Source organism: Poecilia mexicana, unplaced genomic scaffold (assembly GCF_051168715.1).
Source record: "Poecilia mexicana isolate PSO_F unplaced genomic scaffold, ASM5116871v1 scaffold_4, whole genome shotgun sequence".
Classification (NCBI taxonomy): Eukaryota; Metazoa; Chordata; class Actinopteri; order Cyprinodontiformes; family Poeciliidae; genus Poecilia; species Poecilia mexicana.
The window spans coordinates 31181330-31253418 of NW_028263373.1; the positions used below are offsets into that span (position 1 = coordinate 31181330).

General features: G+C 40.1%; 3 protein-coding genes and 1 long non-coding RNA gene across 6 annotated transcripts in view; 2 read left to right on the forward strand and 2 right to left on the reverse strand.

The window, feature by feature from the left end:
• Positions 1–2004: 2004 nt before the first annotated feature.
• Positions 2005–19441, forward strand: rad54l (RAD54 like). The gene is made up of 18 exons (XM_088005201.1): positions 2005–2223; positions 2308–2391; positions 3258–3365; positions 3435–3495; positions 3583–3718; positions 3872–3941; positions 4587–4875; positions 5206–5330; positions 5413–5563; positions 5635–5761; positions 5834–5908; positions 6725–6855; positions 7125–7235; positions 10151–10274; positions 10349–10427; positions 10506–10685; positions 10862–11025; positions 18818–19441. Exons 1-18 carry the CDS (start codon positions 2221–2223, stop codon positions 19017–19019), a joined length of 2220 nt encoding a protein of 739 aa, XP_087861327.1. The 5' UTR covers positions 2005–2220; the 3' UTR covers positions 19020–19441.
• A 2141-nt stretch (positions 19442–21582) lies between these two features.
• lrrc41 (leucine rich repeat containing 41) lies at positions 21583–31433 on the forward strand. 3 transcript variants are annotated; one of them, XM_088005202.1, is made up of 10 exons: positions 21583–21765; positions 22356–22442; positions 25654–25712; positions 25803–26583; positions 27841–28077; positions 28304–28468; positions 29453–29551; positions 29709–29834; positions 30071–30143; positions 30808–31433. In XM_088005202.1, exons 1-10 carry the CDS (start codon positions 21744–21746, stop codon positions 31025–31027), a joined length of 1869 nt encoding a protein of 622 aa, XP_087861328.1. In that variant the 5' UTR covers positions 21583–21743; the 3' UTR covers positions 31028–31433. The 3 variants fall into 3 exon arrangements, 2 of the variants coding, with proteins under 2 accessions (XP_087861328.1, XP_014830885.2); XM_014975399.2 differs by lacking the exon at positions 21583–21765 and adding an exon at positions 21772–21989; XR_015762736.1 differs by lacking the exons at positions 21583–21765; positions 30808–31433 and adding an exon at positions 21772–21989 and having other exon boundaries at positions 29680–29834; positions 30071–30094.
• Positions 31434–64643: 33210 nt separating this feature from the next.
• Positions 64644–66248, reverse strand: LOC148160041 (uncharacterized). Its single transcript, XR_015762778.1, has 2 exons — positions 66098–66248; positions 64644–65241 (listed from the first exon to the last, which is right to left on the reverse strand). It is a non-coding gene; the product is annotated as an uncharacterized LOC148160041 (long non-coding RNA).
• A 2275-nt stretch (positions 66249–68523) lies between these two features.
• The window catches only part of LOC106909300 (rho GTPase-activating protein 39-like), a 9637-nt gene continuing 6071 nt past the window's right edge, over positions 68524–72089 (reverse strand). Inside the window, exons 2-3 of the mRNA XM_088005298.1 lie at positions 70426–70611; positions 68524–68589 (exon numbers count right to left, since the gene is read on the reverse strand). Coding sequence (XP_087861424.1) covers positions 68524–68589; positions 70426–70611 — 252 coding nt within the window. The remainder of the gene's footprint in view (positions 68590–70425; positions 70612–72089) is intronic.

A 72089-nucleotide genomic window follows, 5' to 3' on the forward strand; every position in this document is an offset into this window, starting at 1 on the left:
CTTAACCAAAACTGGAATAAAAGGTGAATAATGAAAATTTACATTTGTGAAGATGAAATTTGGTGAATGCTAATTCAGCAAATTTCAAAATTGCAAAAAATATAAACAAAAAAATTGCAAAAAATATTAATTGCAATTTTTTTGTTTATATTTCCATGAAAGCCAAAAAATTATATGCTAACACAGGCCTTGGTGAAACTTTTCTCTCAATGTTTTGAATTATAAAATTGTTATATTCTTCCTAAAATTTCCTTGTGATATAATCCCAAAATAAATAACCCCAACTTCAGGTCTGTGTAACCAGTTAAAGGAGACACATCACATTTAGTTATTTATCAAAACTTTCTGATGAAATGTCCAAAACTTTCAATAGTGAATTAGGGCCACATTTTTCCAGTATAAAAAACTGAAAGTAAAGAAACAATATTTTATTGCAACTAGAGCATGAAAAACAAGCTTTACCAGCAGTAGTGTCAGATACTGTTCACAAGAATTTATCTTCATCAGCAGCATTATATCTAAAGAGTTCACATATTTAAGAAGTTACAGCAACAAAAACAATATTATGCTTTTTAGAACACATTTGTGAAACTCAGAGTCCCTGGTACTTTTTCAACTTTGTAGTTACAGCGAAGGAAGAAATTGAATCCCTTACTTAAAAAGATGTCATGTATACAATATTCCATATAGAGATGGCTTTGTTAGATATATTTCCAATTCACTTTGAGTGAATTATTTAGATCTATAAAATCAAGAGAATGTTCTTAAGTAATGTATGCATGTTTTTCAATAAGGAACGGAATATTTAATCAAGAATATGATTGCCTAAATGTTGGGAGAGTGCAAGGCCATGATTTCCCCTCTGCTTAAGAGAACGTCTGCCATCTTAAACTGAAGCTGTAGCTCAAGGAGATTTTTAGTTTTATCAATTCTTTAAACAAGGCAGTTCAACATCTCATGGATGACAGAGGTAAAATTATGGACTTTGAAAAAAATTCCAGCATAAATACAATTTTAAATGCAGTAAAATAGAATTTCAAGCTGTAATTAAAGGTCTCCCTCAGGCTTTGATTAACACAAGCTTCATTATTAAACAGCTTTATCCACTGTTTATCCAGGGCCACATTTTTACAGACAAAAATTGCAACAATAAATCTTTAAGAACAATCATCATCCAAAGGACTTTCCCTACCCCTTGAAAAAAATAAATATACTTAAAGAATTTTTGTTGTTGTATGTAAAATACATGTTGTATGTAGATACAGCTATTTAAAATTCCCTCGACCCCCCAAAGCAAAATAAGTTAATTTTAAAATATTAAATAATATTTATCTATGTAAAGAATACTTAAGACTAAAATTTGATATTGAGGCAAATGATTGTACCTTTTGTCAATATGATGTAGAAACTTTCCAACATTTATTTTTTTCTTGTACTTATGGATCTAAATTTTGGGAGGATCTTCATAATTGGTTGCTGACCAACAATTTAAATATTCCAACTTTAACTTACAACAATATTAAATTTGACATTTATACTTTGGACACAAATTTGGAATTTATAATTAATAACCTGATCATTATGGCCAAATATTACCTACACAAATGTACATTTTTGAAAATTACTCCCAACGTTCGATGTTAGGGTTCGGGTTCTGTTCAACTCTGTGAAAATGATTGGGACAAAGATGCTGCTCTGCTCCGTTTGGTTTTTGACATTTATCCATTTAACAATCTAAACACAGTACAATAATTCAAGCTGTTCAGTTTATTATGCTTTATGCTCATTTTATTTTCTAATATTAAACACCTATTGTGTTATATGGCTTTCATGCCATTCTGTAACCCCTTTTTTTTCGTTTCTTCTCTTAGTATATTCTTTGACTGCTAGTCACTCAAGATACTTGAATAAGAATGTATACTTGTAAGATTTGACTGTTTTTATAATATAAAAAAATAATCTTTAAAAATTCTTTCACTCCTGACCCGTAGGTGGCGGTAAAACATAAATTTGAAGAAGCTTGAGCCATCACGCTCACCGTACTGGTTGCGTGTCCAACATTTCGCGCGAGTTTTGATATAGGAAAATTACTGTTGGCGTAAACTGTAGGGTTTTTTGCTTTAAAGGGTTTACATTAACATCTCAGTGGAAGCGCTGTGTTTAAGCTGAACAGGAGGATCATGTAAGGTTTCAAACATTCACATAGAGGAAACACCAAACATGGTAAGCAGGTTAAAGGTTTTTCTTACTGCGTTGTTCAGTGTGTTAGGCTTTAGACTAATTCGTTTCTGTGTTTGTCTGTGGCAGAGGAGGAGCCTGGCTCCCAGTCAGCTGGCTAAACGCAGACCAGCCGGAGAGGCCTGCGGTGACGGGGGCCACACAGGAAACACCGTAAGCCCAGCTCTCTGAATGGTTCCTCTATCTCACTTTCGCAGCCTGTCATCACCTCATCACCATCACTTTAGTAAAGGGACATGTCACTGCTTTGTAAGGGTCTGAATCAATCATGGTTCGACATCAAAAACACTTTTTTACAAAAACAAAATGGTAAATATAAACGGCAAGGTCAACTTGTATATTCAAGCTTTAAAAGTGCATCAGCTATGAAAGTGTATTTCAGTGAATTCAGTTTAATTCGATTTAGGTTCGACCAGGCTAAGTGTTTTTGATTTGAATTGGAGTTTGTTGATGTTGCAGAGCAGTTAAATAGATGTTTGAGTGGTGAATCAGAAACTGATTTGTATTTAAACATCACCTTCTTTCACGGTGAACTCAGTGGATCTTTGAAACACTCCATCATGACAGATGTCTAAAGCCAGGACAGTCTTAAAAAGTCTTAAATTTTCACTGACAGTATGTTTTCTGCAATGACAACAATTACAGCAGTCTATTTGGCTGCATCACTGCCTCCAGTCTATCTCATAATTTAAACACTGAATAAACTCTGCATATTGTTCCCAGCCCTCCATAAGGGGTTTAGAGAATGGATAGCTAAGACATGTTTCTTTCTTCTGCTCTTTTTTTACTTGGCCAGGGTGGGCCTTTCCCCTTTTTTTTAAACTCTTTGAAGAATTTGATTTAACATTCAATAACATTTAATTTCCCTGCGGGATCAATAAAGTACTTTTTGAATTTGAATCGAAGCAGTGATGACTGAGTTCTGCATAAACTCCTGCTGCTTGGTTTCATACAACACTAAACTTAGGCTTGTGGAGCTGACCAAAAGTGTTACTGATTGTTTGAATTTCCCTTTTTAGGAGAAAAGAAGGAAAGTGGAGGGGATGAGGGAGAGTCACATTTCTCCTTACAGGAAACCTCTGACACAACTTAACAAGTGGCCCGGATGCATGGAAGCTGACAGACATGTAAGCATGGTTGAAAATCCCAACGTCCCTGTAAACATTTCCCTTTCTTACTAAAGGTCTTGTCTGCAGGAGTCATTTATCCGGAGCATTCTCTCCAAGCCTTTTAAAATTCCCATCCCCAATTACACAGGTGAGTTTTACCAGCAGTGTGACTTCTCTTTATGTCCAGTGATGGAGAATGACTTAACTGTCTGTTTCTTTTTGGAATTGCTGACAGGTTCACTAGGAAGCAAAGCACTTGGCCTAAAGCATGCAGGAGTAAGGAAATCACTCCATGATCCATTTGCAGAAGATGCTTTGGTTCTTTATGAGCCGCCGACTCTGAGCGCTCATGATCTGATCAAAGCTGACAAGTAAGTTCCGGACACATTGAATTCCTCTTTCTGCTGAAATGCAGCTCAACAAGAAAATCCCAAAATAATACAGATCTGATGGATGTATTCATGCACAGTGGGAACCAACTACTGCCAAACAGAATAAACAAAATTATTTGGGGGTTTTTGCAGGGAAAAGCTTCCAGTTCATGTTGTTGTGGATCCAGTATTGGGAAAAGTTCTCAGACCCCATCAGAGAGAGGTAATGGCAAACAAAATGATGTAATTTTTGTCACATCTATGTCATTGAGAACAGATTCTGGCACTTCACATGAAGTATGTCTAAGCCTTTACGTAGATAGTAATCCTTGGTCAGCGCTTCTGTGTTTTTGTGTGTCTCCTTAAACCCTCAGTCATTCAGAAGATGGTCGTTCTTCTTGTTATAGCAATTCCTCATACTATCACTTCATGCAGAATGAGGAATTGCTATCAAGTTAAAGACTTGTTGTGGTCTACTGTTCACTGTCACTACATGCTCATGCAGGGGGGAGTGAATCCTGTGAGTCAGTGAGTTGATGCAATCTGCTGGGTTTTCTTGGATAGAAAACTTTTTTTTTATCAGTTGCCATATAAACTGAACCTGAGTTCAGTATTATTACTATGAGCACATTATTGACTTTTAATTTATCTACATGATCTGAGTGCCTTGAGATATTTGTTGTTACTTGGTAACATGCAAATTAACTTAATTGAATTAAATTATGGCAGTAGTTGCAGAAGTAGTTCATCTTGATTAAAATATGAACAAAACAATGAGTTGTTGGAAATTACCATAAGGATAAAATATATCTTATTAAATAGCATTTCCCTGAGTCATATAAATGATGTCTTTCTTTGACGTGTTTAGGGAGTGAAGTTCCTTTGGGACTGTGTGACTGGCAGACGCATCCCTGGATCCTACGGCTGCATCATGGCTGATGAGATGGGCCTGGGAAAGACTTTGCAGTGTATCACTCTCATGTGGACCTTGCTACGCCAGAGCCTTAATGCCAAACCAGAGATAAACAAGGCGATTGTGGTTTCACCATCTAGTCTGGTTCGGAACTGGTATAATGAAGTAGGAAAGTGGCTTGGAGGTCGTATTTCACCAGTGGCAATCGATGGGGGCTCAAAGGAGGATATTGATAAGCAGCTAGGTAGGTCAGGTTTTCTAGTGTCACTAAGAATCTGCAGTAAACCTTATGAAGACAATGTAGTTCTTAAGCCAGCACTGTAAGCATGAAGAAAACTGGTGTGTTTGTATGAAAATAGCAACCTAATGGTTTCTGTTTTATTTCTGTTATTGTGAATATTCACAGAAACATTATCCGTCGCAAGTTTATGTCAAGGAAAAGCTACAAGTTGTTGTTTTGAATAATTGTTTATTATCGTAAAGTTTACCCTTTAATCATGTTGTTGTTCATTTCTGCAAACACTGGTATGAGTTAACTTGTGCTTCACTTCTGCATAATTTCTGTTTTCTCTAGTGCACTTCATCTCTCAGCATGGTTTGAAAGTAGCAACACCCATCCTGATCATTTCTTATGAGACATTTCGACTTCATGCTGACGTCCTGCACAGGGGCAAAGTCGGACTTGTGATCTGTGATGAGGTGTTGTGCATTATACACTTCAACCCAGAGATAAAGATGAATTCTGAAAGCCAAGTGTTAAATTTTTCCTCTCTGTTCTTAGGGGCATCGACTGAAGAATGCTGACAACCAGACTTACCAGGCTCTGCATGCTATGAATGCCCAGCGGAGAGTGCTGATATCAGGCACTCCAATCCAGAACGACCTGCTGGAGTATTTCAGTCTGGTCCATTTTGTAAATGCTGGAATCCTTGGTAAGCTGCATCACCTACAGAGCATCTGAACACATCAAACTTATTTCCCATATCCATCTTTGTAATGGCAGGTACTGCCCAGGAGTTTAAGAAGCGATTCGAGCTTCCCATTCTGAAGGGTAGGGATGCAGACGCCAGTAACAGAGATAGAGAGGAAGGAGAAAAAAAACTCAAGGAACTCATCAGCATCGTCAACAGGTGAACTCCATAGCCTTGGTGTTATTTAGTTCTGTTTTCCTCTCCAAGATTGAGCATGTGCTGCTTCAACAGGTGTTTGATTAGGAGAACATCAGATATCCTGTCAAAGTATCTTCCTGTGAAAATTGAGCAAGTTGTGTGCTGCAAGTAAGTTGACTTGTTTCATTTCTGTCTAACTGGAAGTCAGTTATTTGTCATTGGGTATTTAAAAGAATCTTGGCTTGTAGGTTTGTGACTTATCAGGATATTACACTTTAATTGTAGATTTTCTTCTCTTTGTAATGGCAGACAGCACTGACTGTTAGTGCTACTACTTGACCTATTGACCCTGAGCCCAAAAGCCAACTTGGGTCTTTTAAATTCTTCCCCTGAAGGCCAACAATTGTTTCATCATATTCATTATCTCAGCTTTTAAAAAAAAATATTTGATTTTATTTTAATGTTTCCAAACCCAACACTATTTACATACCTGGCATGTATTTATTTAACCAGTGAGTGTTTGTGATAGGAATTGAGAGGCTTCTTTTAAAATACAGATGGATTGAAAGAAAGATTTTCTCTTTGGAAAATTGTCATCTCTGTCTCCTACAAAGCATTCTTGGATATATATAAAACACTTAAAATAAAGAATACAACATTAACATCTTTGTTAATCATGTTTCCTCTGGTATTTCTTATGATTTATCTATTGGGATGGATTTCAAACCTTTGAGGTTTGAAGTCCTCCTTTCCGTCAGCCTAATCTTTAGTGCCCTCCACAGATTCACCAAGACATGTAAGCCTGGATTTTGACTGGGCCTCTCTAATACATTACTATTGCTTTAGGTCAGATTAAAAAATATTTTAAAGCTAAATCTGCCATATGTATGAATAATTTTGGGCTTAGCCATTTGTGATATCCCTTGCTCTATGATGATTTTCTTTATTAAATGCTAAGTGGAAACTGATTCCTCTGTTGTACAGACTGACTCCTTTGCAGCTAGAACTGTACAAGCGCTTTCTGAAACAGGCCAAACCCACAGAGACATTGCAAGAAGGCAGAATCAATGTCTCCTCACTGTCTTCTATCACATCTCTCAAGAAGCTGTGTAACCGTAAGTGCAGCAGTGTGGCCTGTTCACAAAACATGTTCCACTTAGTTTGTTTTAAACACAACTGAAATACAGCTTCAGATGCTAACTTTTTACCAGTCAGCATTATAAATTAGGATTTTGCCGCTAATATGTCATTATGTGACTTATTATACAGCCTAAATATTACACTTATAATATACAAGTTATAGACAATGATGTAAGCGATTTCATTGCAGCTGCAGTTAGTTTGCATAGTAAACACACTGATCACTGTCCTGATCCTGTACCAGACCCAGCTCTCATTTATGACAAGTGTGTTGAAGAGGAGGAGGGCTTTGAGGGCGCACTCGATCTGTTTCCTCCTGGTTACTCCACTAAAGCACTCGAACCTCAGCTGTCTGGTAAGAAAACATTTCAGTGAACTCCTGAAGACATATTGAATGATGAGTCATCATGACTTTATCTCCTCTTTTTACTGGAAAAGCTTGTCCATCTGGCTCTGCTTTTCAACCATTGTATAGTAACGTTAATTCAATTAAAATACTTTATTGATCCCAAAGAGAAATTAAATCATTCCTGTAATCCCCAGTAGGGATGCACAATATATATCAGCATCAGCAGAGGTATTGACCGATGTTAGTTATTTTCTCACGGTCCAATGAGTAAAACTGGGCCGATAGTAACAACCCATGTTTATTTCCATCTTGTTTCCGGAGGAGAGGAGGTTGGTCATATGACAGTGATGCAGCGTTGGATTATAGGGTGTTTCACAGAAACAGAGAAGCAATGAAGGCAGTGTGGTCACTTTTATAGTGTCAAAAGTGTTGTATATAATATATGATATTGGTTATAACACCAGGACTAATATTGGATATTGATATTGGCCCAAATTTTCATATCGCTGTATTCGCTGTATCCTTGATCCCCAAAAGTAACATGCTATGAAGCCACAAAAGCTAAACGTGAAGAAATATGGTGTTACTGAGCACCAAAAATAGATAAATTGTTTCATTTGCTTGAACAAATTACAAGGTGATCAAAAAGCAACACTGAAGCAACATCTAAACAACATCAACACTGGATGTAATTTAGTTCCAGTGAAGAATGGCAGCTAATTTAGCTACAAATGCAAAGTTAACATTGAGTTAATAACTAAGTTCCTGTATTTAAACAAAATGATTTTCTCTGGTTACTTTGTGTGTATGTCCATTCTCTGTGCTCTGAGCCTCATCTGAAGCCAAAACTGATCCACTCCTGGCAGATGTTAGCTTCATAGTTAAAGGGGGACCTTGTGGGGATAGCTTGGCTAAAGTGGCTGAAGATGAAGCCAATATCTGCAATGCTACACTATATTGCCAAAAGTATTCACTCACCTGCCTTGACTCTCATATGAGTTTAAGTGACATCCCATCCCTAATCCATATGGTTCAATATGACATTGGTCCACCCTTTGCAGCTAGAACAGCTTCAGCTCTTCTGGGAAGGCTGTAAACAAGGTTTAGGAGATTTTATGAGGATTTTTGACCATTCTTCCAGAAGTGCATTTGTGAGGTCATGTACTGATGTTGGAGAAGAAGGCCTGGCTCTCAGTTTCTGCTCTAATTCATCCCAAAGGTGTTCTATTTGGTTGAGGTCAGGAATCTGTGCAGGCCAGTCACGTTCATCCACACCAGACTTTATGGATCTTGGTTTGTGCTCTGGTGCACAGTCATGGTGGAAGAGGAAAGGGTCAGATCCAAGCTGTTCCCATAAAGTTGGGAGCGTGGAATTGTCAAAATGTCTTGGTATGCTGAAGATTCAGAGTTCCTTTCACTGGAACTAAGGAGCTAAGCATCTGGCAATGCAATGTAAAGTTTGCATTGTGCCAGATTTTACACTTGGCACAATGCAGATTGCCAGATGGAGAAGCGCGATTTGTCACTCCAGAGAACACGCCTCCACCACTCTAAAGTCCAGTGGCAGCAGCTTTCCACCACTGCATCCAACGCTTTGCATTTCACTTGGTGATGTATGGTTTGGATGCAGCTGCTCCACCATGGAAACCCATTCCATGAAGCTCTCTGTGCACTGCTCCTGAGCTAATCTGAAGGCCACATGAAGTTTGGAGGTCAGTAGTGACCGACTCTGCAGTTGTTGACCTCTTTGCACTATGCTGACCCCGCTCTGTTAGTTTATGTGGCCTACCGCTTCATGGCTGAGTGGCTGTCGTTACCAAACATTTCTGTTTTCTTAGAAAACCCAGCTGACAGTTGAAACTGGAATATTTAGGAGCGAGGAAATTCCACGACTGGATTTGTTGCACAGGTAGCATCCTATCACATTTCCACGCTGGAATTCACTGAGCTCCTGAGAGCGACCCATTGTTTCACAAATGTTTCTAAAAACAGTCTGCATGCCTAGGTGTTTCATTTTATACACCACAACAATAAATCAATTAATTGCATGATAAATGAAAATGATCAACCTCATTTTAATTTATCGGCTTTATCATCTCTTCCTGCCATTTTCTCTTTCTGTTAATGACACTGGATAAAAAAAAGGCTCAACTCCGGTGCTCTGCACTGACCCCTGACCCCTCCCTTCCTCATTTCCTTAGCACCCGTCTTCTCTATCTAAATCTAATGATTATTGAAGGGTAATATAGTATACAGACTTCATAGTCTGTTCTCTTTTGGTTGAATGTAGTTTTTATTTCCACTTTGGTTTTATATTTTTAGTTTTTATTCAAGTGCATTTTTTTTGTTAACAGAGACTGAGAGTACATTTTATTTTTGCTTATGGTTCTTTTGTTTATTTTGTTTACCAGTTCCAGTGTTAAGTGTTCTTGTATTATTACATCATAACCATTACATCAGTTTAAAATGTATTCAAACAATATTATTGTTTATCGCAATAATTTCTGAGACAATCACTCAGCAAAATTTATCGTGAAAGGCCTAATTAGAACACCTGATTCCGATAGTTTGGATGGGTGAACAAATACTTTTAGTAATATAGTGTATATTCCTAAAGAAAAATTAAATGAAAGAACCTCCTCCTTCCACTCGTTTGAGAGGTCAACTTGTCAGACTGCATTAACCCCTTAACTGAGGACACAGGCCTGCTTATGGACCCATCGCCCTTCGTGTAAACATTTTGGGGTGGCATACTGATTCTTTTAGAGTTCTTACATCACTTCTCATCTCCAACAACAGTAATAGTCTTAAAAAGCTTTTAGTGATCTCTGACTGAAAACATAAACAGTTTTGGAAATTTCTCAGTCTTTTGCACCATGTATGGTTTGACCTTGCTTTACTCACCATGTCTTCTGTTCCAGGTAAAATGGTGACTCTCGACTACATTTTGGCTGTGACAAGATCCACAACTGGTGACAAAGTGGTGCTGGTCTCCAACTATACTCAAACATTGGACCTCTTTGAAAAGTTGTGCAGATTTAGAAGGTGATTAAAAGACCAAATGTTTGGCAGCTGGATCTGATTAAATGGGTTTCAGTGTTGCTTTGTGGCTTTTTCAGGTACCTCTATGTTAGACTGGATGGCACAATGTCTATCAAGAAAAGGGCTAAGATCGTGGAAAAATTCAACAGTCCACAAGTGAGCTTGAAAGACAGTTTTGGATAACAGTTAAAGCTGTGAAGCAACCATGAACACTATGTTTTTTGTGTTTGACAGAACCCTGAATTTATTTTCATGCTGAGCAGCAAGGCGGGTGGATGTGGCCTCAATCTGATTGGTGCCAATCGCTTGGTAATGTTTGATCCAGACTGGAATCCAGCCAATGATGAGCAGGCAATGGCTCGTGTGTGGAGAGATGGCCAGAAGAAGACCTGTTACATCTACAGACTGATCTCTGTCAGACATGCACTCTAACTATATTAACACTAACTCTTACTATGACATTTTTATTTAATTGCTCTATTTTTTCCCTTGTAATCTAACTCTCCAGTGTGACAAGTTAATGAGCTGTCATAAACGTGGAAAAACGTAGATGTTGTGGAGATGTTTGATATGTGTGTGTTTTCTGACAGACTGGAACCATTGAGGAGAAGATCCTGCAGAGACAAGCCCATAAAAAAGCCCTGAGCAGCTGTGTGGTGGATGAGGAGCAGGATGTGGAGCGTCATTTTTCTCTAGGCCAACTTAGAGAACTCTTCACACTCAATGAAGAAACAGCCAGTGACACACATGACAAGTAAGGAGAAATCATGTTGAATAGTTTATCTGTTGGTTGTCACCAAATGCTGCCAAATTACCAGTTAGGAGAAGAGAAACGTTTTCCCAGCCAACATGGTGTATTTCAGTTGAAGCTTTATGTTTATGGTCTCGTTCGGACATGTCTTGAACCACATGTTTGGAAGCTGATCACGTGTAAAACAGAGGTGATAAGTTGTAAAGAAAACAAGTTTCTTCCAGGCAGATGCTTCAGAAAGCAGCCCTCTAGAGAAGTGGTGCTCAGGTCCAGTTCTTGAGAGCTACCATACTGCTCCAACACACCTGAATCAAATGGCTGAATTCCCTCATCAGGGTCAGTCACCTCTGCAGGGGCAGGTAATAAGCAGTTCATTTGATTCAGATGTGCTGGGCATCTTGGACAGACCTGGGCAACCTTAGTTTCGAGAGCTGCTTTCTTCTTTTTCACAAGTTAAATGGGGGACACATTTTACCAGCACCATATGACAGGATGTGATGTGTGTGTGACCTTTGTATACAAGGCATCCTGTGATGGTCCACCAGCCGTCATTTTGACGGACATGGTTAAAAAATGTTTAGTTTTTAAAATAATTATTTAACATTCAATAGATTTTTTTTCATTAATTTTAATTAATAGTTCAGGAAATGCTGACTATAGGATCTACATCAACCAGCTGAACATGTAGCTTTTTTTTCTGCAGTAACAAAACTGTGGTCCCAATAGCAATGCATAAGGAATTGCATTAAATGAAGCACCTAAAATATGAACAGTTGACCTTCTGTCTCACACCTTCCCTCTGGTCCGCATGGACCTAAACTGGGCCCCCAGCTTGGTCATAGTCAAATGTCTCAAAGGGGTTGCTGCTGTGGCTATTGTCCTGAGATTTTGCAGTTTTTCTCTGAACAGACAACTTCTCATGTCTGTCTTGTTATTCTGAAGAATAAATATGCGCTCTTCTGTGACACTGGAGACTGGAATAACTGCCACTTCAGCCAAAGTTTTAAGGTCAAGAAACATTTCTCCAGCTGAATTGATCAGAAGTCAGCAAGACTTTCTGAATGTGGGGTTTTCAAATCCCACAAGCAGTCGCTTTAGCGGGAGGAAATCCCGATTACCAGTGGTTCAAGTTGCACCGGTTTGTGACCCATAGTGGTCACAGACGCGTCTCAAAGCCTCCTGTCCATATTTCTTCAACTCGCTCTCAGCTCCTGGAATAATGAGATGCATTCAGCACGGGGTCTAGATCTGAGTTGGGAATTGTTTTTTGATTGAATTAGACATCTCTTTGATGTATTCTGTGCATAAAGCTGCAAATGTCTGCACATCTCCATGAGTAAGTGTGATGCCACAGAACTTGCTATCTTGTGAATCCTTGCTGGATTTTTTTCTCCACCTCACCTGGTCCATTCATTAAGTCTTCCAGACTGGCCACAGTCATGCTCACAACAGGTGAGATGGAGGAGATGTTCACGTCTTCTGTTTGGAAGATGAAGGTTCATGCGGTTCACCACAGCTAAAACGTCAGTCAGCAAGTGAGTTAGAGCAGGGAAACATGTATGTTTGAAGACGCTTTCTGATTCCCTTAGCTACCGGGCAGATTTTCCCATCTTCCTCCTCTTCCAACTCTGACATCAGAGCCGTATACACGTATGCCTTTCACTGCCCTCTCCAGCAACAGCCAGCATGTAGCCGATGGTTGTTTTAGGCTCAGCAGGTCATGTTCCCCCATTTCTTTTTGAAGTTCATTTGATCTGCGCGTTTGTATTGGAGAATTCTTGAAGTACGCATACAGGGTTTCCCCCAGAAAACTTGCTAAGCCCGGTGGTCGGGGCGTTGAGTCGGTCCACCGCCGGTCCACCGTGTTTTTGTATTAAAAGATGTTAAGTTGACAGGAAATGTAAAAGTATTACTGTGTAATTATATGTTACGGGAAAAGATCTCCAGTGAAATGCTAGTTAAACCCACAACTAGTCTAAAAACAACAAATTTGCACTTCTGTTTAATCCAAATTAAGTCAGCGGCTCCATCAGGCCCCCAGGGCTTCAGGGGCCCCTTAAACACTAATATTTTAAAACAGACCACAGATACATAAATGTAACATTTGTTTATTGAGATTATCAATGTTGTTAAATTTTATTCAATTGTTTAGGCATACATAAATTAAATGATTTTAAATTGTTTAACATTTAAATACAAGATTTTAAGGAGCTGGCAAGTTTACTTTGTAAAACTTCAAAGAACAATATTCATAGAACAAGATCCTCAGGAAATCCAGCTCTGTCCTGGGGTGTCCTGTTGACTCAGTGGAGGTGGTGGCAGAGAGGAGAATGAGGACTAAGCTCCAGCGCATGCTGGCATACCCTTCCCACCCCATGCACCTCTCTCTGACAGCACTGAGCAGCTCCTTCAGCGCCCGGCTGCGGCACCCTAAGTGCGTGAAGGAAAGATACCGCAGGTCTTTCCTTCCAGCCGCCGTCAGACTGTACAATACCCACTGCTCTAAGTAGTTCACCATTCTCTACTACAGGCAATAAACCTGGAAATTGTTTATTTATTTATATTTCGAATAATACTGTTTTTTAGTATTTCTATATTCACTTGATTTTACTGTGTATATATAGTTTTTCATATTGGTTTTGCTTTTTTTACTGCTGTAACAATGTAAATTTCCCCACTGCGGGATTAATAAAGGAATATCTTATCTTATCTTATACTTAGATTGTTTTGTTACCATAGAAACAATCTGATGCTGTGAGTTTAATTTTTGAATTTACAAATACAAATTGGTAAACTGCAATTATAACTTATTGCTTTTTAGGCTGGCCAATTAAACTACTCCCTTCTCCCATATTTCAATAAATCTAACACAGAAGCTGTTAGAGGTGCTGATAGTTTTAAGAACAAAAGGGGCCCCTAGGTCAGATTCTGCTCCAGGCCTCATACAGCCTTGGACCGGCCCTGCATGATGAGTTAAATTTATGTTTTCGCATCCACCTGAATAATGTGTAGTTGCGCCACTGGTTCACAAAGATAAATCATTCTCGCCGCTCCACAACGCGCCTCTGAATTCGCTACAAGTTATTCCTGCGGTTCACATTGAGCTGCGCCACCAGAGCTAACGCGGCGGGTTTTAAACTCTTACCTAGAGTTCTCCAAAGGATCATAATTCCTCACAGTAGGTTTATGTAAATATCCATACAGGTCAGCCTGTGTCCAGTTTGAGTGAAAGGAGGCGCGCGCGAGGCAAAGCGTAGAGGCACCAGCGCTGTGATTGGTCCACGCGCTGACGGGTTTAAATGAATAAACTATAAACCTATCTGCTCTGCTAGTGAAATGCTAAGAGCAAAAGAGAGCGCTTTAAAAAACAAACAAAAAAAACGAAAAAAATTTTTTTCCTTTCCTAGAAACGTAAACAAGCAATGCTTAGCCTGGCGGTGGGGCTAGTAAAGCATGGTGGGGCGCCAGGCTTATAATACACTGGGGGAAACCCTGGTATATATGTTGTTAACAGTAGTGACATATGTACTAACTTGACGCACAGCCGTGGAGGTTGTTGTTGCTGCCCCCTCCCTCTCCATCTCCTTCTCTATCTACTTCTCCTTCTGGAGTGTGAGCTGTGCTAGCAGCTCTCTGTCTAACGGGTGAATTGAGCTTCCTAAATCTGCTGGGGTTTACCCTGTCCAGAACTGCGGTAAACTCTGTTTAAGCTGGTATCGTTTCTCACGACCTTCATCCAGATGTCCCACCTTCTTCCCCCTGTGAATTAGCCAGACTGAGCAGCCTGCAGCCAGCTAGTTTCACAGAGCACACCTGTTAACGGTCGCTCTTTCTCTTTATTACAACTTGCACTTGTTACTGAACCAGGTAGGTTTTAGTGACTCGGGCGAGTCCCAAGGGTGTTGTTTTAGTTTTGGGCCAAAAGCAACCTATCAAACATTTACCACCTTTTCCTCTCCAGAATCAAACATCATAGCTATTTTACAATCATTTTCTTTACATTTTCTTTATGATAAATATTTTATTAGTGAGGCAATTTTGCAAGGGTCAGTGCAGCTTAATTCAGTAGCAGAAATGATCAAATAAGTAAAATCAACCTATCCTATCTTTCCCTTATGCTGACACTGAGAACTAAAAAGGGAACCTTTGAGAGAGCGGACCCAGTATGGTATTTCGGGACCCCAGAACTAGCCTGATGATGAAGAAGGTCAGCTGTGAGTGCTGTGAGCCTCCTCCATCAGGACGAGGCTCACAGCACTGATCGACAAAGGCAGGTGTACCTGCAGGTCTGATGAGGTTTTGTCTCTGCATGGATGGTGAGATCACACAGGCCTTGGGTGCTGACAGGAACAGTACTGATTTAGATCAGTAGGTCTCGGATCTTAGGGTGACTTTCTTGTGCATATGGTGGTTCTCAGCGTTCTTGTCTTGAAACTCTTGAGCAATATTCACCTTGTTTCGAGATCTTTCTGGTCCGTTGTGATGTAAGCGAGCTGGTCTCACTGAAGGAAGGCACCAGTCCTTCTTCTTTGCCTTTGTTCTTTGTCTTCATCTTTGCCTTGGTCTTTGTCTTTGGGGTCTGAACCCAGCTGATGAGAGAAATACAATTTGAAGCCACATGTGGGGCTAACGGGTTGGTCCCCATGTGCAGAACAGTCTTTGGCTCTGTGGCTCCGGCTCTTCTTCAGCTGCAGAGTTCTTTGTCCATCTCGATCTTGGCTCGAAGCTGCCTGGAGGATCCAACCAAAGATTCCTCTTTTGCATTCACTTTTCATAGGGTTTATCCACCCTACAGATGTGTTTGCTTTGGCTGGCACTGTTGCTGTGCTTGTTTCATTGGCTGACTGCTTGGTGCTTGGACAGATGATCAAATATCCAACATTGTCTTAGAGACATTATGTCTGGATGTCTGTGCTAATGTCCCAGGTTTGCTCAAAGGTCATCCTACATCTGTATCCTGCACAACCTTTTTCTTTCAACATTTGAAGTTGTTCAAGAATCTGTTTCCAAATCAACTAATTCTGAGGCGTTGGTCATCTCTCCTCTCATTTTAGTTCCTCTTTCTCTTACCTCCAACACATCAGTGATCTTTAATTACAGTTACACCTTTTACACCATTTCCAGTTCAATGTCAAAATCACATCTATAACCTCTCTAGATTCTCTGATCTAGCATTAATTTATAATATTGTGACCATAACTTATTAGTTACCATTATTATAATCATAATGTGAGTTATTACAGGTGTTCTTCTGAAAAGAAAACAAGAATCATCCATTATTCTAATTATTTGATACCAAAGTTACAGTTGTTTATTCTTACAGCTAAAACAATAGTAATATAAGTATGGGTCTTATCCAATTACTCAAAATGTTTAGATTTCATTCTTTAAAACTTTCATGCATTAAAATAACGAATAGTCTCAATTATTTTTATAAATCTGCAAGCTGGAAACTTTCTTCCTCTTTTGTCAGGAAGCCTGCTGTTCCTGTTTCATGGCACTCTCTGCCTGACTGATTTCTTATGATTAAATAGAAAAAGAAATAGAATTAAAGCAAAGTTTGCCAGAGACAAAACACAACCTGATTGATTTTATTGAAGTGTGACTCTACTGTTGGGTCTAGACGTTACTTTGTGTGGTTAATTTTAAAGGTAACTTCATGTATTGTTACTGTTAAACTAAAATCTCCAGCATGGGGAAATGGGATGATCTCAGATTTTCTTGACAAGGTATCATGAGCAGCAAGCGCAGTACTGTGCGCACCACAGTGAATGTTTACAAGAAAGGGGCAGTCATCATGGCGCAGCAGCTGTGCAACTCTGGCCTTACAGCTCACCATCACATTTGCTGCATTACTCCCAAGTCCAACAACACAAGCCATCGCAGGGTTTCCCCCAGAAAGCTTGGTAAGCCCGGCACCGAGGTGGTCCACCGTGTTTTTGGATTAAAAGATGTTAAGTTGACAGGAAATGTAAAATATTACTGGGTAATTATGTTACTGGAAGACACTGCTGACAATACTTAAGCCCACAACTACAGGCGCTGGTCATAAAATTAGAATATTGTGATATAGTTCATTATTTTCCATAATGTCATGATAAAAATTAAATTGTCATATATTTTAGATTCATTGCACACCAACTGAAATATTTCAGGTCTTTTATTGTTTTAATTTTGATGATTTTGGCAAACAGCTCATGAAAACCCAAAATCCCTGTCTCAAAAAATTAGAATATTATGAAAAGGTTCTCTGAACGAGCAATAAAAATAATCATCTGAATCAACAAAGTAACTCTAAACACCTGAAAAAGATTCCTGAGGCCTTTAAAAACTCCCAGCCTGGTTCATTACTCAAAACCGCAGTCATGGGTCAGACTGCTGACCTGACTGCTGTCCAGAAGGCCATCACTGACATCCTCAAGCAAGAGGGTGAGAAACGGAAAGAAATTTCTGAACGAATCGGCTGTTTGCAGAGTGTTATATCAAGGGACCTCAGTGGGAAGTCAGTAGGAAGGAAAAAGTGTGGCAGAAAACGCTGCACAACGAGAAGAGGTGACCGGACCCTGAGGAAGATTGTGGAGAAGGGCCGATTCCTTTTGGGAACCTCTGCACTACAGGATGATCGGTTACGAAATCACCAGCGACAATCTTAGATCGGCCAACGTTCTAAGATTGTCGTAAGGGGAAAATAGGGGCAAAAAATCGTGTAGTATAAACTATTGCATTAGGGAGTCGGATGTGCCCATCTTCTCTATTTAAATCTAGTGATTACTGAAGGGCAATACAGTATACAGACTTCATAATCTGCACTCTTTTGGTTGAATCCAGTATTTATTTCCACATTGGCTTTGTGTTGCTTAGTTTTTATTCAAGTACGTTTTTTGTTAATGGAGACTGAGAATCCATTTTATTTTTGTTTTGGGTTGTTTTGTTTATTTAGTTTATCAGTTCCAATGTTATGTGTTCTTTTGAAAATAAAGTGCATCTATCTATGGCAGGAAATTGCATGCATTATTAGTCATTTCCATTAAATCAGTGTCAAAAGGTCTTGAAACAATATTATCGTTTATCACAATAATTTTTTAGACAATCGCTCAGCAAAATTTATCATGACAGGCCTAGATCCTATTGCACTACGAATCTCTAAAGATTTGCGACCTGCCAGACTTATAAAACACTGGGATAACCTGCTCCCTCCTCAAAGAGAACATCTGCTCCGACTGAACTCTGTATTCCCGCCTAACCTCCTTGCTGCCAGTTGATCGCTCAATGTAGGGCGGATTACTTGTTTATCCATCATCCCCCACTGCATCTCTCCCTCTTTTTTCACCTTTTTTTTATCAACACGATTGTAGTTATTGAGCTTTTTGAAGAAACTTCATACGCTAAGCTGCCTTGAAAGTTTTTTCAAATGTACTCAACAATGTCTGTCAGAACACCTGTTTGTGATCCATATGACCGGCAACCTCTTCTTCTCCATTTGGTTTTATTGGCGGTTAGCAAAAAATCATAATGTGCAATTACCGCCCCCTACCGGACTGGGATGTGAAGTGTAAGAAAAAAACAGACAAAAAGAAAAGCGATCAAATACGGAAATTATTCGGTTAATGCGATCCCTGTACTCCACTCACTACAGCTATCAGCTGAATATGCTATCTTTAGCCAAGAACTGAGAGATTAATCCTTTGACACTCCCAATACCTGCTGGGATTTTTATTTTGTTCTACAAAATTTCTTTCTGTTCTCCTGTCAGAATTTGAATCTAATGGATTGTCTTCCTTTGTGGTGATGTTAGGTTTCACTGCTGTCGCTGTGTAAATGGCAGAGAGGTCCGGCTGCCTCCAGAAGGTGCCGACTGTACCAGTGACCTTTCCCAGTGGAACCACTGCTTTGACAAGAAGGGACTGAGGGACCAAGTGCTGAAAGCCTCCTGGGACAGTGCTGTCTCCTTTGTCTTTCATCAACGCTCTCATGAGGATCAGAAGGGTGTTATATGAAACGGGAATCAAACTAAATGTTTTCAATTTTCTGTAGATACTTTTATTTATTTGGGCTTACTTTTTTGACTTCTACTGTTCCCTCTTGTGTTTAATAAAACAGGATCACTTATGCAGCCATATTTACAGTGGAAGACATGTTAGTTGGAAGGTCATTGACCTCCACAAATGTAGCTGTGGCAGGCATGTCTCTGTGCAGAGATTGCACTGCTATGTGGTAAACACTGGTGAAATAAGGTTCAGGTGAGTGTTGGTGCATTGGTGTCATCCAGTTTTCATTTCTTTATTTAGCAAAAACTTATTTTATGCAAACATTTTCCTTAGGAGCTCCAATTCCTATAGTGCTGACTATAATTACTGAAACGTGTGCTTTAAAATGTCCAGACATTCCAGTGTCTTCCAATAAACTTATAACATCCAAATCTGTAGTATCTTGTACCACATTCTCTTGAGTTGTATATTCAATTCTTTATTGAATATATTAGACATTAGATTACTATAACATGGAGTAAATTACAGTAAACTCTGACTGTAATTTACTCCATGTAAATTACAGTCAGAATTACTAAACTGTAATGTTTAGTTTAATTAACTAAACATTACAGTTTAGTTAATTAAACTGTAATGTTTAATTAACTAAACATTACAGTTTAGTTAATTAAACTGTAATGTTTAATTAACTAAACATTACAGTTTAGTTAATTAACTAAACTGTAATGTTTAAGGACTTCAGCACTTAAATCTTGGTTTTACTTTCACTCTGAGAATAAACAAAATAAGATGCAAACCTTAATTAACCTTGGACAAATGAACATGCTTTGCAAAATACTTTTCCTTAACACTTAATTTCTTTGCAATTACTTTTCACACTGAATAAAACACATAACATAGCTTGACAAACTTCTGCATGTGTGGGAGAAACCAATCTGTTCAGTTTATCCCCTGGCATGCCTTCAAGACGTTTCACAGGGCAAACCTGACCCACTGAGAAGGACAAGTTAAACCACGAATGCGGCGTTTTATTACGTTTTATTAACATAAAAAATACTGTTTATAAATATTATGACTCTTTAACATCCGGACAGTTTAACTACATTTCTGAGTGCTTGGTTGACCCCTAACCTGACCTTATTTGACAACTGAGGGAGAGGAGGGAAGGTGCAGGGGGAAGAGGGAGTCGGAAGGAAGGGGAGGGTGGCGGCCATTCATGCCACCCCACACCAAATGCCCCCTGGGCGGTTTCCCATATCGCCCACATCAGAAACCGCCACTGTATCTGTAGAAAAACAGACAGGAAAGTATTTTAGGAGAGAAGAATGTAATAAGAGGAGTGATTATAAGAATACCAGTAAATGAAGACCAAGAAAAGCTAAAAAAAAAAAAAAGAAAAGCATTCAGGGTTTGGAGATGAATCCGATATAAAAAGATTGTGGAAAACAAAATATGGTAAAAGTTGAAAGTACATCTGTACTGATAGAATTTCAAGAAAATGTACTTCCAGAGAGGGTTAAGATGGGTTCATACGCTTTCCAGTTAGGCCCTACATCCCTTCCCCATTCTGGTGTTTCAAGTGTCAAAGATATGGACACATTGCAGCAGTGTAAAGGACAGCAAAGATGTGGGGTTGGTCATACAAGAGTGTGGTGACAATGTTCAAGATAAATGTAAATGTGGGGGACAGCATAGAGCAACCTTTGGGAGGTGTGAAGTTAGAAAGAAGGCCATTGAAGTGAAGACAGTTAACATCAGTTATGCTGAATCTGTGAAGAGACTTAAAGGACAGACTGGAGGAACAAGAAGGGAGATAACTCAACATCCCATCTGGAGCCAGAAGTGAGAACTGAACCTGCAGTTACAGTGGAGAAGATCTTGTTGTTCATTGCCTATATGTACTTTACTGATTAAGTACAAAACAGTCAAAATTAATCTAATAGTAAAAGGATCAGAGAAATTCTTTGGTATAAAAGACATTTCATGGAAACATTGAAGAACTGGGTGGAGATGGGGAAACAGGGAAATCAGGAAATAAGACACTGATTATTTTACATTGGAATGTTCAAAGTTTAATTACAAATGGATAAGAATTTAAAGGACTCATTAAAAATGTAAACAAGAAACCAGATGTAATATGTATTCAGGAAACTTGGCTCAACCCAACTTTAGATTTGGTTTTTTAAGGACATACTGGTGTATGTACAGACAGAAGTGAGGTTCAGGGAGGGGATGTGTAACATTTTTAAAAACAGATATTCAATTTAGATTGCTAGCAAAATGAACTTCGTTAAGAAAATAAACACCTTGTGCTATTCTCATTTAGTGATGTAATTATATTAGTTTGTGTTACCACCCCCACTCCACTAGAGGCAGTAGTAGACCCGAAAAGATGCGACTAAGGAGCAGATTTAGAAGTACAAAGAAAGCTACAGCATTTAACAGTGAGCTGCGCTGAGAGACAAGTTTAAATACATGCTGAAAATGGAACTCCTTCCTAAAAGTGAAGATATATTGCAGATTTAAAAAGAAAATAAAAACGGGAGATCGCGGATAACACAGGAAATAGCTCCCCCTTCACTTCCGGAGTGCAATGGTCCCATTTCCAAATAAGGTAAGAGACTGACAGTGGTCCGTCCCCGTCCCTTTCTGTTTGCTGCAGCGAGGTGTACTTGGGGAGGGACGACCGCTCCAACATGGCCGCCGTCTTTCCTGCGCCCCAGCAGCCAATGCATGGTCCACTCTTTATTATGTCGTAAGAACGAGCCACTGATGCACCTTTCTCTCTTTCTACAGCAGCAGAAGAGGCCTGTTAGACAGTACTGTGATGGAGGCCGGGGGTGTTAGGCTTTAATCAGTAATCATTATCAATGGAAGGAAAGATAGAGCTGAGAAAGTCAGCAGATATCAGTTTACAAAAACAATGTTTTCAGGCCGTCAGAACACATTTTACCGCGTTGGGAATCGAAGCTGTTCTTGGTAAGACTAAGATCTACTAAGCTGAGTTAAATCTCCCAAAAAGTTAGCATCATGTCCAGCAGTTTCGGTCATTATTCTAAACTTATGAGCTGTTATTTAGAAAATGGTTTGTAATTTGCGAAACTTTCACTTTACTTGTAAAAAGAAGAGGAATCGTGTCTGATTTTCAGAATAAAACTTTTAGATTGTGTCTATAGCTCACACAACAAACCGCCATATTGGAGGAGTTGTATTCGCTATATGTAGATTTCTGGTAACATAAATTCATAATTTATGTTGCAGCCCTCATCCATAGGTACAGACAAGGTGTCAAGTCTTTTAGAGTGACGTAATGTGTGATCTGATGTGATATCTGTTAAAACCTAGACCTCCCAACGCCGCTCCTTAAGGATCTACTGCCTCATCTGACAGCATGTCAACTGGATGAAATCCAGCCAGCCCTCAATAAGAGAGGTATGGACTCTGTTTCTGCTTGTCTGTAGTTCTTGTTCAGTATTCATTATCTATCACAAGAGAAGTCGAATTAGAGCATAAAGCCAAAAGAGAAAACTACCAATATTGATCATTGGCAGGAAAAGAACCCAAGAAGCACTGGACTAGAAGTACTTTCTCTTAAAATAAAAGCAAAGTCAATGGCAACATCTACCAATAAAGCAACTTACTCAGAATCGGCCCAAGGCATAAGCAAACTAAGTGGCCCCAGGAACCCCCTAATTGGAAATGATTTCTTTTAAGTAATAATTTCTATGTGATTATATTAACATACAATTTCATTGTAAAGTTGTGATTTTTTAAAATATATTTGATTATGTAGAAATCATTGTTTCTGTGGGTGAAAAGAAAAAAATTAATTGTTCTTGGGGCACTCTGGTGGCCGCAGCAGGTCATGTTTCACTGGTAATATGAGCTCTCTTCAATGTGCAGTGTGCATTCAAATCTCCAAAGAACCAGTGGAAGATAAGTTAGCTAAACAGTGCCACAAAATAAGACTCATTATTCCACGACAACGAAAATAAAGAGGAAAAAAAGCCAAGATCAAGGTATGTTTGGAGGTCTCTTAGTAATGTAATGTTTATCAAAAATATTTGTCAAGCTGCTTATAGAAAATTAGCGTCATAGCCAGGGGCGCTGCCAGAAATCTTGGGCCCCCTGACAAAAAATTTGATTGGGCCCCTGTTCAGCTGCTGTTACAAATTTTTGAGTCTATTTGACCCATAAAAAGCGTCACAATTTTAAAGGCTTGAGTCTGCCTTGCTTTCTTTGGTTCAATACTGATAATTAGCACAATATTTACTGCTCATGAATTTAACATCCAACAGTCCACATCCAGTATGCAAGTAGGTTGCTTAAATTTTTTCTATTAGTTTTAGATACTGAAATGTCTCTTCCCAGGAGCAACAGTCAAAAGCAACGTGCAAAATACACATAAAGCAATCCAGACTTCTCAAAAATGCTATGTAGTTGCATTTTATTCAAGCTGCAGTACATAACTTTAATAAAACATATGTTTTCTCCATATTTGTTAAAGCTGTCACAATGTCAGTTTGTTATGAGACAGATAATCTGTGAAAACAATCAATCTCCTCCATCTCCTTCCTGAATTACTATTACTGGTTAAAGTAATGCACCGTTCTGACCAAAACAACCAGTCAGAACTAGTAGGACGCTGTTAGCGCTGTCAATTAGCCTCATTCACTCACTGCTAAATGTGCTAATGGGGGAGAAACAACTTATCATTACAAGAAACCGTTTATCTGCCATCATTGGGTTAGGGTTAACCCTAACCCATCTATGCTAACCAAACTGAGCATTCACAGTTTGAATCTGCACAGCTCTGTGCTATGCTAGCTGCAGCACGGCACAAATTGAGGGGGAGGAACGATGAGCAGCACCACATGAGATTGTGATTGACAGCACTAAAACTCTCCTGCTTCTGACTGGTTGTTTCTAGCTCTGGGAGAAGGCAGATAGATTTTTCACAGATAATCTCTCATACCGTACTGTCACAACATAGTGACAGTTTAAAAAAATATATAACATATTTACATAAAAGTGACATACTGCAGCTTTAATTTCACTCAGGAGAGGACGGGTCAGGAGGGACGTGGGTTAGAGCTGCTGCTAACTGACTCACCTGTTAAGTGGTAAAAGACACAGGGAACAATATGAATATGTTGGTAATTTTTTCCTTAATTCATTAAATGCTAGTGAAAAGGAGGCAAACAGTAATCTGTAGCTAAGCTAATTATGCTAAATGGTTGATAATCTCACACAGTTTACTCACCTCTCATGGAGAAAAACTGGATTATAAATGAACACTTTTGCCTTTTTCTCTCTCCCTCTCTTTTTTTTGGAAAACCTGATTTTATAACTTTTCTTAGCGGCATAGTAACTTTTTGATGTTAATTTTGGGGTACAACCTCCTTGCCCTCAGTTAGGGGATTGAAGATGGGTCGTGGCTGTGTCTTCCAACATGACAATGACACACAGCCAAGATAACCAAGGAGTGGCTCCGTAAGAACCATATCAAGGTTTTGGAGTGGCCTAGCCCGTCTTCAGACCTAAACCTGATAGAAAATTTTTTGAGGAGCTCAAACTTTGTGTTTCTCAGCGACAGCCCAGAAACCTGGCTGATGTAGTGAAGATATGTGTGGAGGAATGGGCCAGGATCCCTGCTGCAGTGCAAACCTGGTGAAAAACTACAGGAAACAATTGACCTCTGTCATTGCAAACAAAGACTACTGTACTAAATATTAACATTGATTTTCACAGGTGTTCAAATACTTATTTTAAGCAGTAACACAAATAAATTCTTAAAAAAATCATACATTGTGATTTCTGGATTTTATTTTTTAGATTATGTCTGTGAAAGTGGACAGGCAGCTCAGCTGGCAGGTGTTGCATTCCGTTACTAACATAAAGACAAAAACTATAAATGTCTGGGCAAGGTCAGAGTTCATCTATTAAACTGACTGAAGATGAATACATAAATTAAAAGCTGGAATGTAGACATTTTTATAAGCGTATTGATGAGCCTGCCTCTTAAATTGAATATAATTTCAGATTTTTGTATAAATTTTCCTCTGGTCAACTTAGAAAGTGAGCTACTATTGTTACAGGTTAATTTTCTGAACTACAGAAAAGTTGTTTTTTTTCTGTAGTTGAGAAAAAAAACTACAGCAAATGTGAAAAATTGGACTGATGTTGATATCCGATACTAACACCTGTTAGATTTACCAATATTGTATTTGATCAATTTTTTTTTACTGATTACTTGAATAATTGATAGAATACTCAGTTACTAAAGTATTTGTTTACAAAAGCTCTAATCTAATCATCTGACTGCTGTCTGCAGCAATCCACATTATTAGCAGAAACAGAGGGCCCCAAAACCAAATGGCCCTTCTGGCCCCATGGAGGCCTGGCCCGGCTCTGAACTTACTTAACTTCACACACCAATTACTTTGCCATGGTTGTCATAGACTGAAACATAAAACAACATATTTCTGCTCTCATAGATCCAACCTCAAAAAAATAGTTTGAAAAGCAAAAGTAACATCACTTAGCTTCCCCTTATCAAATTATGTCTAATTACTATTATGTTATAAATATTCTGATATGGTTCATTCTCACATTTAAACAGATGATATGTTTCCTATTTCAGGGTTATCCACATATTCTGGATGGGTTGAGATCCTCCGGGACCTGGTTGGTCTGAGCCGTGTAAGAGTGCCACCCTCTTGCAAAGTTTCAATGTTGTATATGTGTAAATGTGGATCTCACATGTACTTCCTGTCTTTTGCTACTTTTCAGGCATTGGACTTCAGGACAGAAGCAGAAGCTAAGCATGAAGTCATGTTGAGGCTTTTTACAAGTGTATTCTACGGACTGAGCAGCAACTATGTGTTAAAAAACAGCACAAATTTAAAATCCAATTCATTCTTGAGTTCTGCAGCCAAAAGTATTCATCATTTTATACTCATTCCTTGTATGCATCAGGCTCTGCAAGCTTTAACTACCAATCAGCAACCTCTTCTAGTGCTGTTAGAAAAGCATATAAGAAGTGTTCATGTCAGTCACTTATTGTTGACACTGAGGAAACCACAAGCTGTGCTGTATGTCCTGCATCGCCTGCTAGACCATGGGATCACTACAAACCTCGTTGTTAGTATAGATTCTGCCCTGGACCTTGCATGGCTCCTGCATGGACGTGGGTCACAGTACGTCAACACAGAGCTGAAAAAACTGTTCTCCTTCCCACATGTTTTACAAAGCTCACCAGCCAACTCCAGTCTAGATGTTGAATCCACAGCTTCAGGCAAGAGTGACGATGTCATTCCCTGCAAACGAGTCAAGTTATATTCCGAGTCTGTGGAGAAGGAGGAGGACCCATCTGATGTACCGAACTTTACTTTGGACCCTCAGGTTCTCTGTCATACTTTTAGCCCTTGTGATGGTCCCTCAGCAGGAGCATGCACATTTGGACAGATTACCCATTTGGAGATCAGAACGTGTGGTCCTGATTCTCTCAAGGTCCTGGGTTTTTCCTTGCCTACGTTTTTCTGCCTTCAGTCTTTAAGTCTTCACAGCAAATGTAAGTTTACCTGAAATCTACCAATATAGCTGGGGCTATTACAAAACCTTCTGATTTTTGTGCTAAATTCACAGAAACAATTGAAAGGCAAAATATTTCTTCCTGTTCTGTTTGAGGTGTACAAACGCATCATATTTAACTCTCTCATTATTTCCTAAAGAAAAACAACCGAAAGTGAGAAGCTGTGTGTGACAAACTGGTTCCATTGTTGCTGTTTCCACAATTCAGTTGGGTAGTTTGCTTTCATTACTTGAAAACGTCTATGACAGTTACCTCAACTGAGTTGTTTTGCCAATATGTCCACATAGGAAATTCAACTAAATGTCAGATGTGCTCAGAACAAATCAGTTTGCCTTGTAGGACAACTTGAAACATTCTGAACGAGTGTGGATTGGCTCAGTTGGTGTTCAAGAGGAAGTGTCTTCTCTTAAAGAATACTGCAGGAAACTTGCACCTACATTGTCAGATGGTTGGTGGTGCTGTTGCCTTGTAGCAAGAAGATTCTGGGTTTGAATCCTGGCCTAGGAGTGTTTCTGCATGCAGTTTGTTGGTAGCACTGCTAGGCCTTCTCTGGGTTCCCAGCTTCCTCCCACAGTCCAAACACACAACTTTAGGTAAATTGCTCAATTGTGCGTTGTCTCTGTGTTAACCTGTGAAGGACCGGCAACCTGCCCAGGTGGTATTGGGCCCTGGGACCACCTCAGAAGAGTAACCTTCGTCCCTCACCCTCATTGGTTGTAACATCACTGTTGAGGGCTGATGAGTTAGTTTGGCAGGTTTTTACAGCCTGTTATGGATGTACACCTCTTTCTCAGCCTTGCTTCATTGTTAACTAATAATGACTGTATGGAAAGTGTTGTGTGTTTCCCAGCATTTAATGTGATGTTTACTGTCCTTAAATCAGTTTGGTTCTCTTCCAGAAAATCAAACAAGCATTTAACGGGAAAGAAATTATTCCCTCCTCATCCCTTTAGTGGCAGATGATGATTTCACTCTTCTGATATGAACTACTTGACCATAAAACCAAATAACCACCTTGATGGAAACGGTGCTCCCTTGTGATGGAGACCTATTTAAACCAAAGTGGTGTTTTTTACTTTACATTGAGGATTCCTTTATTGAATAAAAACTCAAAAATCTTTAGATGTTTAAGCCAAAGTAAATTATATGTAACCTGTGACCTTTGATGGAAATGAGAATCTTTACTCTGCCTCGCCACCAGAGAATAAACGGTGGTGAAATGTTTGTGCTGTGCAGCCATCTTCAGGGAGTTGGATGTGTTGGAGTTTGCTGGAGTGCTGCAGCAGCTTTCTGACAGCGGCTGCAGCAGCCTCGCCCATCTCAGCATTGGCCTCCTGCCTCATGTTGGACTCATGAAGACCCTACTGAATGCAAGCCCCAGGCTGACGTCCCTATGTGTCGAGTTTCAGACGGCAATATGGGGACCGCAATTTAATCTGGACCGTGCTGGGACTGCTGAGCCCAACACATCAGGTGCAGTAAGCACAACTCAAAATGTGTGGCTCCTGCTGAATGTTGAGCAGGAGACTCTTAATGCTTTACATTTCATGCACATGTGGAGCAGTGGTTCTTGTTTTATCCTAAAAGACACCTAAACATACTTAATGGATCTTTTGGCTAAAAAGTAGAACCTTTTCCAGTTTAGTCATTTATTTAGGGATGAGCCTAATCTCAGTTCTTCCCAACTTGTTTTCTGCAGAACTTCCTCTGGAGAAGTTAACCGTGAAAATAATCCAGCTCCAAACAGATCTACACTTTTTGACTTCAGTGCTTAGACGGAGCCCACATCTCGCCTCTCTTCATATAGCAGGGATGAGACTACCCACTGGCTGCAGTCAGAGCCAGCTCCTCAGCACTCTCTCAGGTAAGGACACTTTACCTACTGGAGATGCTCTGCTTGTTGCAGTTGATTGGGATTGGAAATTGAAAGAAGCTGGTTGCATATCACTGATTAGGACATTTGTCATGGTTTGTGGAGCTTTATTTTTATTGAAAAATCATGAAGATTTTTCAGCCCTACCCATCCTCAACAGAAACAGGTGGGGTAGTGAACATGCGTACAATGATCCATATAAATATGACACAAATAAAATGTAACATAAGATTATGTAACATTAACATCATTAGTCTAACCTAAAGATTGATAATCTAAAGGTTGTTTGGACTGCCACAGCAGTTGAGGAGGAGAACCTTATTATGTCAAGTGTTTTCTGCTGACTTTAATTTTGAATAGAGCATCAGGTCTGATACAGATCTGATGGTTTCAGTGGCAAATGTGCCAAGACGTGGAGTTCTTTCTGAAAGATCTTCCACATCTTCACTCAGGTATAATCTCATTGGTTTCATAAGTTATCATTATTCAACTCCTTTTTTAAGCTAGTTTGGGTTGATTAGTTGGTTGACTACCATCTTGCCAGGTCAACAATATTCAATATCAGCCAGAAAAGAACAAAAAATCAGTTGTCTTTATTATCAGTGTGAAATCTTGTTTTCCCATTGATTGTTTATAAATCCTTTTATGTATGTTTACTGCACCCTCCTGTTTTTTGTACAGTTAAGACCAAAATTCGAATTAAGTTTAAAGTAATCTTTTAATCATAGCCACGTTTCTCTAGAGTAATGTCAACGTTTTGGAGTGACCCAGCCAGAGTCCTGACTGATTTGTTCAGGGAACTAAAAGTTATGGTGGTGATAAGGAGGCCATGCAGTGTCAAAAACATAGAGCTCATCATATATTATCAAAGTACCAGAGAATGTGCAAAAAGCTGCTGAGCGATTTTAAGGGTTTGATTGCTGTAATGCCAATAAAACCCTGTTTGTTCTCATATCATTTGTGTTCACCTTTCAGAATCCAATCACAGTTTAAAGGTTCTGACGTTTGAGGATATAAAATTGTGTGACTGTCTGCCTGACATCCTGAAACTGCTGAGGGGCTGCATGTTGGAAGGTAAGCCAAGGAGAAAACAGATGTAATGGCTTCCATCATTCAGTGTCTGCTGAGGAGTTTCTGGCTGTCTCTTGCTTGACATGCAGCATAAACTAAGAGCAATCAATCAGATCTGAATCCCATCCCAGAGAAACCCTACTGCTGCTTGTTCACTCAGAGCTAAGCTTCAACGACTGTCGTCTTCTGGAGAAGTGCATCAACCCAGAAAAAAGTCTTGTAGAGCTGGTGGCTGCGCTGAAGATGCCTTCACTTCACTCTCTGAGTCTAGCACAGAATCGGCTCGGTAAGCAATCTTCATGATTTTTTCATAAGAAGGATGTAGTTCAGGCTTGTACTCATAACATTTTCAGAAATTATTTTCACCACTGCCAATATGTTCTTATCTAAAAGTTAAAGAAGGAAACAAAAGAATGATTTTGAAAATATTGACATGAAATAGTAGCAGCATTTATTAATTCAGCTAATTGTTGCTATTGAACTTGCGACTGAACAATCCATTTTTCCTTTTTGTGCTAACAGCTAAGAATGTGTGTGTGCTGGCAGAACTGTTCTCAGGCCAGTCACAGAGCTCACTGAAGCAACTAGACATCAGGTGAGAACCTCAAATGGTTTATTTTATTCTTTTAAAGTCGGTGGATTTTACTCTCTTTTTGTCACCTCTATCTTAAACGTTTTACAACATTCTGTTTCACTGATTTGTTGGTAGTATGTAGCATAATGAGAAGAGAGTTCTGCTGTTCCTGTGGCAGGAAGTCAGTAACATTTGATAAGCGATTGAAAGCTGTCATTAAAAACTATCATAAAGGAGACTTTGTTCAGGTCTAAATGACCTGCTGGCATACAGAGCAGAGAACATCTACTCCAGACAGATTTAACTTAAGCAACATTACTCAACTTATTTTTCAAAATTCATGTCCTTTTTAAATTTAAATCACTTCAACTTTGAAAAGATTTCTGAAATATTAAATTAAACTAGCTAAAACCCAAACCAAGGTGCATTCATGGTTCCATGTTCCCCTAAGTCTCGATACACCCACTGACATGCTCTAAAAAGTGTTGTTCATGAATATTATATTTAAGATTGAAAATGTTATAGTCAATAAATTCTAAATTTATTTTGAGGATTTTTTTTTCTCAAAAGCCACCAGACATTGTCTGGTTCAATGACTGGATACATTGAACCAGACGTTGATTAACCTTCGACTGGTTCTGTATTTCTGCCTTTTAACTGAATGGTGTCTCTTTTTCTTAAACAGGTCCAATTTCATTCAGCCTGCTGATCTGCTGGAGTTTGCTAAGAGACTGATGATTCATCCCCCTCCACACAGACTGACCCTTGACCTGAGGAAGAACCCAGGAGACAGAGACCCTGAGACATGGAACACAGCACTGAAGAGGCTTCAACCCTCCAGCTTTTTACTGGTTGAGGGATGGAAATCCACAGACACAATGGTGGACCACATCAGCAATATGTAAAAGAAAATCTGGAGGATGAAATGTTGTTGACAACAAAGTTATTAATTATGTCTAGCATCAGTAGCAATGTAAAACTGATGCCAACCCATTTCCGTTATCTAAAGCTTTGGATGGCACTGACCTGAAACTATACACACAAAATGGAAACACCTTCTGGAAATTCTTTGAAATTAGTTTGATTTGTCTTTGACAGTGGAGAGACGAGTGTAACCTGTCCCTGGTTTACCATGGGAGATGGGGACCAGCTCCCCTGTGAACCCAAAGTAGCCATAAACAGCAGATTATTTTCTATCATTTAATTTGTTTTCTTGCATCCAAATGCTGAAGGAGGAAAAAAGATGATTCCATGTCAGTTTGTCATTTGAATGTTTATTAAACATTACACCTCCAGAGATGTCTCTGATAAGGTGTGTGCTTGTGTGTGACAGCGGACATTAACGTACAACTGGGAGACTGACAATAAGGTGGTATGGCCATGTTAGACAATAAGCATTGACACAACTACCAATTCATCGTAAGTACAAACCAAGTAGGAAAAAAAGGATCCAAAACATAGATTAATAAGACTGCTGTATATATTTTTTTAAGTTTGTTTAAAGCTACCGTGTTTCCGCGAAAGTAAGACAGTGTCTTACTTTCTTTTTATCCCCAAAAGCCCCACTATGTCTTACTTTCGGGGTATGTCTTATATTGGAAAAAAATTGTCGAATTTTTTGTTTTAACCATAAAATTAACATTTATTAACAACCTGAACAGTATTGTATTCACCACAAAACAGTTTTATAAAAGGAAGTGGTTGACGTATGGAGAGGGGGACGGCGTGGGCAGGAGGCGGCGCGCAGCTAGATGAGAGGTGTTTCCCCGAAAAGTAAGACATATGTCTTACTTTCGGGGTACGGCTTATATTAGCCGACCCCCCTGAAACCCCCGATGCGTCTTACAATCGGGGAAACACGGTAGTATTAAAGATCGCTTTAATTATGATTTTCCTTGTTTTCTTTGTCACACTGTAATAAATTTCAGCTTAGGACAAGGGTGACCCTATGAACATGCTAATCTGTTGTTTAGTCTACAACCAGACCATCTGTCGCATTAAAAAACACCAAACATTCACACTGCCACATCACAATAGCTCAGCCATCTCTGAAGCTCCCACAGGCAAAATGTCTTCATAGAACACAGGCTTACCAAACCAATAAAAATATTCCAGAATTGTTTAGCAATATAACAAATTACATTGGAACCTGATGGGCCAAACATAAATCAAGCTGACTGACTTGTTTGAAGAAGTGAGACGGTGTTATACAGACAGTGTCACCTCTGGTCATGTGGGTGTCATTGACATTATGGAGAACATCTGAAATGTCCACAGCACAAACCCAAAGGAAGGTTTTATCCAAAACTCTGTTCAGTGTGGATATCTACATACTACTGGACCGCTGACCTGCTGACATAGCATGGATTTAGATTGGTTCTTCTAGTCCTCAATCAAAGTGAGGAGCATTTACATTTAGCAGAGATAGTGCATCTGTGTCTACCCATTGTTACAGCCTACACACTATGGATTCACATATAAAGTGTGTATCTGAATGAGTAAGCTGTGTGCAAAACACAAACCTAGCAACAGAAGTAATAATCTTAAGGGGTGAATATGGCTGCGCCCATCTGGCCTTTCATTTCAGGTAACCGTTAAAATTCTCCCCTTCAATAAGAAAGTTAGTGCAGTATTTTATGCAATGAGAATCCTTAAACGGCATGCAACCAGTTTTCAAATTTTTTACATCAAGTTTAGTGTTAACTTAATATAAGGAAGATTATATATAGCAAATTATAGACAACTGGATTTTTATAATTGAGAAACTACTTAGGCTAGAACAATGCACACTATTTTCTGTCTTCAGGGACTCACTTTAAATAAAGGAATAAATATAACTGTTTCATCATATGCCTGATCATAAAGTCACCAGCTGTTCTGTTTGCTCACAGTCGGCCAACGATGTAATGTGTATGCACCCTGCATGTTGAGAATTACACAGTCCTACACACACAATACCCAACATACACACTTAAATCTACAATACAGCATGTCAAAGGCATTAGAAAAATCTGAAAGAAATATAAATAAATTAAATTATTTATAAAAGAATCAGTTAAAAACAAACTGTTAAATATAGAAAATATTTCAAACAAATACACCATTGTTTACGCAAAGACTGAATGGAAGTACTAGATGTCTTCTAAGCAAAGACAAATGAACACATGCACACACTGATTAATCACTAGTGAGCTGAAAGGCCTGTCTGGGCTGAGTGGAAATGTTAGACGGATTTTCTTTGGGCTCTGGTGTCTCAGTTCCTGCTTCCAAAGTAGCCAATAGTATTCAAGGAGGGGTTTACTGGCAGTGATATCAATCCTCCATGGATCTGTAGTTCACGGCTTCTGGGGAGCTGATAGATGGTCAAAGTTCATTTTAGCAGAGTCAATAGATGTGAAGATTTCATTCTGATAACCCCATTCTGTAGAACACAAGGCTCTGAGAACAACTTGCATCCTACAACCATGTGTTATGGAGTCAAAGTGAAAGCCATTAGCACTTGATCAGCACCGCACAGATGAAGTGAAAGACTTCAGTGAGCAGTTTGGGGGAAAATCACAGACACAGTCCATTCAAACGTTGTCCGTCTATTATAAAACGTGCAGAAAAACCTAGGGCACCAACAATGCTGCTTTTGATCCAGCAGGTCTCACTGATGATGGATGATGATAGCTCAGCAAAATTTGAGGGCATATTTACTGGTCTGCTTAGTAACAACAATGATTAACTGAATCAGAAGGACAAAACTAAAGCTGCTCAGCTATAGGCAGATCAGAGCTCTTTGCTTGGTCCTGCTGGTCAGGCCACATGGCCAATTAATCAGTCACAACCAGCAACTTGGTCTGGGGAGAGGAGCAATTCAAAATTAAAAAAAAAACTCTTGAAATTAAACTGACAGCAAACCTAATACTTGTGCAAATGTTACAGAACAAAGACGTTATTATACACTCACCGGCCACTTTATTAATTACACCTTGCTAGTACCGGGTTGGACCCCTTTTCCCTTCAGAACTACCATAACCCTTTTATGGCATAGATTCAAACAAGGTACTGGAAACATTCCTCAGAGAGTCTGATCCATGTTGACATGATGACATCATGCAGTTGTTCCAGATTTGGAGCAACTGCATGAGACAAGAGATGCACATCATGGATGTCCACCACATCCCAAAGATGCTCTATTGGATTGAGATATGGTGACTATGGAGGCCATTTGAGTTCAGAGAACTCATTGTTGTGTTCAAGAAACCAGTCTGAGACGATTCACGCTTTATGACATGGTGCGTTATCCTGCTGGAAGTATCCATCACTGTGGTCATAAAGGGATGGGCATGGTCAGCAGCAATGCTCAGGAAGGCTGTGGCGTTGACACGATGCTCAATTGGTACTAATGGACCCAAAGTGTGCCAGGGAAATATCCCCCACACCATTGCACCACCACCAGCAGCCTGAACCACTGATACAAGGCAGGATGGATCCATGCTTTCATATTGTTGACACCATTTTCCGGCCCTACAATCCGACTGTCGCAGCAGAAATCGAGACTCATAAGACCAGACAATGTTTTCCAATTGTCCACTTTTGGTGAGTCTGTTTGAATTGTAGCCTCAGTTTCCTGTTCTTAGCTGACAGGAGTGGCACCCGGTGTGGTCTTCTGCTGCTGTAGCTCATCCGCCTCAAGGTTTGGCATGTTGTGCGTTCAGAGATGCTCTTCTGCATACCTCAGTTGTAACAAGTGGTTATTTGAGTTACTGTTGCTGTTCTATCAGCTCACACCAGTCTGGCCATTCTCCTCTGACCTCTGACATCAACAAGGCATTTGCGACCACAGAACTGCCGCTCACTGGATATTTTCTCTTTTTCGGCCCATTCTCTATAAACTCTATAAAGATGGTTGTGCATGAAAATCCCAATAGGTCAGCACTTAAATCACCTTTCTTCTCCATTATGATGCTGAGTTTGAACCGCAGCAGATTGTCTTGGCCATGTCTATATGCCTAAATGCATGTAGTTGCTGCCATGTGATTGGCTGACTCAACAATTGCGTTAATGAGCAGTTGGACAGGTGTACCTAATAAAGTGGCCGGTGAGTGTGGAGCATCCATACCTGCTGGAATCAAGCTTTGTGCCATTTAATGGAATTGAACTCAAGACTTTAAGCTACCCCTAAACAGCAAAACTGCAGAGTGAGGTCAGCCTGTCTTCATAAACCTTGGATAATTATGAAAATTCTCCAAATCAAATAGAGTAAACATCATCGCCCTGTAATCAAAACGGGGCTCCATCTTCTTCAGCATGATGTTCCTCTGTGTCTACAGGTATGAAACCATGGTTTTACCTGATTTTCTGTTCATCTTCAGGCAAGATCACAAATGGATCACAAATGAAGAAATGTATTCCATTACAGAGTACTTAGCTCCTAATAAGTTTAGTGGGAGTCATAATGATGACAAAAAGATAGAGCCAAACCATGTTGATAAAGCTGTTTCTCCCATGAAGTGTGAGACATTAGTGGAATGTCTGATAAACATGCACTAGTTCTTTCATTTTACTGAAGAACACTCCTCTTAATCAAATGGCATTACTGCAGACTTGTAAGACTTGTATGGAAGTGTGCAATTGACAGTGAATGTCTATTTAAGCCAGGCAACAGAAAGTGAAAATAACTTCATACAAAACTTACAATTAACCAGAGGTCTGCAGATGTGAAAGAGAAATTCATGTAATGATGAGATCCCTGCAGAAATCTTCAAGCTGAATGTGTATAGTGTAATAATGGATGTGAAGGCACACACAGTACTGTTATGTTCCGCAAACTCCAACCAAACATTGGTGGTTTATATGCAATATTACAGCTGGACCAAATTCACAGAAATAGAAACAGCTGATACAACTCAAAATGTAAAGCAGCCAAACTCAAATCAAGGCAGTTTTTGTCGTCAAAAGTAAACATGAACTTGCCAAGTATTTACCAGCAGCAACAATTTGAATGTATGGTGTCCCTGTGCTGTAGGAGTGTGCAGGGAGCAGGTTAAAGGGAGCACAGGAGAGGCTGTAGGTCACTGAACAGCTGTAGGGGGCGCTATAAGATCCCATCCATGAAGCTGGTGTCTAGTCGCTGGATGAGCACCCGAATGAAGGACATCTCCTTACGGGTGTTCTCAAAGATCACCCTGGGATCATCTGACTGGCAACGTAGACAGTTAGGAGCCATGACCATGGCCAAGTTGTTCACATCCATCTTGGTAATGGCTACATTGGGAGGTTGGGCAAAAACCTAAACAGAAAACACAATTTCATATCATTTGTGTTTTTTGACCAAAAGATACATTTTACAGCCAGGGTATTATAATTTCTTGCGTTTGTAGCTGATGGCCAATAGTTAATAGTGTATTTTATGATGCATTAGGGTCCACTTCAGTGGTCTGTGTGCATTTATAACATAAAAATCCACAAGAAACACAAGAAAATAACTTTTAGATAGCTGTCCACTGTAGTGACCTCTATGCATGAAAGAGTTAATTATAAGATTGTAAACAAGCATGAAAACCTAGCTGCTATAGCAAGCCAGTTAGCTCAGCACGTCTTTCATACCTGCTAAAGCCACAAAAGTGCTGCTGTCCCTTCCTACCTAATGTTCGTCATGAAGACTTGTTTAAAATTACCCAGGATTAGTTGAACACGTTGGCCAAAATATGTGTGTAATTTTACTATAATAAATATAAGTGCCAAAAATTATAAAGCAAAATGGAAAAATATAGAACAAAGAGTGCACGGAAGAAAATTGAGGAGTATCATTGGAAATACTGAAACTACCAAGAATACACTTAAGCATCAATGTATTACCGTTGAGAAACAGTTACTTGTTTCTCAACGGTAATACATAACCTGAAAATGCAAATTAGAGAGTCTGATACAGTGGTCAGCTTATAATAAATATGTTATTCAAGACCCACAATTTAATCAATGGCTAGAAAAAGGTTTAACAGCATTATGTGTAGTCCTTAAAGATGATAATTTTACAGGCTTCCAGGAACCAGAGTTTGCTCTAAAAACTCAAGATCATTTTAGTTACCTACAATTAAGGGACTATTATAGCAAAGAGATTAAACATAAAATAGACCTCAATGAAAATGTGATGGTCAAAATGCTGATTGAAACATATAAGAGTAAAAAACACAGAACAGTATCCTTATTCTATAATATTTGTTAAAAAATAGAGGCACTAACACAATGGATATTAAAGCAAAATGGAAATGGGAATTGGGACTTATACTAACAGAAGACGATTGGCTGAATATCTGGAAGACCCAAATTACAACATCCTCTTCTAGAATTTAGAGAAAACATTGTTGGAAAAATATAATCAGATTTTTTGTTAAACCCAAAATTACCAGTAAATTCAAATCTAGAGTTCAATCATGTTGGAAAGATTGAGGAGCGTTTAATGTTAACCACATATATATTTTCTGGCTTTGTACCAGAATTACACAGTTCTGGAACAAAATACACAAAGAGATTGTAACAATATTGGGCTACACAATACCTGAGACCTGTTTGGTATTGTTGAGACTGGTGTAATTTTAGATAATGCCACACTGTGTCACTGTTGACTGCAATATAGCTTATACATATATATATATATATATATATATATATATATATATATATATATATATATATATATATATATATATATATATATCAACTGAACAACTGCTACAAAATGGGACTCACCCTGAATGGTTAACGGAAGGGCGCACAATGGTTCAGTCCCATCCAACTATCGGCCAATAACCTGTCTCTCTACACACACCGACACACCAACCTGTGCACCGCTTGGATTGATTACAAGAATGCCTGTGACTCAATGCCACACACTTGGATCATTGAATGCTTAGAGATGTTCAACATCAATATGACTCTAAGAGGCTTCATTGCAAACTTGATGGGACTGTGGAAAACCACCCTTGAAGCCAACTGCAAACCACTTGCACAAGTGTCCATCAAATGTGGCATATACCAAGGAGATGCTCTGTCCCCACTGCTGTTCTGCATAGGCCTGAACCCCCTCAGCCAAATCATCAACAAGACTGGCTACGGATACCGACTCAAGAATGGGGCCACAATCAGTCACCTCCTCTACATGGATGACATCAAGCTATACGCCAAGAACGAGCGAGACATCGACTCACTGATCCACACCACCAGGATCTACAGCACTGACTTTGGGATGTCATTCGGACTAGAGAAGTGTGGTCGGATGGTTACAAAGAGAGGGAAGGTTGTCCGCACAGAAGGGGTCTCACTCCCAGAGGGAACAATAGCAGACATAGAGCACAGCTACAAGTACCTGGGAATACCACAAGCAAATGGCAACCTTGATGAGGTCACAAGGAAAGGAGCCACAGCCAAATACCTCCAACAAATAAGGCAAGTCCTGAGAAGCCAGCTCAATGGCAAGAACAAGATCCGTGCAATAAACAGCTATGCCTTACCAGTAATCAGATAACCTGTCAGAATAATTAGCTGGCCAATGGAAGAGATTAAGGCCACGGATGTTAAGACTCGGAAGCTACTAACCATGCATGGAGGGTTCCACCCCAAATCCAGCACCCTGAGACTGTATACAAACCGTAAGGAAGGAGGCAGAGGACTAGTGAGTGTGAGAGCCACTGTCCAGGATGAAACATCCAAGATCCATAAATACATCAAGGACAAAGCCTCAACAGACGATGTGCTCAGCGAATGTCTCAGGCAATGGGGAACAGAGGACGAGGTGCTGGAGGAACCATCATGGGAAGACAAGCCCCTACATGAGATGTACCACTGACAAATAACTGAAGTGGCTGATATCAGGAAATCCTACCAATGGCTGGAGAAAGCTGGACTCAAGGACGGCACAGAGGCCCTCATCCTGGCCGCCCAGGAACAGGCCCTAAACACCAGGGCAATAGAGGCTCAGATCTACCACACCAGACAAGACCCAAGGTTGTGCAAGGAGGTCTCTGAGACAGTCCAGCACATAACAGCAGGGTGCAAGATGCTGGCAGGGAAAGCGTACATGGAACGACATAACCAAGTGGCGGGCATAGTGTACAGGAACATCTGCGCAGAATATGGATGGGAAGCCCCGAGATCAAAGTGGGGAACACCCCCAAAGGTGGTGGAGAATGACCGAGCTAAGATCCTGTGGGACTTCCAGATCCAGACAGACAAGATGGTAATGGCGAACCAACCGGACATTGTGGTGGTGGATAAAGAACAGAGGAAAGTCGTTGTGGTGGATGTAGCAATACCAAGTGACCACAACATCAGGAAAAAGGAGCATGAGAAACTGGAGAAATACCAGGGCCTCAGAGAGGAACTGGAAAAGACCTGGAAGGTGAAGACCACAGTGGTGCCTGTGGTCATCGGGGCCCTTGGGGCAGTCACCCCCAAACTGGAGCAGTGGCTCAAACAGATCCCAGGAACAACATCAGACATCTCAGTCCAGAAATGTGCAGTTCTAGGCACAGCCAAGATACTGCGCAGAACCCTCAAGCTCCCATGGCCTCTGGTAGAGGACCCGAGCTCAGAGGATTAAAGAGACCACCCGCGGAGGGTGAGAAGGGAATTTTTATTTTTTATATATATATATATATATATATATATAGAGAGAGAGAGAGAGTTAACGGCGGCCACGGATGGATTGTAAAAGTGCGGTATAATAACCACTCCTGGAGGGAATAATGTTGATCTTCCTTTAATGAAGATAACCGAACCGGAGTACAACTGGATAGTTTTTGTGCTCTAACGCCGATGCAGACGAACTTTACACGTCCACACCAGAGTCAGCGAGCATCCAGAACTAAAACAAAAACATTCCCCCAGAACACACAACTGCTGCATGCAGAATTCCGTTAACGAAGTAAATGAATAGTAACGCACTTAAACTCAGATCAGCCTAGTCAGTATGGGAAATAATGCAGAGATAAGCAGATGCATACAAGTACTACACTACCCCCCCTTTCAAAGAATATCAAACTACTATGGCATGCTAAGCTTTACAGCCAAAAACATACTTGCAACATTACTAGCGCAAACTTAAATGTTACTGGAGCAAACTTTTTTCTTTTTTTTTTTTTTTTAGCTTTCAACACCCTGCTTAGAACTTTAACATAACATGCATGACCTTTTTGTCACATTGTGTTAAGATCTCATATAGTACAGGTCCTAGCTGGACTTTAATAATACATGGGCCTTCCCAGGGGGGCTGCAGCTTGGGACTAAAGCCTGTTAATGTACAGTACTCAGCCACGCCCCTAACTCCTCCTAACCTCCAGCAGACTGAATACTGACCAGCTCTCCATCTCATGGGTCCGAAAAGCCTCTAATTCCTGGGTATTACCGCAAATAAGAATATAGAGAACTTTTGTTTAAGCTGGGAGCGAGAAAGATTCGTCTAAGCTCTAACTACCTTCATCCAAGACGTTATGACCCGCTTCAGTCTATGATTCAGACATCGGAGCAGCCCTGCCGGTGTCCGAGCTCATAAACCACGTCTGTTCACAGTAGCTCTTTCCCTGTTTATTAACGTGCACTTGTTACCGGCTTAGATAATTTTAGCGACTAGGAATAAGTCCCAGGGTCATTATTTATCTGAACTAAAGAACGTACGAAGCCACCATAATTTATTAGGACCACAAACACTGGTTTTACAATAATCAGAAGAATTAAATTTGGTTGACTCAAATAATTTAACTGTCCACAACATCAAATTAGACTTTAGTATTTTTATTAGCAAGCTTTAGCAAGGGAAAAGGACATACAGCATTTCAATAAAAAATTAAGAAATTAATACTTTTAAGAATTTTTAGAAATTACTCCTACTTCTAACCCTACACTGTGTCTTAATCTAAATAGAGGCTTTGGGGGAGGCAGTATTACTCGAACCCAGATGATCTTGGCAGCAGAAAACTTTAACGTCCATGGATGGAGTCCTGTCTTTGTCTTGGCAGAATCCTTTTAGAATAAATCCAAAGTTGAACTGGTGAGAATCCTCAACGAACTCGGTTCTTAATCCAAATACGATCTTTGTCCATTCCCCATGTCCACTGCAGCATCGTTGAAATCCTTTGGGTTGAGCGTGGGGCCGCAGTCGAATCAGAGTCCTGGGTTGTGGGTAAACGGAACTTGTTCCTTTCTTGTGCAGCGAACAGTCTCATCGTCCCGGGGTATCAGCAAGCAGCCCTCCGTTGATTCTGTATCTCTGTCTGCTCGACTCGAACGCTGCGGAACAAAGAACCCCGATCCTTCTACCTGGTATCTTTTTATTCTTCTCAGCAACTACTCAATTCTTTCAATTCCTCTTTTTGGTCGTGTACATGTCAGCAGCCCACACATCTGCGTCTTGGTTGGCCTCAACCCTCAGATGAACTCCGTTGTTATTTAGAACTGAACTTTCTGAAGTTCTCTGTTTGCCCTCTGCACCTATTTCCTTCATGCATCTCAAAAATCTCACTTCCTGTTTCTGCTTGGACAGATGATCTCATATCCATCACCATCTTGGAGACATGATGTCTGTTCTAATGACCTAATGTCTTGGTCACTTCTGCTCTCCTTTCGGTTCCTCTTTTCCCCTGACCTATCACCTACCATTTACCTCCAACACAACATCAGTGACCTTTAGTTACAGTTACACATTTCATACCATTTCAAGTTCAATGTCAAAATCACATTTATAACCTTTTAGTTTCTTTGATTTAGTATTCATTTGTAATTTTATAATAACCATATCTTATTAGTTACTCTTATTATAATCATGATGTGAGTTATTAAAGACATTTCTGAAAAGAAACCAAGAATAATCCATTATTCCAATCATTTGATACCATGTTACAGTTACTTCTTTCACCTGTAAGTACTTCCATAAGTATAAGAGTAAGTGTAAATATTCTTATAATCAAACCAACATCAACCACCGTTTAAACCAATATTAGTTATTGGCTTAATCATAAGTTTTCATTATTAATTTAAGCATTTTACTCTGGGTTTTATCCAATTACTCAAAATGTTTAGATTTTATTCTTTAAACCTTTAATGCCCAAAATGAGCAATCTGAACTATTTTGAATCACTGCAGGCCGGAAACTTCCTCTTTCTTCAGGAAACCTGCTCTTCCTGTTCCATGACTCTCTTTCCGTCTGATTATGATTTTTTTATGATTAAATAGAAAAAAGGAGAATTAAAGCAAAGTTTGCAGGACACTATAACAACACACATAACCAGATTAATTTTTTTTACCGTCTGACTCTACTGTTGGGTCTTGATGTCACCTGTGTAATCAGTTTTAAAGATAACTTTATTTATTGTTATTATTAAACTAAAATCTCCTGCATGGGGAAGTGGGTTGAGCTCGACTTTTCTCGACAAGCCCAACTTCCTCATGTTGTCCTTTACATAGACCAGGTCCTCACGCAGGTCATGCGTCTGTCTGAGCTGAGCTCCACGTAGATGCTGCAGTGCCATGTCATGGACTTCGCCAAGGGTCTTTTCAAGGTCATGAGCAAACTCCAGGGGGTCCTTTTCACTCCACCATCGTTCTGCAAAACCAAGCCAGAGGTCTTGTGGCTGATGAACTTCTCTCCGGGTTGTGGGGCGAGGTGCTGAGCCTCCCCACTTTCTACGCCCCTGTGAGATTCAGAAGTAGACTCCCTGGGATTGGTTCTACGCCGAATTGGACTCAGTGATCTTGAACACTCCCTCATCATATGCCTAGCTTCACCACAACGAAAACAGATGGGCTTGTTCATTTGGCTTGGGCTTGGTGACCAGGCTCGGGAATTTTGAGCAGGTAGCTGACGTGATGCCATCTTGTCACTTTCTTGTTCTTGTTTTCTGTTGGTATCGACTGATGTAGCAGTTCCACAATCAGCTGACACGATCTGAAGGCGTTCTAACTTCAAATTTAGCTGCTCCACTTTGTCCATAAGCATTTTAAACTGATCCTCTGTTACATACTTTGGGCTCTGGAGGCGTCTGGAGGTGGGGCAAAAGTCGTCAGGAACATTTTCACCCTCATCAGCCCAGGAAATACACCGGGCCCTCCCTGCTCTCATCTCAGCCTCACAACCCAGAGTTGCTTTAAAATTGTGTTCGTGGGCTTCAGCAAGCTTTTGTGCCTCAGCCAATGATGGAGGGTCATGATTCATTACTTCATAAGCTACTTTTTGGTTCCTTAGGCCTTTCAGGAAGACATCAGTTGCCAGCTGATCCTGGAGTAATAAATCTGTTCCTGGATATGCCAAAGTCACCAGGCGTCGCATTTCCTCTGCAAACTGCTGGTGATTCTTTGCACTGACGCGGTAATGCAGAGATAAGCAGATGCATACAAATACTACACTAAAAAAAAAAAAAATTCCCGTCTCACCGTCGGCGGGTGGTCTCTTTCATCCTCTGAGCTCAGGTCCTCTACCAGAGGCCATGGGAGCTTGAGGGTTCTCCTCCAGTATCTTGGCTGTGCCTAGAACTGCACATTTCTGGACTGAGATGTCTGATGTTGTTCCTGGGATCTGTTTGAGCCACTGCTCCAGTTTGGGGGTGACTGCCCTGAGGGCCCCGATGACCACAGGCACCACTGTGGTCTTCACCTTCCAGGCCTTTTCCAGTTCCTCTCTGAGGCCCTGGTATTTCTCCAGTTTCTCGTGCTCCTTTTTCCTGATGTTGTAGTCACTTGGTATTGCTACATCCACCACAACGCCTTTCCTCTGTTGTTTATACACCACCACAATGTCCGGTTGGTTCTCCATTACCATCTTGTCTGTCTGGATCTGGAAGTCCCACAGGATCTTAGCTCGGTCATTCTCCACCACCTTTGGGGGTGTTCCCCACTTTGATCTCGGGGCTTCCAGTCCATATTCTGGACAGATGTTCCTGTACACTATGCCCGCCACTTGGTTATGTTGTTCCATGTACGCTTTCCCTGCCAGCATCTTGCACCCTGCTGTTATGTGCTGGACTGTCTCAGAGGCCTCCTTGCACAACCTCCACCTTGGGTCTTGTCTGGTGTGGTAGATCTGAGCCTCCATTGCTCTGGTGTTTCGGGCCTGTTCCTGTGCGGCCAGGATGAGGGCCTCTGTGCTGTCCTTGGGTCCAGCTTTTTCTAGCCATTGGTAGGATTTTCTGATATCAGCCACTTCAGTTATTTGTCGGTGGTACATCCCATGTAGGGGCTTGTCCTCCCATGATGGTTCCTCCAGCACTTCATCATCTGTTCCCCATTGTCTGAGACATTTGCTGAGCACATCATCCGTTGAGGCTTTGTCCTTGATGTATTTATGGATCTTGGATGTTTCATCCTGGACAGTGGCTCTCACAGTCACTAGTCCTCTGCCTCCTTCCTTACGGCTCGTGTACAGTCTCAGGGTGCTGGATTTGGGGTGGAACCCTCCATGCATGGTTAGTAGTTTCCGAGTCTTTACATCTGTGGTCTTCATGTTTTCCATTGGCCAGCTAATTATTCCTGCAGGGTATCTGATTTCTGGTAAGGCACGTTGTAACAATTAGACAATAGAAGCAAAAACAGAGGCCACACCATGTGATATGCTTCAAAAAGAGGTTTACTGAATTAAAAGAACAATACAAGAACAATCTCTTTCTCTCTCTGTGACTGACCATAACTCAAATATACTCTGTTTGTGTGTGTGCACATGTGTAAATTATTCTACTAGAACAAACTTCCTTAACATGTATAATGTATGCTTAATAAACACTGAACAAACATGTAAGTCTAACAAAAACCAATGTCAATGTATGTGTTTGTTTGTGTCTATGTGTGTGTATCCTTAATCAGAGTCACAGTGGTGACGAATGATGGTAGCTCAGGAGTGCAGGCTTGGTGGGCCCAAATGGCTCCATACCGACAACACAAAAATATTGATCGTCTGAGGTCTCAGAATCCTCAGCACTGGCTTTTAACATTTTCTTGGCAGGCTTTCTCTCCTTCCTCTTTTGCTTGCCTTTATTCTTTGCAAAGAAACTCTTCCTTACATTTTTGCTTCCTCTTCTCTGTTCTTCCATCAGTGCTTGCTTCACTGGTGTGTCTGAGTATTTCAGATTTCCTTTTCTTCCTGATCCTGCCAGTTGTTTCCCTTGGCCCTGCTTTTGGAAATGGCCGCACAGTCAAAGGATTAAATGCCTGACCAGGAGACACCCCCGAGGTGCTTGGCTCATCTGGAGCACAGGACATGGTCACATCATTAACTGCAGAGGAGTCAGAAGTAGTAGTCCCCAGGTGAGTTGGTGGAGACTGCGGCTGGAAAGTTCCAGATGTCAGTGATGTACCTGGGCAGGGACAGTCAGTGACTTGTGAGGGTGCATAGTCATACTCCTCAAAAATGTCAGGATTGAAGGGCCAAATACCTGTGGATTGGAAACCAGCTTGAATGTTTTTCGGTGTTGCAGCTGCAGACTGAGCAGTCTTCACAATACTTGGAATATCATATATCGTCTTGGCAGGATTCATATTCATCCAGGTATCACTTGCGGCGTTCACCATTTTCTTAAATGGGCCGTAGACACTGCGATCCAGTGGCTGAAGTTTATGGCTACAGTGGGGGGAGGGGGAGGTAAGTAGCACCATTCCCTTTTCTTTGCAGAAATCAATAGCTTTAACAGATATATGTGAACAGTGATTATCCAGCAAAAGTAAAACCCTCTCTGGGCTGACCTTTGTGTGTTTTGCAAATTGAGCAAGGAATAAGAGGAAGTCTTCGTCTTGCATCCATCCTGAGGCGTTACCACTTCCTGCACTCCCTGTTGGCCCACTCTGAATGAAGAGTTCCTTGTAACGTTTACGGGGGAATACAAAGAAGGGAGGAATTGCATTTCCCAGCGCTTGCACAGTGCATGCTACTGACACGAGCACACCTCTCTCACCTGATGTCATCACACCCACCTGCTTGACACTACGATGAGCAACAACACGGTTTGGTGATTGGACTGTTGTTACACCAGTCTCCTCTACATTCCATTTATCGCTCCATCAAAGTTGTATCTCTCAATGACCTGTCCAACGCTGTTGAAGAAATGTTCCACATTTTGGCGGTTAAAACTTGTGGCCCGTGTAAGGCTAGCTGCCTCAGGACTCCTTATTGACAGGCTAGGGTTCTGCTTCATTATTGTGAACCAGTCAGGCCCTGCCATCTGCTTCTCATCCCATGTTTGTGGGCGTTTGATGTTATATGTTACTGCCAGTTGATATGCAAACTTTCTGACCTAAAATAAAGAGGAACAGAAAATCAGAGTACATAGACACAAAAAGTTTTTCAATTTATCTAGCACCTACACTGGTATTCAATTCTTCTCTTGTCTCCAGTGACTAACCTGTCATATGCTTACCTCACGTGGAGTCAGTCCATAATACAGGTCTGCTGCCTGAGTCAAATAGTCAGCCAACACTTCCTCCTGCACCTCAGAGAAGACTTTGTTGCTGCTCCAATAACCTACACTGGGAAGATCACTGGACCCCTGTTCTCTCAGATTCTGCAATGATTTGCAGTATCTGTTCAGTGTTACATGGCAGATCTGACTGACTTGCTCTTCTTTGTGACCTCATTAGATGCCTTTTTTAAAACATCTGCAGGCACACCTCTACCAGTTTTTCGTATCCACTGCCTAGGCATTCTGTAAAATTATTAAAATCAAAATGTTCTTAGATGTATGTACGGGGATGGTTGTAACACTTTTCAAAGATGTGTTACAACCCACCCCAACCCTCTCAGCCATGTTTAGCTAGCTGTAGTAGCATGGCGGTTTGAAATTAGCACGGGAAAATGCATCACATTTTGCCTGAGAAATTACACTTTCATCTAATGTAAATCATATGGTTTTATCTGCAACAGTATAAGTTCTAAACAAAATATAGTCATGGTCAAATAATTTGCTTTCTTACCTCAAAATCCGTTTTTTCTCCTTAGTATCTGCATGTGCCTGTTTCCAGCCTTGACAATCACAATATGGGATTGGGGAGGAAGTGGGTATGCATGCGCTGCATACCCACTTTCAGTGAAGTGAATCTGGATAATATCCCACATGAAAAAAAGAAGAGCGCAGTGGGGGAGCCGGAGTCCAACACATCTTCTGAAGGCCTTAATTTGGCCTTAACATTTCTCTCCAGAAGACTTTGAGTCATTTGTACAAGTAAAACTGACAAAGGCTCTAACACGTGATCATTAGCTTCACAAGCTTAAAATAAATGCAATGCTGCCAAGCAGAGCTGGACGCTCTTTGAAATACTAACGGAGCTATACGTCTGCCATTACTGAAACCACCAATTCAACCGGACCCTAAATAGCTGTTAACAGACCAGACACAGACCTATAGAAGTACATACCAGATCACACAGTCTGACCAGAGGTACGTGTCATTCATTGTTTCATTTACGAAGCTGAAGGCAGCAGCCGCAGCAAACACCAGCTCCTACGGCCAACTCTGTCCGTTTCTTCTGTTTGGTCCTACTCATCTTTTCTACATTCTGATCGATTTCAATGTGCTCCGGTTCAAATTAAAAAGGCTTAATAACGTTACACATCATTGTTTTGACAGGAGGAGCCAGGCAGCTGGACCTATAGACATCATTTACCCATAATAGACCCTTTTCACAGTGACGTCTGACAATGGCCGCCATAACTCAAACCTGGGTATCTTTACTTCCGGTGTGATTTTGCCTTGGGAACCAAGCTGAAAAATTCCCGCATTCTCATAATCTTAAGGATATAATAAAAGGTAAGTTTAATAATAACAGCATTTAAGTGTTAGATAGCTGTTATTAATTATTGTAAATTCACCATTCTCTAACTGTGTATAAAATAAACAGCCTCCGATAGGAGAGTAAACCACCTAGCAGCAGCTTTAGCCACATTTAGGAAAAAATATACTCTCTGTCAGTGCTGTAACGTTTAGAGGTTCACTTTCTGTATTTTATAAAACAGTGTTTACGTGTTAGATAACCGTTATTAGTCATTGTCAATTTACCATTCGCCAACCAGCCTCCGATCATGAGTAAACCAGCTAGCAGCAGCTTTAGCCACAGTTAGGAAACATATACACCGCCGCCTGTCAGTGATGTAACGTTTAGAGGTTCATTTTCTGTATTAATGGAAAATAAAGGACATAAAAATAACTTTAATCTGATTACTGGATTTGAAATACGAGCTCGTTAGATTATTCGTTACCGGAAAAAGTGGTCCGATTAGAGGAAGGCATTACAAAGCAGCGGCGGCACCGGACATCTCTGCTTATAACAAACAAACCCATATTTTATGGGATGAGTGGCAACTCCAGTCTATAATTTAAGAATCTGATCAAGATTGGAGCCTAAAACGTTATAGTTCAAAAACAGTAAAAAGTTCTGGTTAAGGAACAGTTATGTCACGTAGTTAGCTAGCTAACAAAATTCACTAATGCTAAGCTAACGGTTATGCAAAACAAAAATACCTACCTTAATAGTCAAACAGGTATTGTTCGGTGAAGAATTTCTAGCCTTTGTCTAATTTAGATTTTGTTGTCAGAGAAAATTGGTTTGCAATTCGTGATCTATCTTCAAATCTTATTTTAGGCAAATGTTTTAGAGACTGTGTAAACTCCATGATCCGGTGTTCTGTCTGATCAACATATGCTGTCAGATACATATATATATATATATATGTATATATATATATGTATATATATATATAATATATATATATATATATATATATATATATATATATATATATATATATATATATATACCTGTGCACCGCTTGGATTGATTACAAGAAAGCCTATGACTCAATGCCACACACCTGGATCATTGAATGCTTAGAGATGTACAACATCAATAGGACTCTAAGAGCCTTCATTGCAAACTCGATGGGGCTGTGGAAAACCACCCTTGAAGCTAACTGCAAACCACTTGCACAAGTTTCCATCAAATGTGGCATATACCAAGGAGATGCTCTGTCCCCACTGCTGTTCTGCATAGGCCTGAACCCCCTCAGCCAAATCATCAACAAGACTGGCTACGGATACCGACTCAAGAATGGGGCCACAATCAGTCACCTCCTCTACATGGATGACATCAAGCTGTACGCCAAGAGCGAGCGAGACATCGACTCACTGATCCACACCACCAGGATCTACAGCACTGACATTGGGATGTCATTCGGACTAGAGAAGTGTGGCCGGATGGTTACAAAGAGAGGGAAGGTCGTCCACACAGAAGGGGTCTCACTCCCAGAAGGAACAATAGCAGACATAGAGCACAGCTACAAGTACCTGGGAATACAGCAAGCAAATGGCAACCTCGATGAGGTCACAAGGAAAGGAGCCACAGCCAAATACCTCCAACGAATAAGGCAAGTCCTGAGAAGCCAGCTCAATGGCAAGAACAAGATCCGTGCAATAAACAGCTATGCCTTGCCAGTAATCAGATACCCTGCCGGAATAATTAGCTGGCCAATGGAAGAGATGAAGGCCACGGATGTTAAGACTCGGAAGCTACTAACCATGCATGGAGGGTTCCACCCCAAATCCAGCACCCTGAGACTGTACACGAGCCGTAAGGAAGGAGGCAGAGGACTAGTGAGTGTGAGAGCCACTGTCCAGGATGAAACATCCAAGATCCATAAATACATCAAGGACAAAGCCTCAACGGACGATGTGCTCAGCGAATGTCTCAGGCAATGGGGAACAGAGGACGAGGTGCCGCAGGAACCATCATGGGAAGACAAGCCCCTACATGGGATGTACCACCGACAAATAACTGAAGTGGCTGATATCAGAAAATCCTACCAATGGCTGGAGAAAGCTGGACTCAAGGACAGCACGGAGGCCCTCATCCTGGCCGCCCAGGAACAGGCCCTAAACACCAGAGCAATAGAAGCTCAGATCTACCACACCAGACAAGACCCAAGGTGTAGGTTGTGCAAGGAGGCCTCTGAGACAGTCCAGCACATAACAGCAGGGTGCAAGATGCTGGCAGGGAAAGCGTACATGGAACGACATAACCAAGTGGCGGGCATAGTGTACAGGAACATCTGTGCAGAATATGGACTGGAAGCCCCGAGGTCAAAATGGGGGACATCCCCAAAGGTGGTGGAGAATGACCGAGCTAAGATCCTGTGGGACTTCCAGATCCAGACAGACAAGATGGTAATGGCGAACCAACCGGACATTGTGGTGGTGGATAAAGAACAGAGGAAAGCCGTTGTGGTGGATGTAGCAATACCAAGTGACCACAACATCAGGAAAAAGGAGCATGAGAAACTGGAGAAATACCAGGGCCTCAGACAGGAACTGGAGAAGGCCTGGAAGGTGAAGACCACAGTGGTGCCTGTGGTCATCGGGGCCCTCGGGGCAGTCACCCCCCAACTGGAGCAGTGGCTCAAACAGATCCCAGGAACAACATCAGACATCTCAGTCCAGAAATGTGCAGTTCTAGGCACAGCCAAGATACTGCGCAGAACCCTCAAGCTCCCAGGCCTCTGGTAGAGGACCCGAGCTCAGAGGATGAAAGAGACCACCCACGGAGGGTGAGAGGGGAATTTTTTTTTAATTTTTTTATATATATATATATATGCATATATATATATATATATCTTTCTATATATATGTCTCTCTATATATAGAGAGATATATATGTGTCCATTTTACATATATATATATGAAATAGACAACTTTATCGTTACTTACTATGTACACCGGAACTAAGGATACACAGCTTCGAGCCAAAACGGAGGTTGTGTGACGTCATGTGAAAAGGGTCTATTCATTGCAGTGTGAACAACATGGCAACATTCTTGTGACAATATTTTATTAAAATGCATAAAAAACCAAACAACCTACAGTACTATTATGGTATTGTTTTTACATATAAAATAAATATTTCTCAAATACAGTCTATTGTTACAACTAGTAATGGATCCCTTTAAGTCTGCTGAGGTACAGGGAGTTTCAGCATGTTTGTTTGCCTTAAAAAAGAAAAAAATGTTGCAGAATTTTTTTTGGGAGAAAACCAGCACTGACTCCTGGGGAAATAGGATTGTTCTAGACATGTTGGAGATAAGTTTTTTGATAACAGGTTATACTGAACATACATGTGACATTGCAAAAATTATTTTCAAGAGGAAGACATGAACTCCCTTACACAAGTATAGCTGGCATGAATTTATTACCATGCTCTACTTCATACTGTATATGAGTAAAAGTAAAAGGAATCAGTTGTTCATTAATTGTCTCAGTGTGAAATGGTTAAAATATTCCAGCTCCAAGTTAATCAGAAAATGATCAGGTGATTGATACAACAGCACATCTTCATGGCACTGTGAGTGAGTGTGTTACCTGTAGGAAGCGAATGAGGTAGCAGAGTACCAGCTTATTGATGTGTGGCAGGCCCAAAACCACATTGACAGCAGCCTCTGGGTTGTCATAGCTACTGATACACTCCTCGTAGAACTCGTGAGGGATCAGTGGCTCTTCCAGTTCCCGATACCAGAGTTTCAACAAAGAAGCTGGGATTGAACCCGACAATACAGAGCAACAGGTTAGAACATTTAAACAACACCCTGATGATCTTCAGATCCCCAGATCCATCTTTCAGTCCCTCCTCCTTAATATCTACATGCTCCACTCACTCAGGTTAATAAACAAGACAAGTTACTATAATTATACAGGTGATACAAAGTCACCAAGTGACTGGCCCCTTTCAAGTGTTGAGCAGAACAAATCCAATTCACGACACATCATCTCTTAGTCTATTTTACTTATGAACTATGACATAGTTCATAAGTAACTATGAACTATGTCATAGTTCATAGTTTACTTATGAACTATGAACTATGTTCTTACTTATGAACTATGACATAGTTCATAAGTAACCCATAAAAATGGGTTAGAGTGAGAGCAATGTATGGAGCTATAGTTGAGGTCAAAAATATTACTCCCCACTCCCCTTAAATTTAAAGTACTGTTCAAAAATTCCCCAAATGCTATTAAACAGATCAGTGTTTTAATACAGCTTTTCCGAACATCATAGTTTTATTTTAGATGCTTTATTTTGCACAGAAACTGAATTATTTCACAAAAAACAAAAACTACCAGAGTCAAAATTATCACTAAAACAGCTTCTTTGCACAAGTTATTTCTGTTTGCGTCCTGTCTGTTTAAACCCTCACAGAGTTTGCTTGAAGTTTCTCTATGTTAAAAGGAAAAGAAAAACATTGTCACTGTCACCACTGACTTGCTCAGCTTGATGCAAAGTCCCTGAATCCATGTTTATAACGTCAGTTCCAATCAACTGATGTTACTAAGCAATGCTTAGGATTAAAACTGTAATTGGATCTGAAAGTGAGTTGGACTTAATTTTGCCGCTAGATGCATGTTGCTGAGCTGTTACAAAAAATACATGGAAGAATTTTTATCTATGATAGATATTTTTATCTGTCTAGACACTATGATAGAAACATTACAAATCATAGTATCCTGTTCACCTGGGATGTGTGGATCTTCCAGTCCTGTGGGAATTTTCCATTGATCAACTTGCAGCTTTAAAGCATTAACTTCATCTATGTCCCCTGGTACCCTAGAGATCAAAGGCAGGGTGCAATTAAGTAGAGATAATGAAAGCAGACCAATACAGTACAGTTATGTACTTCAGTTGCCTAAAGTCTGTGAAAAAAAACACTAACTGTGAATCAGTTAGTGTTATTCAGTGCAAAAACAAATACACTGAATAACACTGATTTTTAATAGGCTAAATGGAAAGTGCAAGTTAAGAGTCTCATTTGAACCTTCTAATCTGACAGCCAAGTGGGTAAAATACTCTTTATCAGCCAAAGAATCACTTTTCTCTCTTTTGCTTTCAGTGAAGGCGGACGCTTATTTTCCTTTCCTCCCTGGCCATGCCTGCCCTGCCTGCTCTGTTTTGGTGCTGTCTTTTTCTCTACTTTTGGAGCCTTTCTTTGCATATCGTCCAAATGTACAAATTATGGTCTCTCAATGCAATTGAAGACCTGTTCCCAGTCTTCTTGATGACAAGACTGGGCACACCCTGCATTTATTCATTATAAAAAGATTTCTGCTGTTTTGAGCTTGTGGATATCTGGCTTACTACAACCCAGAAAAGGAATTAGAACAAACTTAGAATCCAGAATTTTTTTTTCCAGAACAGGAACATTTAGTTTTTATTATTACTTAGAAACTGCAGAGAACTCATTACTTTTACAAATTTAGAGCATACTTAGAAAGTCCAGGGAATATTTACTTTTTTTAAGGCTTTATTGACTCTAGTGGCCTTTATTTGATAGCGAATTGACAGGAAAGTTGTGGTGATCTGTGTTTTCTGTGAATTTATTTTGAGGTTTTTCTGTGTTTGTCTGTTCCCCTGTGAGTCTCTGTTTTCCCTGTTGATTGTTCCCAGCTGTGTCTCGTTTCTTTGATTGCCCTCCCAGTGTATTTAGTCCCACCTGTTGTCTTTGTCTTGTTGAGAAAATCAATTTAAAATAAGCTAGTTTTAAAACTTAACATGTCTTGACTCAAATGCCCTAATTGTGGTTTTGAAATTAGTAATGTATTCTGGCTCTTTGACCTTTAATTTAACTGTAGTTACTGCAGATGGTTTGCTAGGATCGCTTAAACTGCCTTTTGTCTGTGGGAGAACAATACAGTGGAATTTGTAGCTTTTCACACTCATCTGTGAAAGGCCGTAAACACGGCAGGGGTTTTAGGCTTCAGATAGAGGGTCAGAGATAGCTCCTGGATTGGATGAGCAAAGATACGCCTTATTTGAATAAATTAAAGATAGGAATACGCCTTTTACTATAAAACTTTCTACACAGAAGTAACACATTAGATTTGCTCTTGCAACTCTCCAAAGATGTCTTTGCACGTCTTTGCTTTTCTTTTCTCCTTCTTTCCATTTATGTCAGGTAAATGAATGTATGTCTCCGTTGTTCTGCAGTTTCTGGTCTAAGTTTATGCATTGTCTTATATTGGATTAAACTCTGTAATTCTGTGACGTCAACACGCATTGTTGTTTTCCTTGTGGCTACACGTGGCCCGCCGAGAGGACCTGGGATCCAGAGGAAGAGAGAGCCAAACTTTTTCCAAAGTTAACCTATTTAGAAATTTCTTCCTTAATAGTCTCTTGTCGGATCCTCGTCGTGTGTAACCAGTCTGTTTCCGTCGTGTCTGTTCTGTGTCCGTGAATGGTCATTAAAAGCCATCATTTTCACTTTCATCCTGGGTTCTGCCTGCGTTCTACCTCACCACCCTCAAACCAAATCATGACAGCTGGATCCGACCAAAACAAAGGTGAGGACGACAGAACTAATCCTTGGTGGGGAACTCGGCTGGTGATCTGCCCGCCAGGGTTCGGACCCAGCCGCTACCGCCGCCCTGAGCCGCCGGAGATCCTGGTCCCTGGGCAACGTCTTCAACCGCCGCCTGTCCCCGCGCCGAGGCGGCGCCTGTCCCTGCAGCCGCAGGTCCTAGTGCCCGCTGCTGGTGAGCAGCCTCCAGAGTTCCCCGTGCTCAAAATGCCTTTGTTATGACAACTTGACATTAATCAAGAAATCATTACTGATATAATTTTTTTTATAAAAGTATTACTGATTGCACTTTAAAAATGAGGTAACTTTATGTTATTAAAGGTAAAGTTTAAACAGTAATGAATATTCATGAAGGCTTATTCATGTTCATGACAGCTTTTTATGACAATGTCATGACAGTCTTATTCACCCCCCTTCAAATAGTGTTATCCAGCATCCTAATGCAATAATCCCTCAATTCCTCCAATCTTTGTTAGATTTATATGCAGATCTTATCTCAGCCACAGAGCGAGGAACAGTTTAGTTCCATTAAACACAACATTGAAATGCTTCCAAATATTACCAGAGAAGATACAGTATGATGATGTAACCAAATCAAAAAGCACCCATATATATATTATATATATATATATATATATATATATATATATATATATATATATATATATATCAAGAACCAGAGTTCTTGTCATATGACTTGTAGCTAACTGAAACGCCACTTAACCCATCTAACTCTTCCATATTCCAGCTTCTGCCACTTTTCTCACTTGAACTCATTTTGCTTCCTTCTATGTGCCCCTCACCTGAAAATGCCCTCTGTTTGGTCTCCATTGAGACCCAGAACCTCTTCTGAGAGACGGGTCTGGACCCAGGGCAGCTGGCGGTCTGGATATCGCTCTTTCTGAAGCACCATTACTTCCTCTAATGAAGAGCCAAACATGGATGGACTAAATATGGCATTCCTGGCGTGCTGGATTTCCTCAAGAGAGGGCTTCTGGAGCCCCTGATGAGACACAAACAGAAACATTTGTGGAACACACAGGGACTGTCTTAACACAGGGCTAACTAAACCCAATGGCCATATATTAGTACAGTACTCCAATGCATTAGTCAGATTGAGTATGTCTTCCCTGTTTGTGAATTGTCACAATCTTACAAACTATTGCATCTTCTGGGTTTTTTTGTCCTGCAGGTTTCACCAGCTCAGTCGTTTTGGATCTGTGATTAATTCTTACCTTTTTGGCTCCAGTCAAAGCAGCTTTCATCAGTTTCCTGTAGCAGTATTTGGCATAGCTGCTAATGGCAACTCCTTGAAAACAAAAATACAAAGTTTCAGCAATTAAAATTGTTCCTGTTTGAGTCCAGGCTGATGGATTCTTTCAACATAAACAGATTTTCTTCTATCATTTTTTCTTTTCTCATTCTTTTCATTAATTCAGGAGCTACACATACACCAGTGTGGCAACAACACAGACCTCACTGTCTTGTTTTTCCCCATTTAACTGACGAGAAAAGATCAGTCCTCATTTGGATATATGCTCTGTGTTGCATATCAGGTCTCCTGAGGGACCTGATATGCAACACAAGACATATTTATAAATGAGAACAAGATCTTAAACATGATACCTAAAATAAAGGTTTAAACAAAAATTGTTGGTTCTAATTTTGATGTTAAAGCGAAACACAAGTACTTTGGGAGCCCAGCAACACTACAGAAGGCTGACTGCTTTAACAGATATATTAAACTAGAAATTAACTAGAAGTGTTTGTCAGTGTGACTTTCTACAAAGTCAACTTCAACAAATCAGGTTCAGTTTGAAATGCATGATACTATTACCATTATTAGTAGATTATTATTATTTTACTATCACTATCGTCATTGTTTTTTCTGGGTTTTTTCTTTGTTACACAACACACATTATGTAGAATTTATAGGGTGTACATTGGCAAAGAGTTTGTAGTTATTCTGATGCTGTATGTCGAGTTATTTACAATTATTACTATCATTATGAATACCATAACATGGTTTTAATAACAAATTTCTGATCATTACTGAGTCAGTAAGCAATATATTTCATTAAATTGAGATAAGAGGTAGGATTAAATAAGTGTTCATTTCTTCCTACTCCATTTCAACAGAAAAGTAGTGGCAAGGTAATTATTTCATTCTTGGTTATGCATGTACATGTTTTCTCTTGTCTTACTGATAACTTGTTTTCTTTTGTTTAAGAAACCTGTTTGAAATTAAAAAAAAGAAATTAAAAGTAAACAAAGTGAAGCCATCTCCTGACCAGTCATGACAATTAAATATGGAACAATTTAAATCTGAGGCTGGAGAAATATCCTGCAATGAACAAAATGAGCATGTAAATATCTAAGTACACTGAGAGGGTTCATGAAATGTGGTGCTTAATGTCTATGCTCACTCATTTACCTTTGGTGTCATTAACTGGGTCCATGTGTCTGTAGATATAACCCTCCAGGTAGGCGTGGAAACGGGGAGTGGGAGGAAAGAAGGCTAGGCAGATGGCCATCAGCTCCCAACCACGCTCCAGGCTATCATACCGGAAGTTCTCTGTAGTTTGACGGCACAGCTGGATGTAGAGCTCATCACGGAGACCCTGGTTACTCCACCCCCGCACCACCACCTGAAAGAGAAAGCCAGGAAGCTGTCTGGTTAGACAGGCTCATTCACCTTATTCCTAGCAGTGGTGCTGAAAGACTTATTGTGGGTGTAACTTCCAGGATTGTTAGCTACAGACTCTTCTCAAAGACCGACACAACTGCGGAAGACTTTCGTGTGACATCAGTCCAGTAGGTTAAGTTTTTCATCAGACAATATTCAATTGCTAATGTTTGACAGTCCAATGTGTTTATTTAATTACAAACAGCGGTGATCCATGTGACATATATGTCTAACAATGTAGCTTCCAGTAAAGGAAGACTCCATGTTTTGTTTGAGAGTCATGTACCAAAAGACATCTGGGAAACTGTGCTCTTCAAGTTAGTTTTTAAAAAAAAAAAAAAGAAAAAGTGACTATAGTCTATTTTAACATGCTGTAGATTTGTATGTCTATTTGAAACAGTTAGCCCTAAACATGTTATCTTCCACTTGGCCACAATTCTGTGTTTAAAATTCTCTCTCTCCCAAACAATTTAAGGAGCACTAACCAGTGATGTCAGTAAGTCTCTAATCAGATAACTTTTTGCAGTAATGAGTAATCTCATGTCTTGCTATTTCAAATCCAGTAATCAGATTAAACTTATTTATCCAAATCACTGTGTGTTACTATTGTTTTATTTATAATTTTATCATTTAATTTAATCTTATTTCCTCATTTACTGTTGTGATAGTAAATGAAGCAAAAAAAAAAGACAATAAAAAGAAACTAGCATGCATTTCAATCAATTAATCAATCAAATTTTATTTGTATAGCACATTTCAGCAGCAAGGCATTTCAAAGAGCTTTACATCATAACAAACACAAAAACACAAAGTCATGCAACATAGAATCAACAATCAAAACATTACATTTAGTCAAGTGTCATCATTAAATTTGTGATTTAATGATGGCACTGTATTTGTATGTTTCAAATACAACTCTAAACAGGTGGTTTTTTAGTTGAGATTTAAAGGCACTCAGTGTTTCAGCTGTTTTACAGTTTTCTGGAAGTTTGTTCCACATTTGTGGAGCATAGAAACTGAATGCTGCTTCTAATCATTTGGTTCTGGGTTGCAGAGCAGACCAAAACCAGAACCAGAAAACTTGAGGGGTCTGGAAGGTTGTTATGATGACAGCAGATCTTTAATGTATTGTGGTGCTAAACCGTTCAGTGATTTATAAACTAACAACAGTATTTTAAAGTCTATTCTCTGAGCTACAGGGAGCCAATGTAGGGACTTTAAAACTGGTGTTATGTGCTCTATCTTCCTGGTTTTAGTGAGAATGCCAGCAGCAGCATTTTGGATCTGCTGCAGCTGTTTAATTGATTTCTTGGACAGACCTGTGAAGACGCTGCTGGAGTAATCAATGCGACTAAAGATAAACATATGGCTGAGTTTCTCCAGATCTCACTGAGACATAAATCTTCTAATCCTGGAGATGTTCTTCAGATGATAGAAGGCTGACTTTGTGACTGTCTTAATGTGGCTCTGAAGGTTCAGGTCAGAGCAGGGGTGAAAGTAGTTTTAAATTCTTTGGGGTACTATGACAGAAAAAAGTGTATATGCTGCATTTCCCTCAACCCACTGGATGCAATGTTAACACCTTGAGATGCCATGAGACCTAAATCCTGAACATCATGGCATGGAGTGCATCCCAGTTTTCCATGTCTGGCATATAACCATTCATTTTAGCTTTTAAACTGGTTCTATTGATCCTGTGTCCAGACAGAGGGATAATCAGCAGCCCAGCATAATGACCTGTTTGTTCTGAAGATCCTGCAGCTTCCAGTTCATCTTCCTAACATGGCGCCTCCTCACCCTGACTCTCATACTGACAGGAGGAACCACAGAGCTCTGTTAGGTTAAAGCTCATCTTCTGAAGTTGGGATATTTTTCTTCCAACAGGTTCCAGAGGAATCACCTCAAACCAGATGTTGGACTGGATTTTATTTCAATGTCATTTGTGAATGTTAGAGCCTTGTTTTCAACAGTGGAGTTATAAAGGTTAAGAAAGGTTATTTTGGAGGAAATCTCATCAACATCAATATTCCCACTAAATAAGAGGGGGAAAAATTGTTTGATAAAGGAAAAGCCTCTCAGACTCTGAGCTCAAAGCAAGATGCCAGAGAGCAATAAAACTGTTTTTTTTATATTAGATAATTAATTTAATTTCACATAATTATCCCGGTAGTAGCCATTTGTTTGTTAAATACTTAAACATATAACCCGAACAGGTGATCAACTCAAAACCACTCGCACCTTTTTATTCTCCGTTTTCAGTCATTTATGCACACCCGTTGCCATGGCAACCTCCTGCGCTCCGCAAACCCAGCAGATTACTTTAAAAACATAACATTCAGTCCATTACGATATTAGCTTTTCAGGCTTGATATTTATTTTGCGATTATTAAGAAGCACTTTCACGAACACAGCGGTGGTTGATTAGTTAATTTTAAACTCCTGCTCTAGTTATTTTGGTAATGGAACCGAAACGCACAGATTTGCGCAACACCTTGTTGAAACAATAATTACTGAGATTATTATTGTTGTTGGGTCATTAATTTGAGCACGTTTTGTTGTTGTTCTTTAATAAAGTTATTAACGTTTTAAGTGAGCCAGAGGACGTGCTGGTTTCAGCCTCCTGGCGGCGTTCAGTTTATCACCTAATGCTGAGATCGACTCAAAACGTTCCGCAATCGACGTCATTGAATACTTTTACAAGGGCCGTCTCCGTGTTGTGGTGAGCACGAAAACCAGACTAGAAGGAGTCAAAGCGATTCATTATTGTTAGGAAGTTATTTAATTGTTTAAAAACTGTTTTTTCAATAATTTTGCTGATGAATGGGAGGTTGGAGATCGGCCTGTAATTCTGCAGTAGTGATTTGTCTAGACTGATCTTTTTTATCAGTGGTTTGATAACTGCTGTTTTCAAAGCCTAGGGGAGAACACCTGATGAGAGAGATGAGTTACTATTTGGATCAGATCATTAGCAACGACAGGCAGGACTTTCTTAAAGAAATGTGTGGGTAGGACATCCAGACAGCAGGAACTTGAGCTTAATTGACTTATAATTTCTTCTAGGGTTTCATAATTAAGTAGTTGAAACTGGGTAATTTTTCCTGTATTTGCCTGTTTGGGCACAGAATTAATACTGGATGTGCAGATTAATTCTGTGATTTTTAAAATTTTCTCTGAAAAAAAGCTGGAAAACTTGTTGCAGGCGGCATTAGATTGAAGTTCAGGTGGTAACATCATAGGAGGGTTTGTGAACCTGTCAACAGTAGCAAATAAAGCTCGAGCATTGTTAATGTTTTTGTTTATGACATCTGGAAAGAAAGCCTCTCTTGCATGTTTTAGTGTTGAGTGATAGTTACGTAGTCTTTCTTGATAGATTTAATAATAAACGTAAAGTTGAGTTTTACGCCATTTTTGTTTGGCCCTACGGCAGTGTTATCTTGCAGATTGAACTGTTTGTGCATTTCTCCATGGAGATTTCTTCCTACCAGACACAACCTTCACTTTAATGGGGGCAATGTAATCAATATCTGAAAGTTTAGACTGAAAATCATTTACCAACTTATCTACATCATTACAGCTTCAGGGAGAGGATGAACAGTAGATTTGATGAACGGGAGGGTAGCCTCCTTCCGCCTGCGGGTTGGGGGACGGGTTCTGACTGTTGTTTATGCTTACGGGCCGAACAACAGTTCAGATTATCCACCCTTCTTGGAGTCCTTAGAGGTGGTACTGGAGAGTGCCCCTCCTGGGGACTCCCTTGTTCTGCTTGGGGACTTCAATGCTAACGTAGGCAATGACAGTGAGACCTGGAGGGGCATGGTTGGGAGGAACGGCCCCCCCCGATCTGAGCTCGAGTGGTGTTCTGTTGTTGGACTTCTGTACTCATCATGGATTGTCCATAACGAACACCATGTTCAGGCATAAGGGTGTCCATATGTGCACTTGGCATCAGGACACCCTGGGCCGCAGTTAGATGATGTACTTTGTCATCATCTCATCGGATCTGCGGCGGTATGTCTTGGACACTCGGGTGAAGAGAGGTGCGGAGCTGTCCACTGGTGAGTTGGCTCCAGTGGTGGGGGGAGGATGCCGGACAGACCTGGCAGGCGGGTGGATGGTGTGCTGCTGACCTCAACTCTGGACGTTGTGGGCCGGTGGGCAGAATACTTTGAAGACCTCCTCAATCCCACCAACATGCCTTCCATTGAGGAAGCTGAGCCAGGGGACTGGGGGTTGGGCCCTCCAATCTCTGGGGATGAGGTCACCGAGGTGGTTAAAAAGCTCCTTGGTGGATGAGATCCGCCTGGAGTTTCTTAAGGCTCTCGATGTTGTAGGGTTGTGTTGGCTCACGCGACTCTGCAATATCGCATGGACATCGGGGGCAGTTCCTCTGGATTGGCAGACTGAGGTGGTGGTTTCCCCTGTTCAAAAAGGGGGACCGGAGGGTGTTCTCCAATTACAGGGGGTCACACTCTTAAGCCTCCCTGGTAAAGGTCTATCCAGGGAACCTGGAGAGGAGGATCCATTGGATAGTTGAACCTTGGATTCAGGAAGAGCAGTGTGGTTTTTGTCCTGGTCGAGGAATACTGGACCAGCTCTACTCCCTCAGCAGGGTCCTGGAGGGTGCATGGGAGTTCACCCAACCGGTCTACATGTGTTTTGTGGACTTGGAGAAGGTGTTTGACTGTGTCCCTCGGGGAGCTCTGTAGGTAGTTCTCCTGGAGTATGGGGTACGGGGCCCTTTGATACAGGCTGTCAGGTCCCTTTACGACTGGTGTCAGAGTCTGGTCTGCATTGCCAGCAGTAAGTGGGGTTTGTTTCCCATGAGAGTTGGACTCCGCCAAGGCTGCCCTTTGTCACCGATTCTGTTCATTACTTTCATGGACAGAATTTCCAGGTGCAGCCGGGGTGTTGAGGGGATCTGTTTTGGTGGCCTTAGGATCGCATCTCTGCTTTTGCTGATGATGTGGTCCTATTGGCTTCATCAGGTTGCAATCTGCAGCTCTCGCTACAGTGGTTCGCAGCCCGAGTGTGAAGCGGCTGGGATGAGGATCAGTGCCTCCAAATCCGAGGCCATGGTCTTGAGCCGGAAAAGGGTAGAGTGCCTTCTCTGGGTTGGGGGGGGGCGCCCTGTCCCAAGTGGAGGAGTTTAAGTATCTTGTTCACGAATGAGGAAAGAAGGGAGCAGGAGATCGACAAGTGGATTGGTGCAGCATCTGCCATGAAGCAGGAGGGCTGAGTCAAAACGCGTAGCTCTCAATTTACTGGTCAATCTAGATTCCCACCCTCATCTATGGTTATGAGCGTTGGGTCATGACCAAAAGAACGAGATCACGGATACAATCGGCCCAAATGGGTTTCCTCCGCAGGGTCGCTGGGCTCTCCCTTGAGATAGGGTGAGAAGCTCGATCATCCGGGAGGAACTCAGAGTAGAGCTGCTGCTCCTTCACGTCGAGAAGACGTGAAGTTGAGGTGAGTTGAGGTGGCTTGGGGATCTGGTCAGGATGCCTCCTGGACGGCTCCCTGGTGAGATGTTCAGGGCACGTCCCACCAGGAGGAGGCCCTGGGGAAGACCCAGGACATGCTGGAGGGACTATGTTTCTCGGCTGGCCTGGGAATGCCTTGGGATTCCCCTGGAGGAGCTGGAAGAAGTGGCTGGGGAGAGGGAAGTCTGGGCTGAATGGATGGATGTTTTTTACAGTGAAATTTCGCAACCCCAGCTGCCGTCGTTTCACCGTAAAACAAAAAACATTTTTACCTGTAATTTGTTTTACGATGGAATTCTGGCAACCCCAACTGCTGGAGTTTTACTGTAAAACAAAAAACATATTTTACCCGTAATTGTATTTTACGGTGGAATTTCAGCAACCCCAGCTGCTGCCATTTCACTGTAAAACAAAAACCATTTTTACCAGTAATTTTTTAATGGTGGAATTATGACAACCCCACAATGTAAATAAAAAACATAGATTTTATGGTAAAACGCCAGCAGCTGGGGTTGGCAGAATTCCATCGTAAAAAAAATTACAGGTAAAAATGTTTTTTGTTTTACGGTGGTTGCCGGTGGTTCCTGGATTCCTGCACAGCGGTAATTAATCAGATCATCTGGAGGAGTATATGAAGACGGAGCTGCCGACACTTCAGATCCAGAGTGTTAGCCAGTATTTGGTACTCCAGCCCTCCGTGCTTCTCACTGTGATCTCCTGTTGTGGACCTCAAGTGATATCTCTTTGTGCTTCTTCCTCAGGTTATTCCTCGTGACACTGTGGACCCACTGGTTGCCAGAGTTCCACTGACACCTCCGCAGTAAACCAAACCTCTTTGGATTACTCTGTTGGCAGTCTCACTCGCTCCTTGCCTCCTGTGATCCAAAGCTTACCTGTCCGCTCTCCACCGCAGCCTTCGTCGGTGAAGCAGCAACCCTCCACCGGAACCAAACGCTGGTTAACCACAGTGATTCTTCCCCCGGACAAGACCTTCCTCCGCCCAAGTAAGACGAGTTCGTTTATTCTGACACTGCCGTTTTCCACAACCCCTGAACTCACCATCTCTCATTTTTTACATTCCAGTGCTCCGGTGATCCAGATTGCAGACTTCTCCCAGAACCCGATTGTTGATCATTATTTTGTGTTTACAATGAACTTATGTAACTGATTTCTGTTGTCTGCTTGGTGTTCTGCATGTGGTTTAAGAAATTAGACTCCATCATGACATACAGGTAAAATCAGTTTTTCTTTTTTTGTTTTACAGTAAAACACCAGCAGCCGAGGTTGCCGAAATTCAACCATAAAAAAAATTACGAGTAAAATCTGTTTTTTGTTTTACGGTGGAATTTCGGCAACACCAGTTGCTGGTGTTTTACCATAAAATCTATGTTTTATTTTTTACAGTGTATGCTTTGATTAAATTAATTTCTCTTAGGTACACCCTCAATAGCTAAAAATTTAATTTATACCAGGTGAGTCTTTCTAGTCTGAGAATGTGGATCTGGGCTGATTTTGTCCCATCAAATAATTTTCAGTTTTCTTGAAGTTTTATATCAATTTATAAGTTAATATAAAAATAATGTTTGTTTTAGCCACAGACAACATATCGTCAACTACAACTTAAGAGTAGCTCATTGATATATTAATGGAGTAGCCATGCACTGTAAAATATTAGAAGGTGGTTTAACTTGAAAATTAAAGTCCACCTGCTGCCTTGAAAATACCATTTAAGTCAACAAGAAAATTGTACTGGTTTTAACTCAGAAATAAGCAAGTTGTGTAAACATTCTTCTTTAAGATTGTTAATCTTGAATTGTAAATTTTAACTTATTTCTGAAGCTTCAACCAAATAATACTTTCACAGTATGCAAGGAAAAAACCGCCCCCACCTAGTTAAAGGACATACATGTATCTATTATTTTCACTCACAACATCAAGTTAAAATAACTATTTATTTTACTTTAGAATAATTTAAATTCTTGTTTCAAATTGCATGAACAAAATTTCTGATCTGATAATGAATTTTATTAATCATCACAATGAATTCTGCTCAAAAACATTTAATATTTGGACATTATCCTCAAGCTTTTCAAACTGTCAGCTGCATTAAAATGAACATTTTCCTTCATATCACACGAGTCAGATCAATGTAACACACTTCCATCTCATAATACAAAAAGATGCCGCTAAACACACTGGGAAATAGTTCCTATTCCTGTCTTTTTCTTCTTTCAGTTTTTTTAAGTGCTAACCTAAAAACTACTATTTTTTCAACTCTTGGAGGTTTGACAAAATTAATAAAAAATTAACGCAACTTACTTAGTTTATCTTTCACAAACTCACACATTTAGGTTCAAAATCTAAAATTTGCTACATTTATTTGACTTAAACAGTATGTAGTGGTATAGAAGTATACCTAATTCTATACAAATAGTTTCCAGGTGAGAAGTCCCGGTTCTTAAAGTGGCCTTGGTGTATTTAAGGAGCTGCTGCGTTCATTCAGGCATGTGGTCTTTGTTCTCCCACTGTGCGGTTCGCGTCCTGTGGGCTCTGGCAGCGAAAGACAACAAATCGCCGGCTGGTGCATGTTGCGCTGATATCCTGGTGGTAGGCAGTGGTGGAGAAAGTACTCAAAAAATGTACTGAAGTAAAAGTACAAATACACAGACAAAAATGTACTCAAGTAAAAGTAAAACTACCACATTAACATTTGTATTTAAGTAAAAGTAAAAAAGTACTAGCATTTAAAAATACTTAAGCATTAAAAGTAAAAGTACTTGCTGAATGCATTACCTAATCACTAATACAATATCATTAAGTGAACCGAACGTATTTAATTTTAATACATTAGAAATGTGCCAGATAAAGCATGTTTTATTATGTTTACTCTCTGTAACGTAGTTTAGACTTAGATATGTGATTCTATGCATCATAATTTCAGGGATCTGAGACATCTTGTCTCCTGTCCTAACATAGCATGAACGTCACTTTTTTGCCACTATTGGCATTTATTTTGAAAGAAATCCAACAGGAAGGGGATGGAAAGAATGTGGGTGGAGGAGGACATGCAACCAGGAGCCATGTAGTAGAGTTGTAGTCAAGACCACCTACCCAAGACCAAGTCAAGACCAGCACCCCACGCTACACGACACAAAAAAATTAAGTTTTACCTTCAAAATTGCTTCTCAAATTGATCTGAAAGATCCACATTCACATAAAGCACCTAGATATTAAATACGTAGAGCTGAAATAAATTTAATCAGTAAAGATCCGTCCAGAAGAATCGGATCGTTCCTGAATGTCATATCTTGGTCACAGCGTTGTCCCATATTTGTGACACCTCAGTCAACACCTCCACACAATAATTCAGCGCATGAGTGACAACTTTTTTTCATCGCAGATGCAACATGTCTCTCTGTACAGCTAGCTTTGCTAGCATCACATCCACAGATCTTACCTTTCTTTAAGCTTTCCTTCGAAGTGACACTAAAAGTTGGACGAAGTCCCCACCATCTGTGAAAGCGAAGCGCTGCTGATTTTACATGTCGCCATATCTTATGATTTATGCAGCGCTATTATATTACAGACGATCAGACAGACGTCTTCTCCCGCTCAGAGGAAACCACTGCGCATGTCTGGAGCTCCGCGTGCAAGTAAAGGTGGAGGCGACGGTGACAATAGACACTAAGTCACGTTATTGCTTGGATTTTACGGCGCCACCTTAAGACCCTGAACTTCACATTTTAACGGACAAAGAGCAACTTGGATGTAACGAGTAACGCGACAGTTTTGTAGAAATGTAGTGAAGTAGAAAGTACAGATACTTACTGTAAAATGTAGTGGAGTAAAAGTAGAAAGTATCTATTATTAAATCTACTTAAGTAAGTACAGATACACGAAAATTGTACTTAAGTACACTGGTGGTAGGTGTTCTCTCTCCCTGCACTTTAGCTGATCTTGGTCAGAAAATCTAAATTGAAGTGTGATCTTAGGTAAAACGCCACTGCGCTGCGCTCCTCCTCTTCCTCGTTCTGCGAGTGTGTGTGTGTGTGTGTGTGTGTGTGTGTGTGTGTATGTGCGTGTTTGTGGATTGGCAGGTAAGAAACTAACACTCATCTAAGCTCCAGTTTTATTTAAAATGATTAATTAATTTTCAAGGTCCCCCACAGTTGGACCATTGCTGCTCTGCTCTGTCTGCATTGGTCTCCTGATTTCTGCATATTCGTTTTAAAGTTGGACTGCGGCGGCGTTTTCCGCCTTCACTGAAGCGGGGGGTTGGCATTGGGGCGCCAATTTCACCTCCTGCTGTGGCGTGGCAAGAGGGCCATGCCTGGTCCTGCTGTTAACTTGTATTTTCTATGTTTTTCTATTTCTTATTTTGTATACAGCCCTTTTTGCTCTTTATTTAGTCGGGCTGATATTCTTTTTTTTTTTTTTTTTAATCAGGTTTAAGATTGTTATATTGGTTAACTGTTTTTTGTTTGCAGTTGCTGAGGTCCGGTGTCGGTGTGGTGACGGTGTCTTCCTCTTCTGTGATTCTTCAGTTTAGGTTGTCTCGCTGCGTCTGGTGTTAAAGGTTTGTTTTGGTTTGCTGTGCCTGGATTCTGTCTCCATAGCGCCCCCTCTGACCGGTAACTTCAGCTACTGCACTTTGTTTTCCTTTTGATTTTCTTTGTTTTCCATAATAAAAAAAAACTGGTTTTAAAAAGAATTTAATAAATGGTTTTTGTAAACTTTAAACTGTCTCAATCCTCGCATAATCTAACCTGTGTGCCTTAAATAAAAGGTAATATTCTCTGGGTGAAATTCCCAGGGTGGTGGTGTTGAGCAATCTATTAAAACTAAAATTCCACAAAATCTGAGTTTCATCTAGTGTCGCCACAACTAGAAAATAGCAGACACAAATAAATGTGGCTCAAATGTTTTACAGTGTGTAGCCTGATGTAAAACTATTTTGCTAGACAATGTCAAACATTGAGAAGTTTTAATTATTGGTATCAAACATGAAACCTAAAAAACCTCAGAAATAAATGGGGCCAACCACGAGAATCAACTTGTTTAAAGTTAAAACTCAGCTTCACACAAATACAAAGACGCTAGCATAAATGTTTCACAAATCTTTCTGAGAAGCATTACATTACCTAAACACATGCAAACATACCTGTATCCTGGCTCTTTTTTCTCTTCTTCCTCTTTCTTTTCCCTCTCCCTGAACAAGTCCTGTTTTATGACATTGTTTTGCAAACTTATCGGTGCTTTGGAGGTTTGGATGAACACTGCACATTGCAGCTCATAATACTGGTGAACCGTGACCTACTAGGGTGCCCCCAAGAGCAATTTATTTTTTCTTGGACAGTAGGTCCTCCGCCACCCAAACAACAACAATTAAACTTCAGTGAAAAACCAGTAAGTGATGGAGAGTTTAAAAAGTTAGTCGGACATTATGTAGTGGAAGAAATGCTCGCTTTCATTTCTTGCCATAATAAACCAAATCCCCACTACTGTAAATGCCAAGCCTCCTGACAAGATGAGTATGCAAAAAAGCATTTATGTTTAACAAAGTGAAATACTTTTTTTTGTAAAAAAAAAAAAAAAAGGGAAAAAATATAAGTTTAATGAAGTCAAGAAAGATAAAAAATTTTATATCAAGTAAGTAATTGTTTATGATACTGAGCTCAAGAAGTACTTTTATTTTTTTGATAAAAATATGTATTTATGTTTAATGCAATCAAGAGACTTATTTTCAAAACAATTTTGTTGAGTCTGTTTGTTTGAGAACCTGGTGAGCAAACCAGCTCCCCTTGGGCTCAACATCCGCTGTGTAACTGGCTCCTGGATTTCCTCACAGGCAGACCTCAGTCTGTGAGAGTTGGGAAAAATGCTTCAAGGGTCATCTCCCTCAGCACTGGCTCCCCCCAGGGCTGTGTACTGAGCCCACTGCTCTTCACCCTGATTACCCATGACTGCCATGTCAGGTTCAGTATTAAATATGTGGACGATACAACAGTGGTGTGTCTCATCAGGGACAATTGGCCTACATAGAGGAGGTGAAACATCTGGTGGATTGGTGTGATGCAAACCATCTAATCCTGAATGCCAACAAATCAAAAGAAATTGTTGTTGATTTCAGGAAAAATCAGCCAAGTCACACACCCCTCCTCATCAATGATGAGCAGGTCAGCTGCATTAAATTCCTGGAAATACAGATCACTGACACTTTGACCTTGTCCCTCCAAACATCTGGTCTGGTTAAGAGAGATCAGCAACGTCTGCACTTTTTACATCAGATGAGAAGAGCAAACCTCCCTCCTGCCATCTTCACCACTTTCTACAGTGGGATAATAGAGAACGTACTGACCAGCAGTATCTCTATCTGCTTTGGAGCATCTAACACCTCTGACTAGCAATGTATAGAGACAGTGGTGAGGACAGCTGAGAGAGTGATCAGGACTGAGCTTCCTTCCATCTTTGACACCGATGGTAGTCGCTGCCTGTCCAGGGCTCGGCTGATCACAAAAGACCCCTTCTACCCACAACATGGTTTGTTCTCTCTGCTGCCCTCTGGTAAAAGATTCAGCAGCTTCAAATGCAGAACAACCAGATTCCACAACAGCTTCATCCCTCATGTCATAGGATGCTAAACTACCACTCTTTTATTGTATATATTTATATTGATACTTTTATTATTTATTTATTTGGTAACACTTTATTTGATGGGTTGTGCATAAGACTGACATGACACTGCCATTAACATGACATAACACCTGTTATGATCAAGGAGTCTTTATGAATGTCTATGACTGTTGTCATGAATCTGTTGTCATTCGGTAAATTACACTTTTAATGCAAAATTGCTCTAAAAGTTGCCTTGAAAGTCCATTAAAAGTCCCAATAAGTGTCATTATTTACAAAATAATGCAAAGTCAGCACTTTTAATGCAACTTTTAAAGCAGCTTTGCACTAAATTCTGACACAGTTTTGTGTACATGGGTGTCATTATTCACTGAATGACTCTTCATGATAACAGTCATGTCAACAATATTTATTTTAATATTTTAAATATACAATTGAATGACAATAAAATATGTCACTGTCTATCTAAGCATGTATGTTTAATGTCATTAAGAAAGACAGTTTTTTTGTTCATTTTTAATATGTATTTTTTTTCCTAAATTAGTTTTCGGTTCAACTTTATATGTCAGGAAATACATTGTTGATTTTACCATTATGCACTTACAATAAAGTAATTATTGGCATAGCTCAATTTAATTTTTATATTGAGGTTGTGGAGGGTTGTTATCAGCAGCTGCTGAAGGTAGCTAATAAAGTAACTTGTAATCTAATTTAGTTACTTTCCAAATCAAGTAATCAGTAAAATAATTAAGTTACTTTATCAAGTAGTCCGATTAAAGTTACCTTTTCAAGGTAACTATGCCATCACTGGCACTAACTATACATACAGTGCAGATTTTACTACCAGATCAAGTGTGAGGTTTACTGTGCTTGCCCACAAATGTTTGAGTCATTTTAGTCAATTTTTAGCAATGTATAACAATTGAGAAACATAGTAGATTTGTATAACTATGTTATTTACATTTGAAACCTTTTCCAAAACTACAACAGGTTGTTTTATATGATGCCAAATACATCATGGAAAACTAAAGCCCCCTCAAATTGAAGTAGGAATAGGAATAAACTAGTAGGGATAGAAACAGCTGAGTTTCATGTCTCAGCTCTCTAAACTCCTGAGATAGGACAGAGCAGAGATGCAAACTGTATACAGACCTCCAGAGCCAGTGAAAGAGGGTCCGCTTTGGAGCGACGGTCTCCCATAAAAGTCTGTATGAGCTTAAAGATGTCCACAGCCTCCTTCTTTACTCCTCGGTCTGTAGTCACAATCATTGGCTTCTTTATGGGCTCACTGCTCCAAGCTAGCATGTTGGCAATGGAAACTTTTCTCCGAAATAAACCCTACAGTAGGAAGACAGCGAACAGACATGAATTAGTCTATTCTATTACACAGCATGTTACAGTACAAAGTCAATAATAACAATGGACTTCACTATGATTTTCTTTTACAAGAGAAAATCCTATGAAAAGATCTTGCACAATACACTGCTTAGGCTACATATAAACTAGAGTGTAAAATGTGTGTAAACAACAAAATTTCGGACAGTTTTGTGTACATGGGTGTACTCTAATGCCCGTTTTCCACTGGCTCTAATGGACCCGGTTCCACTCTACTCAGCCTGCTTTGAGAGCATTTCCACTAGAATTTGTTCCAGTATAGTATCTGCTTTTTCAGTCCCTGCTCTGGCATAGGATCTGCCAGAGTCAAGTAAGTGCTATAATGTGACCAGGGCCGTCCAGAGACCTTTATAGGGGATGGGGCTCCACTTTAAAAAGGGGCACATTGAACAAGCTCTTATAACACCGTACAACAACTTAGCAACAACCCATTTTAACCAAGAATCTAATATTTAATTGGATCATTAGGCCTGTTACAATAGCAAATTCTGCTGGACGATAAATTGTTCCAGAAGTTATGATAAACAATAATATTGTTTTGAGACCATTTTTAAGTAATATAATGGTAACGCAAGAACACATTCTCAAAGATCAGTAAACTTTAACTTGTAATGAACATTTAAAACTGGAACTGTAAACCATTTTAAATATCCAAAATAAATAAATAAAACAATAAATAACATTAATTTTGAAGTGTTTGTAAACACTTCCAAAAAAGGGCTAGTTGGAACCAAAACACTAAACTGAAGACTTATCAAGTTTTTGGTAAAAAGAGAGAGAAAAAAGAGATAAATGATAAATCAGGTCAATGGAAATTACTGAGTTTGTTTTAATTCATCATGTGATTAATTGATTTATTGATTATTGTAACAGGCCTATGGATAACACTATATCATTGTCATCATGTGGGAACAATGTATTGTGTGTTTCCCCAATAGGTATAAAGTTGCTGTTTCTGCTGCTGACAGAGCTGGAGGGCTGTGTTGATCTGTTACTGTAGGTGTTAAACAGACCATAGCAAAGGTAATTTTATTTATATAGCACATTTTCAGCAACAAGACAATACAAAGTGCTTTACAGGAATTAAAAGGAAATACAAACAAAATGACTAACCAAAGGAAAGAGCAAAAGAAGAAAAATAATCTAATAATGTTGATCCAAAGTAAAAAAAAATACTAGATACTCCTATTGAGGGTTGCTAGATAAGTACGTATCCTCTGGTCTAATTCCTTTTCTGGTTTGGAAGAATAGGAGTCTAAAAAGTAGTTGCTAAGGTTGTTTTTCTGGATTCCAAGTTCTAATTCCTGTTCTGGGTTGTTAGATAAGTATAAGTAAGTAATCTCTGGACTTTCTAAGTATGCTCTAAATTGGCAAAAGTAATGAGTTCACCACAGTTTCTAAGTGTAACAAGTTTAGAAAAT

Coding starts and splice junctions, on each gene's coding strand:
- lrrc41 (XM_014975399.2), top strand. CDS start 21,881: ATGGAAGGAAAGATAGAGCTGAGAAAGTCAGCAGATATCAGTTTACAA. Junction 21,990..22,355: donor GGGAATCGAAGCTGTTCTTG/GTAAGACTAAGA, acceptor GTTAAAACCTAG/ACCTCCCAACGCCGCTCCTT. Junction 28,078..28,303: donor TGCTGAGCCCAACACATCAG/GTGCAGTAAGCA, acceptor TGTTTTCTGCAG/AACTTCCTCTGGAGAAGTTA.
- rad54l (XM_088005201.1), top strand. Junction 5,331..5,412: donor GACTTGTGATCTGTGATGAG/GTGTTGTGCATT, acceptor CTCTGTTCTTAG/GGGCATCGACTGAAGAATGC. Junction 10,428..10,505: donor AAAAATTCAACAGTCCACAA/GTGAGCTTGAAA, acceptor TGTGTTTGACAG/AACCCTGAATTTATTTTCAT.